The sequence below is a fragment of the Drosophila sulfurigaster genome, chromosome 2R (genome assembly GCF_023558435.1).
Source record: "Drosophila sulfurigaster albostrigata strain 15112-1811.04 chromosome 2R, ASM2355843v2, whole genome shotgun sequence".
NCBI classification, from domain to species: Eukaryota; Metazoa; Arthropoda; class Insecta; order Diptera; family Drosophilidae; genus Drosophila; species Drosophila sulfurigaster.
Window position 1 is genome coordinate 4326147 of NC_084882.1, and position 69387 is coordinate 4395533.

The window sequence follows — 69387 nt, forward strand, 5'->3', positions numbered from 1 at the left end:
TCTGATATACTGAGCTGCCTATGATATATTTTGAATGTGGTACTATATCGTTATACCAAATATACAATTTGGTATATTTTAGAATGTTGTAGAATTTTCGGAATATTTTGAAAATAAAACCCAATTTTTGCTTTTATTCAAAAGAGGGTAGAGGGTATCTCACAGTCAAGCACACTCGACTGTAGCTTTTTTACTTGTTTTATTATTATTTGTTTTAAATTAAATGAAGATAACAAAAGTATATAAACAACATTTATAAGGTTAGTTTGGAATTTAAATATTTTAATATAAATAAAACAAATTAAAAATTATTTTTATATATTTATATAAACAGGTATGGGCTACATAAGCATGGGAAATGTTGTTGTTGTATGTACTTTTCTATGAGTACTTACTAAAATGAAAAGTACTCGGATATTTTTGTAATAGGTGTTAACACAAGAAGATACGAAATTTTATTTCTTTTAATTATTTTATTTCTAATTTCAATATTTTATTCCTACATTAATATAAAATGAATATAATCTATCAAAACTAACCTTGAAAAGATTTAGCAACTTTTTGGCAATTTTTATAATTTTAGCAATTTTAGCAACTTTTTTCTCAAATCTAGCAACTTTTACTCCGAAGAATCTGGCAACACTGCTTACTAGGGGTCTAAGTTGCTTTGGCTGACAATCTGGTATGTTGTGCCGTCTATGGTATATTTTGAATGCGGTACTATATCGATATACCAAATATACCATTTAGTATATTTATAGTATTTTCGGTATATTTTGAAAATGATACCGCAATATTTTGCCTTTATTAAAAGTGGGTTGCGGGTATCTCAAAGTCGAGCACATTCGACTGTAACTTTCTTACTTGTATCTTTCTTATCAATTTTGTATATTTTAAGGAAATGGTTATCTTTCTTGTTAATGCTGGTATTGTGACTGTTTGCCGAGTCAAAAAGCTCTCTATATGCATTTTGGGCAAAGCATGTAGAATGATCTTGGCAATTTTTGCCCTGCACTGGACTGTTTCTTTTGTGTGGCTCTTCTGTAATACTACGGATCAAAAAGCACTGAAGATTGTTATCTTTCTTGGGTTTATCCCAAGTTTACGGTTTATTGGAATGTAGAGATCCTAGCTAATATTTATGACCAAAGCTTATTTTCGGGGATCGCGCTGCTTAGAGTTGTTATTTTGATCGGGCAATCGGTTGATATTGTTGCAGTTACTATTGCTAATGTCGTCGCTGTACTAGTGTCACTCTTTCGTGGTGAGCGAGCAAGAGCTTGTTGGCACAAAGGTACTGTTAAGCTACAAAGCATTTTTAGTAGATTTTACGCACAATATTATAGTTTGTTAAATAAAACGCGAAAGTTCGCATTTAATGTAATCACTTATAATTTTGGCTGTGACTTGAACAATTAATCAGGCTTCGCCATAGACAGTGCCAGAGAAAATGCAGTGCTGCCGAAAGAAACAGCGTTACTGGCATACGCTAACATTAACATTTTTTAGCTGTCTGGCATTTGCAAAACTCTTCTTCAAAAATTTTGATTTCTTAATATCTTACAGTTACGTAATTAGTATTCACGTATTTTGCAAAAATGTAGATTTCGATTTTCATTTCTTTTTTGTGCGCTCCGTTTATTTATGGTAAATAAGGTAGCTTGTAGCATTGTAACTTGTTTTCATGCATTTATCAAAATGTACATATATCAATATATCTATTTATAACGAATACGCTTCTTATTAAATTAAACCGGAATTTCTCCTTTTAACAGAACAATATTGCTAATTAATGTATTTTTTTTAATGTGAAGCTATTAGGGCGGGCTGGTAAGTAACTGATCTCACTAAGAAAAGGAAAAATTTTAATATCAAATTGCTTTAGTTCTCAATATAATATTATTTTTCAGAAGATATATATTATTATTAAAATTTACACAGCCGTATTGAAATCATCCTTTTCATAATTATATAATTCCTCTTTGAACCTTAGAATAATTCATGTGAAGTTCCTAAAACAGTCAAAACGGTCATTCTTATTCGGGAATTGCTCAATAGTGATATTGGTACAAAATTTTAAAACATATTTTATAAATTGTTCAACTATGTGTTCATTTCATTTTTAAGATTTTAAAATATATATAATAATATATAGGTGCATATGAAAAACAAAGCACGATTGACGTAATTTTTAGTTTCCAGTCAAGGATCTCATAATCTACTTTAATTTATACCTTGAGCAAATGCGGCAGCCATCAACGCTTTTTTAGATTCTAGAAATATTTGAAATATATTCACAGACATCGTCATATAATCTAAATTAAATTTAATCCGTTACCGTTTAGAATTTCTTAGTACTTATGTTCTCGAACTTGCCAAAGTTTTTGGACTAAAAGAAAATTTAAAACGGATGAGTTGCAGAATAACATACGTACACGGTAGCCACTTTTGGTACAAATGTACCAAAACTGGTACATTTTGTATGCGTTGGTACATTGGATCACTTTTTTTTCATTTTGGTACATTTTCAATATGCCTGCCTTTTATGTTCACACATATTATTTTAACAAATGGCTCTTTTCCGCCAGACATAAATTTTGTATCAGTTAAAAATTGAACCATGACTAAAACTGGAAAATATCGCATATAGTTTGGGACGTATTGTGTCAATTGAGAAAATATGTATGCGCCAATCTAAAGTCTATCACTACGTATATATTGTGAATCATATATTGTGAATCACAATTTGTGAAATACAAAAGATCTTTCGTGAAAAAATGTGTGGTACATTTTTGCTAAAATTGGTACATTTTTTAAAAATTTTGGTAAAAATTTTTTTGGAATCGCAACCGTGCATGCATGTATCAGTAAAAGTTTACTTATATGAAAACCTATTTTTTGCCTTAATCTATAACTTGCCAAGCCGCCCTCGTTGTATGTTGATATCAAACACACTCAACTAGTTTTCAACTAGTTTTGCAAAATATTTCAAAATATAAATATAACTGCCATCCTTGTTTAGCAAACAGTCGTATTTATATTTTGTGCGCTCCGTTTATTCTCGGTAAATTAGTTAATCGTTCTATTTAATCTTATAATAATTATTTGATTGTTTATGTCTATTTATCCTGTGAATATAAACGCACCTTATTAAACTGTTCTAAAAAGTGAGTTTAAACTTATGAATTTCAGCTTTCTATGTATTTGTACATGTATTTTTATCTTCTTTTCAGTTTGTGACAGTTTCTCTCAAACCAATTTTACAATTCTTGTGTAATTTGCGCAATAGGTGGCTTTCGTAAGTTGATCGAACACATAATGGCAAAACTATCTAGGGGAATATTAAAAATATTATTGTAATTTTAATTCCACGGCGCTGCGTCGACTGACCTAAATACTTCTTTTTTTTTCCCCGCAAGTAACAGAAGCGAAAAAGATGTGGAAAATGCTCCAACAATAAAACCATCTATCAGAACTCCTTTCAAAAGTCCCTGTAAGAATAAAAGCAAACCCAATCATACGAAACCATAAATCATTTTAATTAAGTTTTAAGCTGTTACCCCATCGCACGTTTTCAGAAATCCTGCGGTAAGGCTCCAGGACACCCATTACCCATTTTCAATACAAACAAAACAGTGCACTGAAAAAATACAAAGATATACCGTATGCTAAATTTGGTATACCAATATACTATTACATTCACGATATACCAAATCATTAAACAAAGCAGCCAAATAAAACTATTTCTTTAATAATATTTCATTTAATAACATCTGTCAGACAGATGGACTCAAAGTCTATATGAACACCTGGATCTCAGAGACTGTAAGAGATAGAGATCTAATTTTTTTCGACATTTGTTATGTTTGCACGCAGATCAAGTCCACTAGAGCTGTGAATTTTTGTCGGTATATTTAATACCGCAATATATTGCTTTTATTCAAAATGGGTAGCGGGTATCTCACTCTTAGTTGTTTCAAGTTGTGAGCGTGAAAAAATCGAAAATAAACTTGCTCTGCCTACAATAATTGGCAAATGCTGTAAAAAAATGATGGGCCTATTTTTTTTTATAGTCTCAGATCTAGCTATTCATACAAAATGACGGATATGGCTAAATCGCCTCATCTGTTGACGCTAATGAGGATTACATGTATGTTTTATAGGGTTGTAGATTTCTTCTCATTTAATGTAGGTACAAAAATATAATACCCTTCTAACCTATATGTAGCGGGTATAAAAATTACCTGCAGGCGACTTAATGTTTTATCCGTTAATTTGTGAAAATACTTTTTAAAATTCGCATAAAACCAAATTATATTGAAAGAAATCTGATGGAAACAATTTATAAATACCATTCACAAAAAAAAATATTTAAATTCTATGTTATAAATGCATCGTACTAATACAGGACTAAGTGCAATCAAAATAAAGGAAAAGCTAATGTCGAGTGCGTTCCTGCTCATCATTTGTATTTTTACATGACACTTCTATGACAAAGTTCATTTAGAAAACTCTCGTATCGATTTGAAATTTAATATGTATTTTATTTTATATTGTGACCAATTATTGGCATTGACCTGATGGGTTGGGTTGCGTAGGTCTTCAAGTCCTTTGAGTAATACTGTGTGTCACCTAAGTCACTGACGAGGCTATGCCTCCATGGTTTCGTTAGATGGTTACCACTCATTCTAATTGCCAGCATATTTGTATAGCGCGATTTAAGAAAAAACTAACATTCGTGAACAATGGTGATGTCATGGATTGCGTGCAGCGGAGCCGTCATCAATTCAAACAGTCGAATACTTAGCCACTACAAGAGGTTGGGGCAATAATGAGGGAGTTTGGCCTATGAACAGCTTGGGACCCCATGGTACTCATACTCGTATTACAAGTCTGGCTGCTTGAATAACGAACTTGCAAACGAATTTGTAGCTTTGCAATCAACTGTGTTTAGACGTGTGCTTTACTCTCTGGATTTTGTATACGGAACACTCATAGTTGCAAAAGTTTTCAATGTAGTTTGCCATTGATTTTTCTCCAGTTTCTTGCCTTCTCGAGTTTCGTTGCCCCTTTGTTATTTAGATTTACTTTTTTTCTTCATGCGTAAGTTACCATACTTCTGAATGTAAGTTTGGTTGACCGCATAAACATTTAGAAAGTTCGGGTTAACGGTCAACAAAATAATATACGTATATAATATTCTATAGTAAATATCAGTTAGTCAAGCTCTAAGAAATGGCTTATACACATATCATAAGTCATATATTAATGTCATATATTATGTATGTTTACGTCTAACGCCCCTTCAGCTACTGACAATCTGATTGCATAGATTAAGGCCTCAATCTAGGGTCTGCTTTAGACGGAAATATTAACCGACATAAGAAAGACGCATTTGGACCCAGTACTTCAGATTCCCATTTCGATTTGTGCATATTTACATATCTGTTACATTTATAGGAAGGTTCTGTGAACCTAGTGTGTCAGTGCTCGTTAGTAGTGAGATATTTCAATATGTACGTACATATATTTGTATACTTGCGTAAATTTGAATTTAGGTATGCATGCGGTTTGTGTGATATTAGTCGTGGCGGTAATACGAAATTAAAGTAGCCAAATTGGCATTCAGTCAAGAGTTATTGTGGCTGGGCTGGGTTCCGGTTGCGCAGCGTAAACGTGATGACTTCTAGGCATGCTCATCGCCAGTTCCACAACGATGCCACTTTGCATTTGCCAGCCGCACTAATTAATCATCAGTTAAGAATAACATGGCGGCAAGATTGTGGACAAACGAAAAGAAATGGTTATTTAATTATTGGGCACAGCCACACGACTTTGTTTGCTGGAAGAAGTCAGTTTTTAGATTGCTTGTATTATAAGCACTAGAGTAGCTTTTCATTCGTGATTTTGCTGTATAATTTTTCTACAATTTCGGTCACAACATTTATCAATAATGCCAAAAAATATGTGTATATACAAATACATTCATATAAATATTTCGCTTTGATTTAATTAGGTATGCCATGCAAGAGTAAACTCATAATACTCGTTGCTTGAGCCCGTTGAAAACGGGAGGGGTGTACAATTTTGTGATTTTCTTCATCAGTAATCAAAACAACTCGTTAACCTCAATAATTCTTTATAGCCAGTATCTTGAGATAGAGAGTTCACATTCACTATCTGTTTAATTAATTATTATTGTAAATTAAAATTTTTTGTTTGCATTTACAATTTATTTTCTATGCGTTGCATCATAGATACCAAATGTTTGTCACACGAATCAAAACAATCGTTTATTAGAAGATTATTGACCTGATAAGATTCCAGATTGTCATATTCTATGGCAATGTGCCCAAAAATAAACTTCGCATCACCACTACCATCATCAAAAGTTAAGCATGTCGAAGTTCGGTATTACATGAATTCCAGGTTTCCAAGTTACGAACTGGCTGATCATTGCACTATGTTGAATTTGACCCGTTTTCGTGGCCAAAACTCATTTTTCACAATTATTCAAATTTCCGTTTTTTTCAAAGTTAGCATGTTGAGAAATGATCAAATCGCGATATTGTATACCTAAAATGTTAACTTAACAGTTTACTGTTAAAATAACAGCTGTTAAAGTCCGCTGTTGCAAGCGGACACCACGTGCTGTGTTAAATGTTAAGTTTGCGGTGCAATTTCAAATTGGCATATGTATCTCCCACAAAAAATCATTAAATTACAAAATACTATGTGTTGATACTAATATGTTTCGTGTTTTGTTCGTATTTTTCAAACAATTTGTATATTTACCAAGTGTTGTCCCCTTGTCACTTTTGGAAAGAAAGTTGAACTTTCCAAAAGGTTTTAAGCGTAAGCAAGGAGCTTTTGTGAGTAACGAAATGCCATATACACTTTCATAACTTATTGATCTTGTTGTCCTATTAAGATTACTTGCGTTAAACCCTGGCCGTCACTATTCGTAAAATGATAAATAAGCCTGTGGTAAAGCATTTGCGATTTTTTTTCTGGAACAACTTCCATATTTATTATCCGATCTGGACCAATTTGCAGGACGCTTTTGAAATAGGACATTCATCCTGTGCTCTAACTTGAAAATTGCTTTAGATATTCGTTTTTTTTCGATTTTTGTGGGCGGAGGGGAGCGTGGACACGCCCACTTTTCTAAAATACCTTCCTATAGTAATAACTTTCATTATTCAAGAAACCTGCATTCAAAAATCTTGTTAATTTAAAAATTTTTAATTTTGGTCACAAAAGCGGGTCAAATTCAACATAGTACATTGTATGCCAAGCATACACTTTACTACCCCTTTGTAGGCCTTAAAATCTCTATTATAAGTTTGTGGGTTACCTACTCGTGTGCAAAGCTATCTTCGTACCTCGTGTATTAAATTGCATGAACTTTGTTTTAAATAATAGCTGGATAATGTATCAAGGTTTTTGTAAAAAACATATGTACTTTTCCATTATAATTTTTCCCAACCGTTAAATAAAATATTAAATAATTATGATATTAATATCAAGCAGGCTACAAAAACCAATAGCACATTTAGAATTTGTAGTAACTCTTCAGTTTCATGCATTGGGCCGATGTCCATTTTCTACACTGTCGGCGTGGCTTGCGACCTTTGAACACTATTTTACGGAAGCAACAAGCAGAAATCAGCAAATGAGTAGTACACTTAGTTGTATTCGTAGTTTCAGACCTGTAACTATAGCTGAGTCCTAAAAAGAAAACAGTCAACTGAGTAATGGACAAAGTAGGGACTTGCTGTTGATTTTCAAAAATACTCTATACTCCAACCTCTAGCATTTATTTTTTTTGGTCTTGAGATTGTTGTGCTTTTTTATTTGCATTGGTTGATGTCGCTTTTGTTGCTAGTTGTTGTGCGTGCTAATGCTACACTTTATTGTTGTTTGACTTCTGAGTGTATTAGTTAGGGGCTCCGAAAACTAAGCTATGCAATGGCTCTAATGACTTCGCCATTATTATAATACTTCCATTGAGTTACACCAAGACAAGGCTACGTCCTGAGCACAACAACAATAAAAATTGCACGAAGGTGAAACAACAAAGCAACAACAAAAATCCATCTTCGTTAGCGAAGCACACGAAGTCACTACAAGTGCGTTACAGCATGACATGCACACAGACACATGCACATATACATGGTGCGTTCCAAAGTAAACAGGACTTTTTGAATCTAGCGCCCTCTGGTGGCGCCATATTTATGTCAACTGTTGCGTTAGAATCTGCTATCCTTTATCGACTTCCAGTAAAAATTTCATGACATTTCATCTATTGGAAGTGAAGTTATTGCCTTTTAAGTGTCAGTATGTTTTTGTCATCGGTGCGAGAATGAGCTTCGAACAAAAAACCCAACACTAAATTTTGTTTTAAAACTTTTACCGAAACGTTTCAATTGATGAAACAAGTTTATGGCGATGGTTGCCTATCCCGTAGCAGAGTGCACGAGTGGTTTCAACGTTTTAAAAGTGATCGTGTGGACATAAATGACGATGAACATGTGGGCCAACCAAAATCCGTGATCACAGAAAATTCCATCGAAACTGTGCGTGAATTCATAAAAAATCAGACGAAATCATCATTGAAATTAATGGAAATAGAATTGAACATCTCCAAAACATCGGTTTATCGCATTTTGGCCGAACATTTGGGTGTGTGCACGGTTTGTTCCGCAGAAATTGACTGACGTCCAAAATTGCTCAGAATTAAACATTCGAAGGACCGACTATTTGACCAAAAATCACATTTTAACCATCAACCACTCCCCGTATTCACCTGATATTGCACCGTGCGACTTCTACCTTTTCGGACAAATGCATTTGCCGATGAAAGGAAAGCGTTATGCAGACGTCGAGGCCATTCAAAAGGCTTGCACCGGCATACTGGAGGCCATACCGGGCAACGAGCTAAAACACTCGTTCGACTTGCTTTTGGACCGTGCAAAAAGCTGTATTAAAGCAGAAGGAGACTATTTTGAATAATATAAATTGATTTTGCCGAAAAAGCTATTTGTTCTGTCTTTTTGTTAAAAGTCCTGTTTACTTTGGAACGCACCTTGTACATGCATAAATGAATAAATTCTGGCATAGTTATAGAGTAGTTGAAAGAAGATTTTATTACACTTTCATTCTAGAATATCACAATCTAGAGTTAACACACGAAACAGATGATAAAATGAAAATCAAATGGAAAACCATGGAAAATTGGTTTATTTTACCTAATTTTTTTTTCGTTTACTATATAATGATTGAGATGCCCAACCTGTATGCTGTGTAGAATATCTGCAGTATCCTTAACACACTTCTTACCTCAATTGAAATCCTGTAATCCGAAAGAGTATATGCACTTCGTTACCAAGTTCGTTTAATTTTAATTCCTTGAGCCTTAAGGGTAGGCCGTACCTGGCGTGAGCGAGTGGTAAGTAGCCGTTGAGCTGTCCACGGCGCAGTTGGTATACAAAATTTAAGCAACGTTTCGGCAAGGAAATTCATCATTTGGATTTAGAACGCGCAAGCGAATGGTTCGTTGTAAAATCGGCTCAGACTCAAGTCTTTTTCCTGACTTAATTAGTATTAAAACTAAAATTGAAAGTGTGTACTTGTCTAACAAGTTCAATATAAACGAAATACGAGAATAATCTTAAGTGACGTTGATGTGAAGCAATACTTTTTGTTTCGTTCATAAAATATTTAATGGACTTAGTGGAGAGACTTCTAGCATTTTAGTTAAGAAAGCTTCCAATTATTTGAACATTAAGCAAATAATTGAACTTATAACTGTATACTATATAAAACGAAGGAAGAAGTGTTTTATATAACACTTTTCGCGCCCTAACATAACTTTACGCTTTTAAGTGTTTGTACAGCAACATAAAATGCAACCATTGAAGCGTTTTACACAATGTGGCAGCCTAACCATGCTCTTTGGTGTTTTTATCATCCTCTTTGGTGTCAGCTCAACGGCATTAACAACATTCGGCAAGACCAATAATCAGCCGCCCCCCTACACAAACTCCCACAGGTAAGCTGCAGTATAAGTTCACCCAGACGTAACTTAAATTAAGGATAAGGAATAATTGAAAAACAAATTTTATGTTTTCTATCCTTCGTCTCAAATGAGGATTACTATGTTTAATACTAGAGAAATTTTCATTATAGAATGAAATTTAATCCTAAAATGAAAAAGTTTAATTAACATTATTCAAATTTTTTAAAATTTTAGGATCTCGGCATAAAATTGTCCATCTTAAGAGACATTTTTTTTTTTTCTTCGAAGATTCTGAAAGTCAGAAATTTGTATTATAATTTATTATTATATTATAAAATGTATTCATATTCAAAACTTCCTATTCTTTATATTTATTAAAGTTAGCAAAATGCAAGTCACAGACTTATGAAATGTAATGGGTTGTGGGTCATCTATTGAGATATCATTTAAAAGATAATTAACTTTTAACTTTTGATGTGACCAACTATTTATATCCGCTACCCATAGGATAAGAAGGGTATTATAACTTTGTGGTACATTTTATGTGTGTCATTCTTAATCAGCGGCAAAATCTGGGTCGTCATAGCTATGTCCGTTTGTCTTTCCTTATGAACTTACAGAGCTCCAAGACTATAAAGCATTCACATCACATTTTCCAGCGTCTCTGTATAATCTTTGCTTTTCAAATACCAATACAAAATTAAGTCCGTCGATATAACCAGTCGGTCGAACACCTTGGAGAGCAGCGTCATTGAATCGCGACTAGTGTGTGTCACTTCACATCCGTCCTGTTGGATTCAGAATTGGGTTATAACATTTTCTGTCATTTCTGAAAATACAAGTCACACACGAAACATTGTTTGTCTTGCGGCAACAACAAAGCAAGTCGTATTTCAAATTCGCCGTAATGTTCACTTTGCACCAAATTGCAAATTGTGGTGTGTGAAAGACATATTTCATATGGATATTTCACACGTTTCGACAGTAGATGACCTATTACATATGTATAACTATAGCACTATATGAACATATATGTATCTCAATACGTTAAAAATAACAGAACTGTTCAAGTCTTAAATGCTATCGTAACACCCATCTCTTGTAGATCTTGGCCTTTATTGACATGTTAATCCCTTAAATATTTGATGAGAAATATTAATAGGAATGCTACACACTTAAACAATTGTTCAATGATACGCTGTGTTTCTAGCAACCTTATAAGCAAATACACATAAATTGTATTTGAAACTAACTTAGTACGTTTGCAGTAAGCAGTAATCAGAAATTGATCAAACAAGTCAGTCAAATGATATGACAACAATGCTAATGGCAAAGCAAATTGGTAAATGCATATCGATAAAGGAACTGCCGGAACTGACTTTTTGGAAAGGGAAGCAGAATTTTGTTAGTACAAGGTTGAATGAGTTTAAGGTAGTATTTGTTGAATTAGACTGAAGGAAACCTATCTGTCATTGACTGCCTATTCTACACTTGAGGTAAAACGGGAATAGCTTTTTTTTTTGCTGCGTTAAAATATTCCCCAATTTAACAGCTCTGTTTTGTAGACATTGCAGGTTGCATTATTATAGTTTTTAATACGCTTACAAATGCTCGGTAAATGTTATCTAAAATCCAAATTTATATTTGTATTATATTTAGTCAAAATGAATACGCTTTGTTGAGTCAAAGTAGCATACATCCAATTTTGCTGACAATATTTATAATTGATAAAAAATAAAAGCAAGAAATCTATAGTCGAGAGTTCTCGACAGTGATATAACCACAACTCATCTTTAACAAATCCATATTCTAAGACTATACAAAAATACTAAAATAAACCGACTGCTATTTTTGGTATATCGATATATGTAGTACTAGGTTTAAAATATAATATAGAGTCAGCCAAAGCAACTTAGACTTGATTGCGATATTTAATAAAAGTATTCCTTGTCTGATCGTAATCATACTTAAATGTAATCATGCATGGCCATATCGTCTCTGCTATTGACGATGATCAAGAATATACTTTATCGGATCGGAGATGATTCATTCTGCCTGTTACATACATTTCCTGCAGGCACAAAGTTATAATACCCTTTTACGTAATGGATAGCGGGTATAAAAACTAAACTTATACATAATACATAACATAATAGTATTAACCTACGTGTAATTAATGGTCATTCGGTTTACAGTCAAAGGGCGCGAATGCAGTACACACGAGGATTGCTCGGCCATAGAACGTACTAGTTGTGTGAGGGATCCCAACGACTACAAACTTCGTTGTCTGTGCGGAGACGATTCTCCTCCAGCGAATGGACTTTGTCCTGATGTACTCAAGGGTAAGTAAAAATGTATAGTAGAAACATAAACGTTGTTCTTATGCTAGTGTTACCTGTGTCCTACATATCTAACTACTATGTACTGTTCATAAACACGTACATACATATATACATACGAGTAAATTACTTGAATAATTCAAAGGCACAGCTTGTTATTTTGCTTGTTAACGGAATAAGTGTCAAGCGGCTATAAATGAGAATTAAACAATGTCTCATCAACAAACTAGCATGTACACGTAAATACACCTGATGTACTTCCTCATGAGATCTCTTTATTTATTTAAATTTCCCTTTTTGACCCATTTATTATTCCATTAGACCTTTATGCTTAATACCTAAGAACGGGCAATTAATTCTAAAGCGGTTTGTTGCAGCGGTATACGATTTTTAGAATACATTTTCCAGTATTTTTTTTTATTTTGAAAGTTATCATAAGCACAAAGAATTTGTATGGAAACAAGCATATTTTCGTAGTCAAAAACTGTGCTTGAAAATAATAGTGTTGTTTTGTTAACATTACGATATTGTAAAGAAGTATTACACGAGCCAACATGAATCAAGTTTTTCACTAAGTGCAGCGCAAAGTAAAATTTATGCGACTATGCCGTGTATAAAATAGGTTACCTTACCTTTTGAATCGTCGCAATGCCAATTTGTGACATGCACAGTAAAACAAATTACAAAGAACACGTACAGACGAGAAAATGCCAAAAATGTTTATAGTTCTCATAGTAATAATGAATGTCCACAGAAATAGTCAAGTTTATATAAAATGTAATTTATATAAAAAATGCTCTCGGCACAAGCAACAAAAGCTAAGGTGTTAACACTCTTAAATCACTCATTTAATGTTGTATGGAAAATTTAAAGGGAAGGATATGGAAATGGTTAAATTTCGTTTTTTGATATTGTTACTCAATGACAAAAGACTTTATATGATTGAAGGTCACTGTATCAACATGTTTCTGGTGTTAAAAATCCAATTGAAAACAATCTTGGGCTGGGTAATACCTTTATAGTAAATCTAAATTGTATATATTTGCATTTATTATATATATTCAAAACGCAGTGGTCAGCTCTGCACTATCATTGACCTTTGAGTAAGAGTAATACATATCTTTTTTTTATTTACTTTAAAGCTTTGAATAAATCCAAGAATGAGAGTAAAGTCAAGAGAGAGACCACTTTGAATCACAAAAGTCTTTTAGGAATCTTCTGCTGGAAAGATATATGATTAATTTTAATAATTTTCATTGAATCTAATCGTTTGCTATTTGACATTTTTTGTTTGGTATTATTTTGGTTTAAAAATTTAAAATGATTTAATGTTTTAATTTCCTTTTCAACTGTTATAAGTTGCTTGCTGGGTATGAATTATGATAATAACTTCTTAGAGAATTAACGTTAATTTTGTAATATGGAATGAACTCCTTCCTTAGAATGTGCATTGATGGTTAATCGGTCCGCGACATATTTCTGAACAAGAATAATATACCTATACATATGTATGTAGGCATGTATATGCTCAGGTAAAGATGTATATGCACTGGTAAAGATGCAGAACAGTGCAAAAATCTATTATTAACGCTGTTGCAAATGTATGAATCTAGATATGTATCATGTATGAAACGAGAAGAGCAGTCACAGAGTAAAATAATAGTTTTACGCAGTAAAAAGATTTTATTAAAATACAAATATTTACACAATTTAAAAAAGCAAATCTGGCTAGTCGTTACAGGAATTTCAGTTTAAATTTGTAATTAGCTCATCAGCTAGGTCAAACCACTTTTTATTATTTTCCTAATATTCTTTACACTCGATACCACTTTTATAAACCCTGCAGGGCTGCGCCATAAGTGCAACAACAACAACGATTGTGAAGATGGAATGGTTTGTCAATTCGAAAACAACAACAACCGAACAATTGGGGTCTCTAAGTTTATGTCAAGTAAAATCAAGCAATGTCTTTGTGATAATGATAATGGATATGTGGAGGATATTCTGCACGATATTTGCAATGGAGGTATGGCGAATTTTCATTTTAAAAATCAAAGTTGAAAATAATTTTCTGATATTTTTAGCTAATGATTCATATCTGGTAAATATTTTGGTATATGTCTGTTCTTTGATGACGCCGTTTGCTTTCTCCGCCTTCATGGCCATCAAAAAGAATTTCTAGAAAGCGATTTAAGCCCTGGCATGAGATATACAATCCAACCATTTATTTTTATGTCCTTTAGTGATCCATCGAATGTGCCTCAAAACAAACAAATCAAATGGAATCGCCTTGTTCAAACACTTAAGAAACATATGTATGCTCCTGATAATACTCTTTCAAATCCAGAAACCTAGCATAGCAAATTGGCTTTACACAATGTAATTGCAGTCGTAATTTGTCCAAATGTTAAATTGATAAGTTTCATAAGTACCACCGTAAATTTTATTCGCTTCTCACACAAAGTCGCGTTATACATAGATTATATACGATATATTGTTAATAAAGTTTTTATATAGGTATCGCTACAAAAATTTAGTCTGTACTTGATATATGCATATAAATAAATACACATAAATATAAACATATATAGTGGCGGTTATATTAAGCAACGTGTTTCGATTCAATAAGTAGACAGTTCTAACACAGTTTAACAAAATAATTGTAGTCTTGTACGAATATGCGATAAACCTGTTACGATTACATAATGTATCAAAGATATGTTACGCTGACTACGTTTTATCATTGTGAATCACATGAAACACAACCACGTCAAACAGTTTTACAAGTTCGCACTTCCAGGGCAAATCGTAGCTTATATGCAATAAAAAAAGCTAAATAAATTTTGTACATTTGCTGATGAAAGCTATACACATTGAACAATTTTTGTCCGTAGTAGTAAAATTTTATTAAATAAACGTTTAAAATTAAAATTGCGTATAATAAATGCTTTACAAAGGAGGTAAGTAAACTATATTATACTGTCCGCTGAGCTCGTAGCTTCGCCTGCTTTATGTAAAAACAAGTCAGAAAACCACAGTCGAGTGTGAGGTACCTACCACCCATTTTGAATAAAAGTAAAATATTGCGGTATTATTCTCAAAATATACCAAAATAATATTCTATAAAATTATAAAATACGAGATGGTATATTTGTCATATCGATATAGTATCACATTCAAAATATTCCGGAATATTCGCCAAAGTGCCTAAGACACCTAGTAAGTAGTCATTTTTGCTCATACAAAAGTATTTCTTTAATAACTTCGACAATTTTTAGTTATTGTTGAATATACATACAAAAATTCGCGACTTACCTTTAAAATTACGCTTGTTATTCGATTTTTGTCGATTATATAATTTTTTGACAGCATTTGTTATGTTTGCACACAGATCAAGTTTGTTTCAAATAGTATAGTAATTTCAACTATAGTAATTTCCGAAAATTTGCTTGCGATCAGATAAAAAAAAAAATAAATTATATACGAATTAATTTAGAATTCCTTCGGTATAATAATTCGATACCTCATTGTTTTGATTTTTTATCTATCTATAGGGTAGACAGGTATTACAACTTTGTGCCTGCAGGCAATGTATGTATGTAACAGGCAGAAGAAAGCATCTCACACCATGAAAAGTATACATCTGAATAGTTTCAACCTAAAAAAAATCAAATTTTATAAGAAACTTGAGACATTTCATATTTTTTGTTGTTGGCTTATACTTAACTACATTTCTAATCTAATTTTTAATAAGTTTAATAATGAATGAATCCGCCGTTTTTTTATATAACTTCATATAAACGATCGGGAATTGTTTGCACTATTTGCAGCGAAATTGTTGTGCAGGCCGTTTAAATTGCCGCAACTTAAAGTTGTTTTGCAATCAAATTGCCTGCCTCCTTCATATACCTTGCGCGATAGCAACCCCCATACGTTTTCCAATTTATTAAGGTCAGGTGAATATGGGGGCCATCCGAGCAGGTCCACATTTTGACCCTTAATCCATTCTTTTACAACCCTAGCTGTATGAATAGGAGCGTTATCTTGCTGGTAAGTCCATTTAATAACGTGAAAAATGTTAGAATAATGAGGAAACGCAGTCTGTATTATAGATTTGTAGGTTTCATTTTGGAAGTAACAAATTGCAGGTTACAAGTGCCAAAGTCTGATACCGACCGCCAAACCATTACGCCTCCCTCACAGCCATGACGGCTCAGGAAATGATCTTCCTTTCGAAGATCGCGATAATAATAATTGTATCCATCAGGGCTGTTCAAATTAAATTTGTTTTCCTCGGAAAAAAACATGTTCTGCGATTCGCTCGTCCAGCTTATATGCTTGCGCGCAGAGAGCAGTCGTGAAACTTTGCGTGCATCATTTAACGGCGTTTTTTTTAAGTTTCATTCGTTTTAGATGATCAGCCGACGAAATCACTCTTTTAACTGTTAACACCGCAAATTTCTTTAATTTTGGGTGCTGAGAGATGCGAATTGGACGCAGCTCGCACAATATGCATTCTGTCTGCCGCAGAGGTGGCAGTTGATTCCGCCTTTCATGTTTTCCCCGTACTCTGATTTGTTTCTCAAAAAATTACTCACAACAACATTTTGGCTTCGTCCAATTTTTTGAGCGATTTTGCGATGGCTAAGATCACTTTCACGATAGGCTTCAATTTGGCCTCATTCATACTCGGATAATTGTTCTCCGCGTCCTTTCTTTAATTCATTTAAAAAAATATATAAAATATAAAATTTGCATCAAAAATGTGACACCACACCGCCAAGTTTAATTGCAAACTAAAAATCTTTCAGGTGAACCTATTCAGTTGAACAAAAAAAAATGCATAGAAATTAGCGAAAGAAATAGCAAAACAGAATATGCAAAGTAGCGGTACTTCGCAAACGGTACTTTACTACCACACACTGACACAAATATAATGTTGAAATGTATTTAAAAAAAAACATGCGTACGATCAATATGTGATGAACAAATCATTGCAATGCAAGCGGATTTATGTGAACCTATTCAGTTAATCGGCAGTCTGTATATTCTCGATCAGCGTCAACAGCCGAAACAATATAACCATGTCCGTCTGTTCGTCCGTATGAACACCTACATCTCACAGACTATGATAGAAAAATAATTTGTTTTTCGACAGCACTTGTTATGTTTGCACGCAGATCAAGTTTGTTTCAAATTTTGCCACGCCCACCTTCGTTCCGCAAATCAACAAAAATCTAATAACAAGCGTAATTTTGAAGCTAGAGTTACGAATTTTGGTACATACAAAATTAACTTTAGTTTTTGTGATATGGGTAATTTTCTGAGGGATGGACGAATTTATATATGTTATCATAAAACAGAACAAGTTCCTAAAATCAATCTTAGCTCTAAAAATAGTGCTAATTCAAAGCTTTAAGAATAACCTTTACTTATTTTTAAAATTGTTTTAGTTTATGTTTTTTTTTGTCACTGTAAAGATGCTCGCACGTGACATTTATCAGAGAATTACCCATATCTGAAAATCACAAAAACAAATATAAAAATTATTTAAGAAATTCCTTTTTAGGAGCTTTGATTGACAATCTGGTATATTTAGTATTCTATGTGGTACCATTAATGAGGCAATGATTCTGAAAAGAGGCCAGAATTTAAATGGGCGTGGCTAAAATTTTTTTTGAGTAGACATATATATAAGCTAGAGTTGACCCCAATATCAATTGACAAAAATTTCAATGGTGTCCTGGTTCAAGAGTTACAGGATGTTGCGTATATGAAACATTGGGCAATTGTGTTATATATTTAAAATCAAGTTGATTTTTTCAAATACTGTTTATTTATATTTATGCATTATAGGACAGGAAACAATTTTTTTTTTGGGGCTTGGAGCAGAAGTGCCATTACACTTACTGCATTTACAGCTTGGAAATCCAGTGCTGCATAATCTACATCTTCCTCTTGATCCCCATTTCGGCAAATGATTATAACCATCAAGACGTAGTGATTTTGCTGGGCCTGCAACATAAGCTCTTTTATAGGGGTTTTATTCAGAGCCCTAAGAAGGAGCTGGTGATGATGGAGCTGGTGGTGATGGAGCTGGTGGTGATGGAGCTTTTATAATCTCGTCCATATTTCGATCTTCTTCTTCTTCATTTTCCTCATCAGCCGAATCACCCCATCAAAGTTGGCAAATTTTTTATACCCGCTACCCATAGGGTAGAAGGGTATTATAACTTTGTGCCGGCAGGAAATGTATGTAACAGGTATAAGGAGGCATATCGGACCCTATAAAGTATATATATTCTTGATCAGCGTCAACAGCCGAGACGATCTAGCCATGTCCGTCTGTCCGTATGAACACCTAGATCTCAGAGACTATAAGATATAGAGCTATAATTTTTTTTTCGATAGCATTTGTTATGTTTGCACGCAGATCAAGTTTGTTTCAGATTTTTGCCACGCCCCCTTCCGCCCCCGCAAATCAATAAAATCGAATAGCAAGCGTTATTTTAAAGCTAGAGCTGCGAATTTTGGTATATACAATAACAACTATAGTAGTTGTGATTCCTGAAAATTTGATTGCGAGCAGATAAAAATTGTGAAATTTATTAAATAAATACTTTTGTATGGGCAAAAACGCCTACTTCCTAGGGTTCTTAGTTGCTTTGGGTGACAATCTGGTATATTGTGCCGTCTATGATATATTTTGAATGTGGTACCATATCGATATACCTAATATACCGCTCGGTATATTTTTAGTATTTTTTTTGTAGTATTTTCGGTATATTTCGAAAATAAAACAGCAATATTTTGCTTTTATTAAAAATGGGTAGCGGGTATCTCACAGTCGAGCACACTCGACTGTAACTTTCTTACTTGTTTAATCTCAGCTTGAGTCAGACCTTTTGGGCGCATCTTAGAATCTGTATACAACAAAAATTTATTTTTCGAAAATTACCACAATAGACCAATGTTGCATATACGCAACACACATTTACAAAATTACTACAAACAAACTAAATAATATTTTCATGCGGGGTTTTGTTTTAAATACTCACTTACCTTTCTTCAGATAGTTGTTGAACTTGGTTTTAGGATGAAGTAATTATTTTAATGTTTTTTTTTAACACTTTTTAAAAACCAAGTATTCTTGCACAATGAACTACACTCTCGGGAAAATAGCTACAAACTGAACGCGTCTGCAGCTGACTACCGAACAAATATGTATAATTTCACTCAATACATGCACCTATTTTTCTGCGAAAGAATTAAAACAAAAAAATTGAAGTAACGGTAGATAGAGGCTCATAAACACAATGTTGCGTATACGCAACAGCGGGCATGAGAGGGATAATATTTTGGTAAACTCATCTAAGAAAGTGCGATATCGAAGGAAATTATTCCACTTGCAAATGTTTGTTTTGCAATTCTTAAAATAACAAGTGAGAAAGCTACAGCGAGTGACTGTGAGATATACGCTACCCATTTTGAATAAAAGCAAAATATTGCGGTATTATTCTCAAAATATACTAAAAGTACTACAAAATGCTAAAAATATTCCCAACGTTATATTTGGTATATCGATATATTTGATATATATACAGTAGATTCCGGTTATAACGACTTTCAAGGGACCGACCATTTTACGTCGTTATAACCGGAGGACGCACTAACCGGAAGGAGCAAAAATAAATTTTTTTTTTTGTTTATTTTATGGTTGCCAGTTCGTAATAGGCTTTTAAAATAAAACAAATTAATTTTTAAATAAAAAAAAATTTTTTTGTAGACATTTTGCGGGTGTAATGCACACCCGCTTAAACTGAATGACCTCTTCATTGCACATTTTGTGCATTTTGCGCAATAACTCACATTTGGCGAAATTACGCATTAAAAAAAAAAAAGCAGATAAAACTAGAAATATAACAGAATAGGCTATGTGGTCTGCACACGCACGCTGTAAAGTTTACAGTGTAAACATTTGTGAGCCGTCAGCATTGCACTTCGACTGTCTCTCTCTAACAGCAGCGTTGCTAAGGCCATGATACAATTATACATATATGTCAAGGAGACATTAATATTAGCTTCAAAATATGTAAATATTAATATCATCGTCTAAGGGTTAATGCGCATTTCATTGTCGTCTCGTTCACACTACCACGCTGTGCCTCTTTCACTCGCACTCATTGCTAACATAGACAGGGTACCAGCTTTTTTCCGACGAGACTACCTTGTATAATTGTATCATGGCTAAGGCGACGGCTAAGACTGACAGAGAGTAGTAAGAGTCTAAGAGCTTCGTGTCGCTGCTACGCACACAAGCAAGGGTGCCGATCACTGATATTACGTCGTTTGATACTTAAATTTGTTGGCATTTTTTCGCTGAATTTTTTTTCGTCGCTATATCCGGTTGAATTCTGAAAAATTTCGTCGGTATAAGCGGTTAGTCGCTAAAAGCGGAGACGTTCTAAGCGGAGGCGCTTTCATATAAGTTTGTATGGGGACCAACCAAGCCATCGAGTTTTCGTCGTAATAACCGGTCGGACGCTATAAGCGGAGTCGTTATAACCGGATTCTACTGTATATACTTGATCTGCGTGCAAACATAACAAATTCTGTTGAAAAAAATTATTGCTCTATTTATAGTCTCTGATATCTAGGTGTTCATACGGACAGACGGACATGGGTAGATCGGCTCGGCTGTTGACGCTGTTCAAGATATATATGTTTATAGGGTCAGAGATGCCTCCTTCTACCTGTTACATAGATTTCCTGTCGGCACAAAGTTATAATTAAGGAAACAGACAGAGACGACAAAACAACAGTTTAAAGAAAATCGCCAAGCTAATCAATTTGACCACTTTGCATAGAAATATGATAGTTGCAGAGCAAGTTGATTATTGTATTATTGATAAATAAAAAATAAAATTTATATAACCTTACTATTTGAATTCGGTCATTGCTAATTTTCGATTTGTTTCTATAGTATTTGCTATTCATCTTCCTGCATGAGTTTGTTTACTAAATAAAGTACACGCAATGCGTATTAAACCTAACATCATAGAATCGCATCGTTCAAACAGATATGCTTGGTCTAAAATTTAGACTCTAAATATGCTATAAGCGTTATAGCATCGTGTTCCGGCTTCGGAGTGGTACCGAACTGGTTCACACTGAAGAAGTTGTGGGGATTAATAACATTTATGTTTTGACTTGTATGGCAATGCTTCAGTATAACCTTTTTTTTATAAGAAGGCAATATTGGATGTAAATATCAGCACCAAAAAACTCGGTTCTTTTCGGTTTCTTGCCGTTCAGATCGAATGTTATGTTCGCGAGCTATAGCCTGCTGCACCCAAAACCTCGGTTATTTTCGGTTTTTTTTTTTCCGTTCAGGCCAAATGTTACGTTCGCCCCATGTAAAAACCCATAAGAAAAAGTCGGTTTTTCTAGGTTCGCGAGCTACGTAGAAATAGCGAACATACTCTTTGGGTAATTACGCGATATTTTATCGTTGTGACAACGAAAAAGAGCTCACCACTAAACAAACAGCTGACATTTAAGTGCGCCAAGGTATGAAAATAGAAAAATAAAAATTTTATTTTGCTTTTTAAAGCAAATTTGTTATATTTTAGATGAAATAAAAATTCGCAAGCCGTCAATATAGTGGAGTGGCATCCACGAGGTTTTGTTGTTCGAGTTATGGGAAGAGAAATGTAATGTCTTTTTTGGCCAATCCACGAAGGCGCTCCACAAGGATGCCAAACTCCTCCCTATTAATTTAAAAATTATCTTAAAAAAAAATTTGGTGTTTCCAGGAATATCGCGCTCCCGAAAACACCCATGCCGTTGCTAAAAAGTAAATGTATTTATGTAAATATAACATTGCTGCCAGCAGATCTACTTACATAGGCCCAAACTGATGGGCCTTTACTATTGGCAATGACCTATACTTCCTCCACTTCGTTAAAATCCTCATATAAACCTTGCAATTTAAGAAATTTTTCCATTTTAGAAATGCGCGTGCTTTTTTTTTGAATTGTTCGCCAATTCGTGTTTGCATTTGAACAGCTGACATTTCAGAGCGGCCATATTGAGAAATTTACCGTTGCCCATATTTTTCGGTTCGTGCCAATGGAAACCCCGAAACGGGACTTTAAAAAACGTAAAAAAAACTGAGTGAAGTGGAAATAGGCTATAATACATTAAAAAAAAAGCTCTCAGATCCGATATAATTGTATCGATAGTTGGCGGTAGTTGCAAAGTTATCTTCACATATCATCGATGCTTGCTATATAAAATCGATGTAATAATCAAAATTATATTCTTCGATAGTTCTATCGATGTATTCCCACCTCTAGTAGAAACACATGCTGTCCATGCTAAGCCGTATTTTGACTGACTAAACGAAATGAAGCGTTTGACGGAAGAACGTACAAAAGTTCTCTTCGAGAAACTAGCAAAATAGTATGTATTACAACCAATTAACCTTTTTAAAATGAAAAATAACACTTTCTGTTGCAGCATCGGCACTAATGTTCAGCAATTAATTGATCGACCTGACGGCACTTACTGTTTTCGTGAGCATAAGGATCGAGTTTATTATGTTTCAGAGCGCATACTAAAATTAAGTGAGTGCTTCAGCTACAAACAAATAGTATGTGTTGGGACTTGCTTTGGAAAGTTCTCTAAAACCAACAAACTGAAATTTCACATCACTGCGCTTTACTATTTGGCACCTTACGCCCAGTATAAGGTGTGGGTGAAACCTTCCTTTGAGCAGCAGTATCTGTATGGCAATCATATACCTAAATCTGGATTGGGTAGGATTACAGAAAACGCTGGACAATACCAAGGCGTTGTTGTCTTTTCGATGAATGATTTAGCTCTCGGCTTCGGCGTTTTAGCGCGCTCCACAACAGAATGCAAAACGGCGGATCCATTGACAACTGTTTGTTTCCATCAATCTGATATTGGAGAGTACATTCGGGCCGAGGATTCTCTGTTTTAATGTTGGTTACTAAGGAAGTTTAAAAACTTAATTTAACAGTTTAATGGCTTTATGAACTGACAATGCTGAAAAATGGAGAACAAATTCGGTTTATTTTAAGTACATATTTAATGAAAGTTATACAACTGAAATAAGTGCAAATTTGTATTTTTAATTGGGCTTACATTTTTTATTTTTCTGCTCCTCTTGGCTTACTGACTTAATAATAAAAAGAAAAATCAACCGAAAATTAACAAATTAAGAAATTTTGCAACACTGATAACATTCGATAAGTGTATTAGTTGACTACATTTTCCGTTTTTTTGCTTTCTTTTTTTAGAGGATCGCAAAGGCATTTGAAATAATTATACAGCGCCAAAATTTATAAATGCAATCAGCTGATTTATACCTATGCTGCACGTTTTCTCGATAAATGTACCTAAATGTTAGCCAAAATACGGTCACCTTTTTAAGAATCATCATCGTTCATAACTCGGCTTTTATTAGTCGTTCCTTCATACACCCAGCCGATTATGAAATGATGCTGCGTATGAAAATTCAGTAATTTCCAATAATAGAAGTTCTGTTTAGTCTAAATAATATATATAAACACACTATAATAAAGCTAGACTCGGACTACAGTGCTGCAAGTTGCTAAGTAAATTGTTGTGAAAAGTGACACAGCACTTACATTGCCAACATAACTTAAAAATACTTATTTTAAGTAGCAATTACAGTGTATTCTCAAAAGTAGAATGCTTACAGCTAAATTTGTTTTCGTTTTGCCCTAGTGCATAGAATTTAAATAAATAAAAGGCTTTTCAATGGCGAACTTGAAAACAACTCCATTATGGCTGCTTTTATTGCTTCAAGTGATTATTGGTAAGTATTTGACTGAGTAATATTTTCAACACATTTTATATAAAGAAATCGATTGCTGACTCATATTTGCATTTGGATTTATTTTAACTGAAGTTCGTGGCGAACGTTCGCGGGATACAATGTATCAATCAATTTTGGGCGCCAGTTGCTTTCGCCGATTAAACGGCACACATCAGACTGGATGCTCATGTGAGTAGATTGAGATGTACTATTGACTTAGTCAGTAAACAGTGGCTTATTTACTTCTTACGATGCAGCGACTCATTCCGGATCTGTCGGCGTTTTGCACTTGATAAATTACGATGCTGACCTAGACTTTTTGCTTGGGAATCCCCCTTCACCGCCATACGCGCCGATGATCCCGCCACATCTCTTCACCAGGAGCAACTTGTTGCGTCTAAAAGAGGCCGGACCAAAAATTATTTCAGCTGTACTGCTGATAAACAAATCGGAGAAGATGCAGCAGTTCTCACATGAGCTTTCTTGCCCAAATAAGTACAGTGGAATAGGAAGGGGCGGCAATAGCAGCGAGACCTGTGATGAAAGCAACACTGCTCTCACTTGGAATCCTTGGGGTACGGGACTACTGCACGAGGACTTTCCGTTCCCCATATATTATATAGCCGACTTCGATGAAATACTCAAGTTAGAGAACTGCTTTACCAAGTTCAATAGTGTTAACTTCGACTCGCAAGCATTGCGTAGCTTATGCGCTGTCGAAGTGAAGGCATTCATGTCGGCAGCTGTTAACTCGGAAGTTTGCATGCGACGTACCAATTTCATCAACAATCTAGGGGGTAGTAAATACTGTGATCCTTTGGAAGGTCGCAATGTTTATGCTACATTGTATCCCCGAAATTCGTCTGAACTTATTGACGAAACTAAATTGCGTAAGTCGAATCCCGCCGAGAAGTTCATAATTATTTCATGTCGCTTAGACACCACAAGCATGTTTGATGGAGTGGGTAAGTCTCTGATCCTGCGTCTACAGAACACTTTAATGATGATAATCACACTGATTTTTTTAGGTGTGGGAGCCATGGATTCTCTCACAGGCCTGGCGACGTTGACTATCGTGGCGCATATGTTGCGACAGCTGCTGCCGGATCAGAACACTTTACCAGATCCCCATCGAAATGTTCTTTTTGTGGCATTCAATGGTGAATCCTATGATTTCATTGGATCTCAAAGATTTGTCTACGATATGGAGAATCTGAATTTCCCCCGCCGTTCGGCACAAAGCACCCCTATTTCATTTGAGAATATCGAGTTTATGCTAGACATTGGCACTTTAGACGACATTCGCAACATTAGGCTGCACACACTTCATAAATCTTCGACGGTGGCTCAAAAATTACTACAGCAGCTTAATCGTTACGCAAAGTCTTCTCACTATGATTTTCAATTGAACATCGGATCTAGTGCTGGCTATAACATGCCACCAACGTCAGCACAGTCATTTCTTCGTCGAGATGACAATTTCCCGGCTTTTATATTAAATGCATTACCTAGCAATAAGTACTATCACTCGATATATGATGATCGAGATAATGTTGGGTTTATGTATGCGAATACCAGCCAAGATTACACATCTTTGACTGATGTCAGCGACTTCAAGAACTTCAATGCTAATTCTCTTCAAATGAAAATTCGAAATGTTTCTTCAATAGTGGCTATGGTTCTTTATGAGACTTTAACGGGTCGACAGTATGAATACAAAGATGTAGCCAATCCTGTGTTATCCGATGAGTTTTTCTACTGTTTCCTTCAGTCTTCTGACTGCCCGTTGTTTAAAGCTTCTTCGTATCCGGATAGTCCCCCTGGTCTACCACTGCCCCCCATGCGGTAAGTGTTAATCTAATTTCTTACTGTAAGAGTATAAAATACGATTTGAGTCGACCCAGGTACATAAGCGTTTTAGGAGGCTCGCAAGAATCATCAGGCTGGACATATCGCATGCTGGGCTATTTGTTATCGCAGCCGCAACCACATGTGCTAAAAGAGAGTTGCACCCAGTTGCCTCTATGTTATTATTCTGGCTTCAATGGTACTGGGGAATGTCGTCTCACCACACAGAACTACACTCATGCTTTAAGTCCGGCATTTCTTATAAATAGTAAGTGTAATAATAACACAGTAGGAAGGGAGCTTCTCTATATAAACTCAAATTAATAATGATTTTTGCATTTCAGATTATAATTGGAGTTCAGGCCAATACTCTACGTGGACTGAATCAACGTGGTCACAATTTAGCGCTCGTATTTTTTTACGACCTTCCAAAATGCATGAAATCACCATTTTAAGTATTGGTATTGTGGTATTCATCATATCATTCTGTTTGATATATATCATCAGCTCACGGTGGGAAGAACTTTTTGATGATGTACCTGCTAGCAATGCAGCGTAAGTTTCTTGCGTTTAGATTGGAATATGGAATGAATGGTTCTTGTAAAAAATCACACTTCTTGTAGATATTGTGCATACATTCTTATTTCGCCGTCTTTTAAATTAAATTAATTTTATATTATTTTTAGATTATTTAATTGACGTTTTTTAATTAACTCTGCTGGACCAGCAGCACAATCTACTAAAGCGTCTTCATCTCTCAGCTGTGCATGCTAAATATACTTCGAAGTACATAGTTATCTGCTTTGTAAAACATTAATTGTGTGTATTAATATTGTGTGAATTTTGTTTTTTAGATTTCCGCCTCCAACGAATTGTTAGTGCAAAATTATTGCTTGCATGGACGTAAATAAAAATTAAAAGAAAACCAGGATGAATTAACAGAGAAGACACTTAAAAGATCTTTAAACTTGCTAAAGTTAAAGCGTAGGATATAAATAATTATTTTGATGTATGTATTTTTGTATTTTAAACACATAAGAATAGCATATTACTTGTATTATAACATCGTCAGTTTTTAATTGTGCTAATTTGCCAAATCAAATTAAACAATAAATTGATCTAACAATCTGATTTCAGATTCATTATATATACATATGTTTAAAGGTTTCCGTTGCGCTGTAAATTTTATACCATCTTCTCGTATAAATACTAACTCTTAAATTTCATTCATTGTTTCTAGCATCACTTTTGGAAGGTTTATGTCTGCTACTTGGAATACTAACTTAGTTTGCCCTCAGCCATCCTTGCCGTCGAAGGTTTACAATTGAATCGACTATTACACGCTTCGAAGACTTCATATAACCACCGCTTAGTAACATGACCACAGGTATTTCAAGAGCCCGGAAAGTACTGAATACCATGAGGTCTCTTTCAATAACACCATCTGCGGTAATAGCTAAATTTCCCAGTGGATCGCCCTTCAAAATATCGGTGCCAGCATTAAATATTACAACATCCGGCTTAAATTCAGATACAGCTTGTATAAGGCAACGATTTAGTTGCCCCAAATAATAAGCATCTTCCGTCATATGCCGCAATTCAACTCCGCAACGTATGGATGTCTTAGCTTCGTTGTCTTTTGGATATATGGACGCATTGTACATATCTAGTATGTATACAGAATCGACGTTCTTAAAATCTCGCTCGTGACCATTTCCTTGATGGGCGTCCAGATCGATAATCATAGCTTGTTTCACGCGAACTGATTCCAGTTCAAATAAACGTAATATTAGTAATGTAATATCTGCATATGGGCAAAAGCCACCTCCCTTGTAGGAGCAACAGTGATGAAATCCGCCACCCAAATTAATAGCCCAACCATATTCCAAAGCCAATTTACCAGCTAATATTGAGCCAGCTGTTTGGTATCGCATCGGCCGTAGGTATCCACTCTGCACAGTGAAATTGGGCATAAGGATCAGGGCCGGAACCTCTGCAATGCCAGCGACATTGGCACTCCATTTCAGGGATTTCAAATACTTGGGAGTGTGTACGCGCAGTAGCTGTTCCTTGGTAATCTCTGTGGGGCTGTAGAAATCCCCACTGTTCAGAGTTAATTGTGTGCACAACAACTGAAAGAATATCGAAGCAGTAACGACATAAAATCATGATATGTCATGTGAATTACCTGGTGGACATGCTTTCCTTTGGCTGCATCGAAAGGATGAAGCTTTTCGAGACCAGCAAAGTGAACTGAATAATTCTTTGAGTAGACAATTGGCAACTTATTCCGTACCCGTATGTCATCCGAACTCATTTTATAATTGGTTCGCTATTTTTTTTATATCGAATTGAGGATATTAACTCACTGATTAATTACAAAAGCTACTCGAGGTTAATAAAATACAATCGACCAGCTTTTGCAATAATAAAGAGTGCATAAACTCATTACTGTTATTTATTTTTTTTTGTAATGTAACATAAAAATTTTGATTTTGGATTTTACCATATTTACGCTTCTTATTATGATTTACCAGCGTGACCGTAATATACATTTCGCCAGATACTATTTTGCCTATAGCAGAATATACCAGTTCTCCTGTAACTATGTACATAGTTTTGGTTACATTGAGTTCTTGTTTTTAATTTAAAAACACCACTCACTGAAAAATTACATGTGAACATCATTTGGCACCTGATGTTATTTTATCTTGGCATCTGTTATAAAATTATTTAAACAAATAATTAAATTTCAAACTTAAATTTATTATTTATTTTTTAAATTTTTCATGTAATCATTGAGAGATTTTGTTTCGATAATACACGCACCGATGATTAAGTTTTTGTATACTGCGGTAATTGTTAACTAGAGGACTCCCACGATAATCTCTTAGTGACCAAAAGCTCTTAATCTGAGTAAATTTTAACTTCAGTATGAGTATATGTACAACAATAATAAGGAATGTTGCAGTCCAGTGTGCTTGACTGTAAGATACCCGCTATCCATTTTCAAAACAGTGTAATGCTATTATTGAGCTTACATACATATGTATGTATGTGTGTACCAAGGTGGGACTTTTACTTTCAAATTACGCTAGCTGATTTTTTTTTTCGATTTGCAGGGACAATGCAAATATCTGAAACAAACTTTTTTTGTTTGCTCTCTCAAAAAAAAAAGATAGCGGGTATAAAAGTTACAAACCACTTGTGGCTTACATAATTTTCGGATACATTTACAGGCTTAGTAAACACAATCCAATTTACAGCCTCATGGCAAGGTGGTGTAGTAAGCGAACCTACAAAAAAGTTTTGTTCGATAGTTAACGATTAAACGAATACAAAATATACGAACCGTTATATACAAAGAATTCGTCCCTTTCAACGTCTTTTACAAAATCTCTTAAACAGAAATTACCTTGGAGGAATCTCGTTTGTTTAGCATATCTCACATGAATCAATTCATTAAGAAGTCTGTTTATAATGCTAGGTTCTCGTTTGCGGTGCTATTTAAAGGGTACATTATAGATATACTATATATCTCTTCCCATCTATAATAAATAAATTACCGGTACAGATCTTAACATTAGTGACAGAACTACGAATCCATCATTTGCCATTATGGCATCATTTTGCAAGGAGTATGCGCAATTTTGATGCAGAATATGCATTTCGGCGTCGTATCGGCAGCAGTTTATAATGTGCTCAGAACCTTTGTTTTCTGGGGATCCCCAATGGAAATGTAACTGCACGGCCTTATAGAGGCACTTGAGTTTACAACCGCAAACTGCAGGTTGGTTGCCATCAACTACCACAGGTATTGACATAATCACAGTATGTCCATTATTGGTGATTTTTAAGGGTCCAACCAACATTTTGTTATAGTTTATAAATTTTAATTTTTGCGCCAATGAGGGGATTGCCTAATATAAGATGATGTAGCTTCAGTGTAAGATACGATAAGTTAGATACACTTACTGTTTCCGTTGACAGTGCAACAGGGGATTGCTTTTCGCCTTTTTTCACATTCCAATCTTTTCCGTGTTTGTCATAATTAAAAAAATTTACTATTGAAAATCTTCTCACTGCAGGATGCATTTAAAATCGCTTTCAAAATGAGTTCCGCTTGCCAAAAGGGGGAAAAAATACATAAATTAAAAAGTTTCTTACGACGACAAAATCATTATTAATTCATTCGATTAAGTTGCAAATGTCAAGTTTATTTTTGTTTCGTTTTTTTTTACATTTTATATTGTTTGTTTTGTGTTGATTTAGAGTTGGCGGAAAGATATGGTTCGATTGTTGATATCCTGAAGCTCCCGGTAGGTATTGATTAGTGGACGACTCCTTGAGTCTTGCAAGTTCCAAAGTTTAGCGATCTGAGCATTTGGATAATCTAAGACATCTTTGAACACGGTCCATGTAACTGATTCAGCGCAGTCCGGTGTAGTCAATGAGCCTTTATAAAATTGTGATTGCATGACAATAAAACCATATTAACGTTTATAGTTTTTCGGCAAGAGAGTACATACCTTGATATGTGTAAAACTCTCCAGTCACAATGTTTCCTAACAATTGTCCCACATTAAACATTCCTGTGATAGTGGTATTGGATTGGTATGTGATAATTCGTGGCAATGCATTAAATACTTTGTTGAGACCATAATGTTGTGAAATTGGTCTTGGGCGAGCTCTGAACATGACTCCCAGGACAGCAAGACCATCTGAAAACGCACTGGCTTCTCCTACACTTAAGTCAGCATACCTAGTGTTCTTATGAACAATGTGCATTTCAACATCGTAACGCTCAAAATTGATTGCATGCTCAGAACCCTTGCTGTTGGCAGAACCCCAATGAAAGTGTACACTCTGTGCCTCGAAGACGCCTGGTAGTAAACCGCCACTGATGGATGGGCGTTCTCCTCGTCGTGTTGGTGGCAATACCATGTTCGCTGCAATGTATTTGTAATTAATGTTTTATTTTTAGGAGCATAACCATGAAAGGTGATCGTATGTATGTTCAAATCAGATCTGTATTTTGTAAGCTTATAATAAATGAGAAATCACACCTGTATGTCCGTTGTTCACTAGCACCAATGGAGTTTGCAGTTGTTGATTGTAGTTTTGGAATCGAATGCGGGGAATAGAGACCACATCGGCCTATTGAGACGGCAAAAAAACATAAAAAATATGCAGGTTATTTTAATGAATGAACTTTAAAAATCGCAGATTTGAGCACTTCTCTCCACAATCACTTATGGCACTCACATCATCGTAAATTAAATCAATAGGAGATTGTTTTTGCCCACTTGCACAAGTTCCTGTCCAGTCGTTGCCTTGGTTGTCGTAGTTGTACTCTCCTGCAGCAATTTCCAATGCCTCATCAGCCTTCAAATCACTGAGATATTCAGCAGTCAATTCTGCATAGTTTAAAGTTTACGAATGAATTAAATAAGTAATTAGTCATAAGTTTAAGAACATACCAAAGTCGGCTAGTACACAAGCAAAGCTTAATGCTAGCAAATGCAAATGCATCAGCCTAAAATCTTTACAATGCTTTAAAAGATTCATTTTTAGAGTAAAAATTTGTTATTAAAAATTTGCTCAAAGCACACAATGCACTGAATAACGCTTGCAAGAAGACTGTAGCTTTTATAGAAGCGGGCACTACATTTTATAGGTGCTCTGGCTTTTCAAACTCATCTTCTTTATGCGAGTATATATGCAGATAAGACCACTTCGGTTCGCTTGTTAGGCCTAGTGAATTTGCATAGTAATTGCAACGCGGTTTTACAGTTTGCATTGGGAACCAGCTCAATAATTGACACTAGCGCATCTGCTGTCTTTACATTCTAATTTGCTTCACTATCCTGAATGTAATCGTATTAAGGCCATTTAATTCTTTACTAGCACTGTTATAAGTGTAAAATAATAAATATAAATGGAACGTCCTGTATAAGCAAACAGGAAACACAATGAACTACAGCTTTCGTGAGTTAATATCTTATTGAATTTGAGCGTTAAATTGTCAAATGTCTAGTTGAATGCAATATAGCATATACATTTGCTTGAAATAAAAGAAAGTAAATTTGAGACCCCTACAAGCTCTAACTTCTATGGATTTTGATAGTAAATTAAAAATATATGATTTAAATAGATAAATATATCTAGCAATTTCAAAGTAGAAATTGTCAAAGTGTAGTGATACTCACATTACTTGTACGCACAAAGCATGAGTGCCCTGAGCAAGTAATATATTTTTATACCCGCTACCCATAAGGTAGAAGGGTATTATAACTTGAATGTACATATGTAACAGGTAGAAGGAGGCATCTCCGATCCCATAAAGTATACATGTATATATATTCTTGATCAGCCTCAACAGCCGCGACGATCTAGCCATGTCCGTCTGTAAGTCTGTCTATTTGTTTCAATTTTCTGCCACACCCACTTCCGCTCCTGCAAATTAACAAAAATCGAATAACAAGCGTAATTTTAAAGCTAGAGTTGCGAATTTTGGTTTATACAATAATTACGATAGTAGTTATAATTCCTGATTTGGTAGCGATCAGATAAAAATTGTCGAAGTTAATAAATAAATACTTTTGTGTGGGCAAAAACGCCTACTTACTAAGGGTCTTAGTTGCTTTGGCCGACAATCTGATATATTGTGCAGTCTATGGTATATTTTCAATGTGGTACTATACCGATATACTAAATATACCATTTCGTATATTTTTAGTATCTTTGCAGCATATTTGGTATATTTTGAGAATAATACCGCAAAATATATTGTTTTTATTTAAAATGGGTAGCGGGTATCTCACAGTCGAGCACACTCGACTTTAGCTTGCTTACTTGTTTTATATATATAATTTGGATAAATATGCTGGATATTATTAGATATATCGTTAGCTAAAGATTTTAAATTTAGTAAATTGTAATAAACTAATTACTAGTTTTATTATAATGTAAAAATGTTGATAACCAGTGTAATTTTTCATTACCCTAATCTTCAAAACTTGACACATTATGAGGAAGCTGAGTTTTAAACGACGTTTAAAATCCCATTAGGTATATGTAGACGATACCTAATCCACTAACACGTGTTAACCTATTACGAGAACCAGCTGATATATAATGGGTCTTCCTTAGAACAATTTTTTGGACATGAAAATTCTTTAGTTTGCGAAATAATATTTTGTTCTGCAGTATGTAAAGTTCAATTTACCCCCAAACAGCCCATAACATCGGTAATATTAGGTCCTTGACAATTTTAGTTTTACAATAATTTGGACACAAGTAAAATTGATCAAATATGGTGGATTCGGATCCAACCCGATAGACAATTTTCCTAATTTTTATCTTCATTATTATTATATTACTGGTCACATTACCCATTTTAAAAAACTTGCCAATACAAAACAAGTAAGAAAGCTACAGTCGAGTGTACTCGACTGTGAGATACCCGCTACCCATTTTGAATAAAAGAAACATATTTTGCGGTATTTTCTCAAAATATACCGAATATACTGCAAAAATACTAAAAAATATACCAAATGGTATATTTGGTATATCGACATAGTACCGCATTCAAAAAATACCATAGACGGCATAATATACCAGATTGTCAGCCAAAGCAACTCAGACCCTAGTAAGTAAGCGTTTTTGCCCATACAAAAGTATTTCTTTAATAACTTCGACAATTTTTATCTGATCGCAACCAAATTTTCAGGAATCATAACTACTATAGTAAATATTGTATATACCAAAATTCGCAATTCTAGCTTTAAAATTACGCTTGTTATTCGATTTTTTTGATTTGCGGGGGCGGAAGTGGGCGTGGCAAAAATTTGAAACAAACTTGATCTGCGTGCAAACATAACAAATGCTGTCGAAAAAAATTATAGCTCTATCTCTTATAGTCTCTGAGATCTAGGTGTTCATACGGACAGACGGACAGACGGACAGACACACAGACGGACAGACGGACATGGCTATATCGTCTCGGCTGTTGACGCTGATCAAGAATATATATACTTTATAGGGTCGGAGATGCCTCCTTCTACCTGTTACATACATTTCCTGCCGGCACAAAGTTATAATACCCTTCTACCCTATGGGTAGCGGGTATAAAAAGAAAAAACAAGTAAGAAAGCTACAGACGAGTGTGCTCGACTGTGAGATACCCGCTACCCATTTTAAATGAAAGCAAAATATTGCGGTATTATTTTCAAAATATAGCAAAATACTAAAAATATACTAAGCGGTATATTTGGTGTATCGATATAGTACCGCATTTAAAATATACCATAGACGCCACAATATACTAGATTGTCAGCCAAAGCAACTAAGACCCCTTGTAAGTAGGCGTTTTTGCCCATACAAAAGTATTTCTTTAATAACTTCGACAATTTTTATCTGATCGCAACCAAATTTTCATGAATCATATCTACTATAGTTATTATTGTATATATTAAAATTCGTAACTCTAGCTTTAAAATAACGCTTGTTAATAATAAAACCATTATTGTTTGCTTAAATAATGGTTTTATTAGGTTTACTGTAACGAGAGAAAGACTTACCTATAGTAGAGCTCAGAACGCGAGTAATACCCCAAATACCCTCATTTCCCATCTTAAGCTGACGTTGTTTTCTTTATAATTAGGTGTGGGATTGAGACCCTAATGTTTGTTCGCTCTGAAAATTATTCCGAGGAATCGACAATTTTTCTTTTATTAGGCAAAAGTTTATCCAAACTGTGAACTGTATCTTTGAGGAATGGTCGTTATTCTACTTTACACGACAGGCGTCGATTTATCAAGATAGGATTGAGTCGGTGCAGAAACGGGTTTTGATATTTACTCATCGTAGTTTAAATTGAAACCTTAATATAAGATTACCACCTTACCGTAGTAGACTTTTATTACTAAACCTTCCTTCTCTTCTGGTCGTAAAACCATGCAAGGTGCTATTTTCATGCAGACTAATTAATGGTGAAATGGACTCTTTGGAGCCAAATTAGTTTTGCTGTTCATTATCTGTCCAACGTCTTTTAATATTTGTACGCGGTTTTCAATTAATGCATGCTGTTAAAAAAATCTATTTTGTTTTGTCCGCGTGTCAACAAGCTTAGTATCGCTGGGCCACTTGATGGTACTGCCGTTAGTACGTCAACGTCCAAATAAACAAATAAACAAATGTAAAACTAAAATATGTTATGTTGAACTGGTAAAAGAAGAATTAGCCTTGACTTTTGAGGGCCCGTTTCTATTTCAAGCTGAGAGAATACTCTGAACCGAGAGAGCATAGCTCACTGGCCATGAAGATGCTCTAATGTTTCACTGACATTTTTTGACCTGTTGAATTGTCTGTTGTTTAGTTTATATCATAAGTGTGGTGCGTGATAGAAGCTGTGAGTTTTGCATTAATTCATGCTGCGCCATTTCACTTCAATAAATTTGTGGAGGTTTCTGATACGTAAACCATTGATAGTACAACTCTCTATTGATCTTATACTCTCCAGGACATAGCGTTTATGGCTGCTTTGGTGTCAAGAAATATGTTCTCCGCACTAAAGGATTAAATGAGCCAGTTCAGTTTTGTTTTCTATTGCAAAAACCTGCGCATTAGAGTTTGCGATTTTCAGGGTACTACACTAAGTTTGACGCATTTTTCACGCTTTCTTCTGTATTAGATAGCCTTGTCCTTGCTTGCAATCCAGAATTACTCCGACTTTCTTTACATGAATGCTCGATGTTAAAAAAATATTGCCGATTTTATGAGGGTCCATCGCGCCACCATGTACATACGTCTTTACGAAAGAGATGATGTACTACGCCCGACTTCTTCATTCTTTTAACTCCCTGGAAAGTGTTTGTATAGACAACCTATTTTTTCGCAGTGATATCGGAAAGTGATCACTTGCAAAAATATAAATTACTTTAATACATTGAAAAGAACACGCTTGGAGCCATTTTCTCATGAAGAAATAATAGACGTAAGTTCCAGGTCTGCATGTGGAATAAATTCCGAAAGAATTAGCAAAACAAGTAAGAAAGCTACAGTCGCGTTTGCTCGACTAAAATATACGAAGGGCTACATTGGTATGTTGATATATTACTACATTCGAAATATACTATATAGTACAAAACACCAGATTGTCAGTCAAAGCAACTACTACCTGTAGTAAGTACGCGTTTTCACCATATAAAAAATATCTCCGCTCGATTGAATAAATAAAACAAAATTTTATGATATTTCCAACGATCTCATGTCTCGTCGTGATCGGTATTCTGATAGTCATATAGGGCATCCACAAATTATGACTTAAGCGGAAGAAAGGATCTCCGACCCCATAAAGTATATATATTCTTGATCAGCATCAACAGGCGAGGCGATACAACCATGACAGTCTGTCCATTTGTCTGTATGCACATAGATCTCAGAGGCTATAAGAAATAGAGCTATAATTTTATTCGACAGTCCTTTTTTTATGAAGATTAAGTTTTATTTAGTTGCCACACCGACATTTTGAAGCTAGATTCACGATTTTTGCTATATGCAATCTAACAGTCTATATGATTCCTGAAAATGTTGATGCAATCGAATAAAAAAATTTAGAAGTTGTTTAAATAATAATTTTAGATGACAATAACCGGCTGCTGAAGACGGGTCTTCGTGGCATTGACTGATAATCTAATATATTATATTATGTAATATAGGATATTGTAAATGTAATATTATATCGATAGCCTCCGGTATATTTTAGAATTTTTGTGGTATATGAATTGGTATATCTTAAGAATAATATCGCATTATTTTTCTTTTACTCAAATTGGGTAGCGGGTATCTCAGCTTTCTTACTTTTTTTAAGAAAAGGGTCTAAGATCGGACATGATTCCACTTCTATACACATTCGCGCATACCATATTGGACATGCATATTAATTAAAATTCTAAGATATTCTTCTCTTATTGAACAGAATCCAACAACTTACAAATGCTTAAACTATTTTTATTTTCTTCTACACATTGGATCGAATGGAATTATGATTAATTACCTTCAATCAATTGCTAAATTTTTTTGTGAACTTCATGAATATTAATATTACTAAGGTTTTATACTAATTGGGTGTGTATGGGAATCAATCCATGAAGTTGTGAATTAATACCAAAATATATTAAACTTGTGATTGAGACCCGACCCATACAATATTGATGATTTATATATTTACACACGCATTAATGTAACACTGCTTAGGAGGCATACAGCTTATATGTATATATGTATATGTCTATATATGTACAAGAATATTATTGAATAAAAAAGAAAACTCAAAGAAGAAATATATGTATTTAATTCTGCATACAAATTTGGGTTTAAATCTTATTTATATATGCATACTTTTTTGTATATGGTCTAAGTTGATATTAACATTCTGTTAACTTTCGTAACATACACTATGTGCTATTCTGAAAGCCCTTTCTTAAATTTGAGTAATTGACGCATTTAATTAATTTACATATGTATGTACATATATATAAATGTATTCACATAGCTGAATTCGCACGTGCTCAGGCATCGATCATACTAATGCTTTCAGATTGAATTCCGTACAACATTCGGCAGTAATGGTAGCAAATGATAATATACCACAAAAAAAATTTAATTCCCAAATTCCCTAGACAAATTCCAACCCGCCGACAACATATTTAATGGAACATTTTTGAGTCTTAACACAATGGCTCCCAAACACAGACAATTAATAATTTTTGTTTTTAAAAGTTTCAAAAATAATTAAAAAAAATGAAATTAAGATAATCTGTCCAATAAAAAATCTTTGCTATATTAACTTAATACTGCATCTTAAATACTTAAAAAAAATACCGATATGTGATGTAGACTCAATTGACGATGTAATAAGAAACATAACCATATTGTCAGTTGACCTTGATCGAGTCCGCATTATTTCCGAAGATAATAATTACTGAGATTTATGGTGCGATAGAAAACAGGTCTGTTGTTGCGACGCTGCTGAGCTCGGTAGTTGTTTTCAAGTGGATTTCCATTGACATCCAGGACTTGCCAAAGCTTCGCTGCCTCTGAGTATGGAATTGGTATAGGTTGAGGAAATACAGTCCAGGTGACAGCCTCATTACAATCGGGGGTGGTCAAGGATCCCCTGTAGGTATAGAAGTTTCGAGTATTTAAATCGCCCAGCAACTGACCAAGCGTAATAGTTCCAGGCAGTTCACCTTCAGCATGGTATTCAATAACGTTGCGCAGTTCTGCGAACACCTTTCTTAGTCCAGGATATATACGATCCGGAGTCTTGAATATTGTTTAGAAAATTATTGATTTTTGCAATAGACATGTTAAAACTCACCCTGACTATCTTAAGCATAATGCCCAGAACGGCGATTCCATCTGGATAGTTTAAGGCTTCAGAAATATTATGATAGTCAGCGTTACGATGCACAATATGCATTTCGATATCAAAACGCCTTTTGTTAATTATATGCTCAGCTCCTCGTGTTGTAGGCGTTCCCCAATGGAAGTGAACGCCTTCGGCTACATATTTTCCCTTGAGTAAGCCTCCTGTTATAAAAGGCTTTTGTCCAATACGAGTCTCCGGTATGGCCATATCAACTATATAGTTACAAGTAATTTTTTATATATAATAGTAAATAGTAGGCCAATAAAAGTTTGGTGTTCAAAGCAAATATTTTTAAATTAGGAAATAAATTTAAATTAATAATTATAATTAATCTCCAAAACTCAAAATAAACCCATTCATATACATAAGCAACAAGGATATTGGAAATTTTTTTCGACTACTTGCCTGTGTATCCTTTATTTACCAATGTCAAGGGTCGATTGAGCCTCTCATCATAGTTTCCAAAGAAAATTCGTGGCAATGGCATAATAAGCGACTTGAAAAATTATAGCATAAAATAAAATTTTTTGTAGTAATCTTTAATTTTGTACTCTACGCTGAATACAACTGTAACTTGTGGTTAAGACTAGCGAAAAATTGATACAAATTGGATCATTCGGAACATTAACTAGTTCCACTTAATACATTAAATTAGCTTCCATCGTGTGCAACACCAGTAACGGATATAATGAAATATTTTTGCGCTCTGTGCTTTATGTCAAATTGACTAGTCATTATCGTAATGCAATTTTAATTCACGCTTTATTACAAGCATTACAATTGTACGATTGTATTGTGATTTAATCACTGCTTTAATAAAATAGTTATTATTGACATAATCGTAAGAGTTAATTTAAATGGAATATTATAAATCGAATATCGATGGTTATTTGAAATATATTGTGTTCTTACACTATCAATGGACAGCCTAATAGGGGACTGTCGTCGACCAGTCATACAAGTTCCTTCCCAATTAAGACCATGTTCATCAAAGTTCCAGCCGGAATTTGCACTACCGCTGCTAGTATCAATACCTTCAACAAAAATAAATTTATTTCAAATTTAGCTTAGTCTAATTTCACCCATGGGTTGAACTCCAGCTAAAATTTCACTTGGGCATCCGTTGCTATCTTGAACAAGTCGTCTATTACCATGTTTGGTCGGATGATACACGAGTGGCAGTAAAAAAAACAATTTATGAAACAGATTTGCATACATTATTGAAGCGTATTTTTCAACATTTGAATTTGAAATATAAATTGAAAGGCATTCACATCCGTTTTCGAATTCAAATATTTCATTTGGCACTGTATTGAGTTGCTTGGACTACAGCTCAAGCGCAACTGAATTGAATCGACAACCACAACAAAACTTTTATACCAAAATTAAACGACCCGTGAGACGTCACAACATTCGTAGACATCTGAAGACAGCACATCACAAAAATGCCGGTACAATGATTTGAGGTGATATCTGACCACCTCATGTTACCTATTCTAAAATAACAAACATCGTGAGATGTTTTATATTACAATTACATATGGTATGATCTATCATTTTATGTTAAATATAATTTGAGTTTGCCAAGAATCGAGTTGTTTTTAATAAAATAAAGATTATGCAGAATTGAATGTGAGACTGGTTAACTATGTTTACTTTACATATGTAGATGAAAAACTCCTCTGCAAAACTTTTTTAAAATGTAGTTAGGCGAGCATTACTGACTGTCATTGGTTTAGAAATATCTATTGAGACAAGTCTTCTTTTTAAGCTTTCTTTCGTATGTATGCGAATCATGGATTTAAGAAATCTGACTTGATATGTTGAACATACGATAACATTTTTGTTTCGCAATTATCAATATGAGCAATAAAATTAATTAAAAACAAGAGTTTTACTGTTAGGGCTGTGACACATTCATACATTGTCAGCCAAACCTACGAAGTCTTATACAAAAGTTTTCCTTTAAATAACTTCCACAATTTTTATCTGATCACCACCAAAAATCTTAAATACTATAGTTTTTATTGTATGTACTTTTTATTATATTTTTGTCGATTTGCGGGGGCGGAAGTGGGCGTGACAAAAACTGAACCAAACTTGATTTTCACGCAAACTTAAAAAATTATATTTCTATATTTTATAGTCTCTCAGACATACGGACATGGCTGTATCGTTTCGGCTGTTGACTCTAATCAAGAATATATATATACAGAAGATTCCGGTTATAGCGACTTTCAATGGACCGACGATTTTACGTCGTTATACCCGGAAGACGCACTAACCGAAAGGAGCAAAACAAATTTTTGTTTTGTTTTTTTTTTTTCTATGGTTGCCATGTTCGTAATAGGTTTTTAAGATAAAACAAATTAATTTTTAAACAAAACAAAAAAATTGATCAATTTAATTTAATAGCATGGTTTTTCCATAATAAATCGTATACCTGCATTTTCCTTAGCATAAGCTAAGGCGACAGCAAAAGTAACAGAGAGTAGTGAGAATGTAAGAACCTTCGTGTCGCTGCTAGGAACACAAGCAAGAGTGCCGTCCACTGATAAACGCATACATTTCTAACAGCGTCGTTTGATACTTAAATTTGTTGGCATAATTTCGTTATATTTTTTTTGTTCGTCGCAATATCCGGTTGAATTTCGTCGCTATAAGCGGTTTGTCGCTAAAAGCGGAGACGTACTAAGCGGAGGCCCTTTCATATAAGTTTGTATGGGGACCAACCAATCCATCGAGTTTTCGTCGCAATAACCGGACGGACACTATAAGCGGAGTCGATATAACCGGATTCTACTGTACACACTTTATGTGGTCGGAGATGCATCCTTGTGCCCGTTACATACATTTCATGGAGGCAGAAAGTTATAATATATTTCTACCTATGAGTAGCGTCTATAAAAAAATGTCTTATTTATTTATCATATTACTTTCGTTAGATAGATTGCTTATCAGAATCAAAAGATGCTGAATGTACTTTAAAAATGTGTATACGCAATATTTATAAGATAGGCTAGATAAAATAAACTTTTGTTTTCTTGAAATGTATTGTGATTAAATGACGAATTTTATTTTCCTTTATCTTTTTTAATATAACCTTATTTATATCACACCAAAAGAATTAAATTTTTGGTTTAATATATATTTACTTTTGAAATCTAGAACATTGTATTACCTGTGACATTGTTTTTGAACCTTAAAATTTATGGATCAGTTTGCTCTTAGCTATTGTCATTAAATTTATGTGGTAAAATAGAACAGGTTATTGGATCAAAAATCGCCAACAGCATGAGAAATAAACTCGAACTGCCGATCCACGCTGGCATCTGCGTCTGGTGTATCATCAATAAAGTGCATTTCGACGTGTTCCTGAAATGCCTTGAAAGGCACTTGGCTAGAGTACAACTTGCCGCACATTGGGCAAGTTTTATCTATGACATCTGCCTTCAATTTTTCTTGCAATATATTAGAGCGGGGCAAGGATCCTTGTGATATGGTTGGGTGACCAGTGAAGGTGTAATGCAATTGGCTGCTTGTGGAATTTTCACTGTGATATGCCTTTAGATCGGTGGTCAGTCTCTCTTCCGTTTCTAAGCTCTTATCGGCCATTTCCGGTTTGATTGCAGAGTTTTTCGCACAGTCAGGGCAAGGACGAAGAGCTTGAAGAGGATGGAGTAAAAGTGAACTGCATTAATTTGATAGTTAAGCACAAATCATTGGCTTACCAAAACGACTTTCCAGCTGAGTATATACTACGTTAAGCGTTTGTTGCTGCTTCATGGCTTCACGACGCAAGTCCTGTAATCCCTCCATGCATTTTCTCGCATCGATATTGGCATCTGGATCACTGATGGCATCATTCACTTGCAGCCCATACGCATAGGCTAGCTCTTCGCCAGTATCAAAACCAGCTAACGTAATATCCTCAAAGCTCCTTTCTGATATCACCTTCTTCCGCAAGTGTGGATTTGGTGAGTGCTGAGTAAACGTTTTGGAGCGAATTAAATTTAGATTGTGATTGGAGCCCATAGAAGCATTAACTGTTCCAATATCATTCTCTTTTGGCAATTGTGCTTGGTAATTATCTTTCGATATTTTCGATAGACGCGACCACAATTTGCGATTTTCATCAGACACCATATTTATTTGATGCTCAAGTTTCTCCTTCTGTCGTAGCAGTTCATTCACTTGACAACGCAATGATACAGCGTCATCACGGTTGTCTTCAACTTTACCCTGGGTTATCTTATTTGTCAACGCCTTTTCATGCGTGTTCCCGTCCCGCAGGCGCTGATTCTCATCCTCTATAACTGACACCTGACGCTGCAACTGTATGCACCGTTCTTTCATTGTTTGGAGCGCTACTTGTAATGCGTAATTCATTTTGTCGTTATTTGTCGAACTGGAGCTTGTTGTGCGTCCTGATGTGCCTTTGTCAGTATTTGAGTCCATTCTCCACATTAAAATTTTTCAAATTTATCGTAATGATAATTGACTTTTTTATTATTTTATATTTTTATCTATTCCGTGTTTTCATTTTTTTTAATGTGCAGTGACAAATGCCTGCTATCGATATTGATCGATATGTTAGTTGAGATACCAATTTAACAGCGCTTGTATGCCTGGTACTTAATAGCCTATTTCCACTGCATCAACAAACCTCGGTTTTGTGTTCGATATTTCTACGTTCGTTATCAATACTTGTAGCTCGTGAACGTAGAAAAACTGAGTTTTTTCTAATGGGTTTTTACATGGGCCGAACGTTATATTCGTATTGAACGGAAAAGAACCGAGAAAAAGCGAGTGTTTTGGGTTTTTCATCCCTTATAAAAACCTATAAAAAACGTTCTACCTTTGTGAGTTTTGTGAAAATATCGATAACGAACGTAGAAATATCCACCACACATTTTGAGTAATCACGCGATACTTTATCGATGTGACAACGAAAAAGAGCTCACCACCCAACCAACAGCTGATAATTGAATGCACCAAAATATGAAAATAGAAATAAAAAATTTATTTTGTTTTTTAAAACAAAACTCCGGCAATTTCGTGGAGCGGCTTGTATGAAGGAATATTTTTGATTTGTGGGAGGAAAATTTGAAGCCATTGAGGTCTGTACAAAAAACACATGCACATATCAACGAATGTGTGAAAAGTAAAAGGTAAATGTATTTATGTAAATATTATATTGCCGCCAGCAATTCTACTATTGGCATTGGGCTATCTTCCATTAGACATTTCTCCACTTCGTCAAAATCTTCGTCTAAATATTGAAATTTAAATGTTTTCCATATGACAAATTAACGTAGTTTTTTAAATTATGTACTAACTTTTGTTAACATTTGAACAGCTGATGTATATCAGTGCGACCACACTAAGAAATTCCCGAAGCTGTTGAAACGCTAAAACGGGACTTGATCGAATGTGAAAGAAGTGAGTGGCTGTGGCAACGGGGCATATGATTATAAGAATAACAAAAAATTCATAGTCAAGTGTGCCTGATAAAATATCGCTGAAATATTGCATACATATGTATTTTCAGAGTTGCATTTCAAGTTTGCAAACCTATCTACGGACGATTATCAGCTGTCGTAATACTTATAGTCACAAAACTCTGTGATTACCAGCTGTCGATATGAATGGAAGATGTTTACTTAATCATTATAAGACGTTTCAAAAAAAAATTTCGCAATTCAACCAAATACGTTTCAACGCAGTCTCCTGTCAATCACCAAAAGTGTTATTTTTCGGAACCGACAATTTTTCATTGCCCAGTTTGCAGAAACTGCATCAAAACAATGTCGACATTGGTGTTGTCACTTCCTTCAAAAATCCTGCGAACTGCGTGCGTAAATATTGTGAGCATGAAAATTTAGCATTATACCAATGGCCGATTACTCCGAAACTTTGTGCCTCCTACGAACTTGGCGTTGTTGTTTCCTTTGGCCATTTGATACCAGTGCATATCATAAATGCTTTCGCCTGCGGGATCATAAATGTCCATGCCAGCTTACTTCCTCGTTGGCGAGGTGCAGCTCCAATAATCTACGCCATTATGAATGGTGACAGGAAAACGGGAGTGTCCATTATGAACATACAACCACATCACTTCGACATTGGCGACGTAAGATAATGCCCGTTTTAGCAAATGACAATATATACATATATGTGTATATCAACATAAGCCTACAGAACAATTTTCCAGATTTTGGCGCAGCGTGAAATGGCCATTGGGTCTGACATTCATATGCCAGAGCTTCATTCGTCCTTGGCGCAGTTGGGAGCCGAACTGCTTCTGGATACAGTTAATAATGTGAGGGAACGAATAGCCAAAGCAACACCGCAGGACGGAGCGCTTGCAACTTATGGTAGGGTTGCGATAATAACAAAATTGTATTGCTTGTGTAATTCTCACTTTTTTGTAGCTCCAAAGATAACATCGCGCATTACAGAGATCGAGTGGGCAGAACAAAATTCAATGGAGATATACGCTAGGTATCGAGCTCTTTATGGATTTAAGTGCTTAACGACAAGTTTCCTGGATAAGCAAGTACAACTGCTTACTGTAAGAAAACCTAAGTCTCAAGCACAGCTAAATTTACCAAGGTTTTTGCTTCCAAGTCATTTCGTTTTCCACCGTGGACTGAAGTCTTTAATCATTGGCTGTGCTCAAGGCACTGCGATTGAAGTAACTCAGATGCGTATAGAAGGTAAAAAACCAATGAGTGCATTGGATTTCAACAACGGGTTCTTGAAGCAAGCAGTTTCACGGCAATTCAAACAAAATACAAATGCCGCCTATTGCTAACCAAATTTACAATTGTTTTTTATTCATTTTATATATAGCCGCAGTAGCTCATCCTAAATCTGAAGGCTTAACTTCTTTAGTGTCTGCAGATTGTTGAGTGGACTTCTGCAATAAATTTTTTGTGAACCACATGGGTCGTGGTTTTTGTATTTCCACGACTCTGTTGCCTTTGAGGGCCTCCGGAGATAGGTCGTTTTCTCCGTCGTACAATACAACTACCTCTTGATCGATGGGAGCCACACCAAGGCTCTCCTGGATTTTCTCCTGCATCTGATGCGTCTCTTTGCGCACTATGTCGTAGCAAAAGGCTATTGAATGTTATTTGTGTTATTGAGTTGCAGCATTTAATATATTCGATGTGTAGAACTTACGGCATAGAACTCCCAATTCATGCTCATGTCCGCATTTCAGACAAGAGCGCAGGTTTCTCTTTTCCTTAAGTGGCTTCCAAACATAATCGGGAAATCCAAATTTGCGATTTAAACGTTTTTCCACGCTGCGACGATGCTTGGGAACAGCCCAAAGAAAACCATCTCCAATCACATCTTTGAGACTAAATGTCTGTGTAGTTGGGTTCTTACGGTCACTCATAATCATCGCGAGTGCCGGTGGCGATCCCTTGACCATGGCAAAAAGGTTTTCCAAATTGCCAATTATAGTTTTAATTGATAACAACAAAATGCGAGGCATTCTAAAATCTGTTTTCCTACAAAGTACAAAAAGATGTATGTTGTAACAAGCCAAGGCAACGTGTTGATATATCGAATCAATATGTTATCGATATAGTTATATTGTTATAAATATGAATAAATCACAAGCATGCGGCGATACAACTGCCTCGTATATTGATATATTTGAAGTTTGTGTTCGGTTATGTATGATTATGAATGTAAAAAAGACAACTGTAGTGATGGCAAAAAAAATCATTAACCGATTATTGAATCATATAAGTAGAGATCGAGAAATAATTGAAAATTAAAAATAATCGATTACTTAAATGATTGTTTTTGTATTTACTTTATAGAGGAATTATTTTATAGTTGCAAATGCAATGCAAATTCTACTAACAATAACAAAAAAATTGCAATAATCGTTAGTCGGTTTCTTTTTTCAGTGGCAGTAGCACGGTGTTACTAGTTCCCGCCTTGGAATAAGAGCCTCTACGAAGGTGCCAATAGGGAAACAATACTGGCAAGCAATACTGTATAACTCTGGATATGTATATATATATATATGCATTTATAATAATCGCATCTCGACCCAGGCATTAGCGACGTTGCGTTTAAGCCCAACACTGGAGCGTTTAAGGAAAAGTTTAGGCAGTCTTGAATTTCATCATCATTCTTACGACGTTTGTGTGCCAGCGTCTTGTGGTGGGCACATAGAACAAATTCTACATCCAAAGCTTTCATCATTTCTGAAACTGCCGTCAACTTCTTTATATTATTATTATTATTTGCTGGCGTTCAAAATTAATAGTTGGTATGACTGCACTTAAAATATCATATTTCTCTGCACTTATCTGACTAATAGTAGCTTTCAGCAGACGGCTGCTCTTGCTTTGCCGCTGCACTTCAACCAAACTAAAATTGTACGGCATTTGATAATTAAACAGAATGCGCTTCAACTTCCAAGGCAATCGCGCTAACTAAATTCAAAGTGGGAGCGAAACTTAAGTATGACGGTATTTTCCAATGTTTGTGTGTATCACTTTCCATATTCGCATCATTGCCGTAATCTGATTTTTGACGATACAAAAGTTTTTTAACAACTCCATTAGTACATCAGAGATGCAGTGCTGCCAGATTCTCCGGAGTAAAAGTTGCTAATTTGAGAAAAAAGTTTCTAAAAATTGCTAAAAATTATAAAAAAAATTGCCAAAAGAATTGCTAAATCTTTTAAATGTTCTTTTTCAAATAGTATGTACAGTTTTAATTAAGAGAATAAAATATTGAAATTAAAAATAAAAATTAAAATAAACAGGATTTCATATCTTCTTTTGTTAACATTACAAAATACTTAAAATTTCGTCCAATTCTTCTGCTTCCTTCCTATCCGTGTACTTTTCGTTTCCTGAAATCTTATTTATGTACTCGTAGGGAAGTACATAACTATGGCAACATTTGTCATGCCTATGTAGTCCAATACATATATAAAGTTAATATTTATTTTTTTTTTTAATTATTATTTTTTTCAAATAATTTGCTTCTTTATTAAGTATCGAACTAGTACAGCAGGAAGAAAATAGTACTATAACAACACAGCACTATGGTCCGAATTCCCGATTTGGTGGCATAAAATCGAATATTGCATCTATCGAGCTGAAACTTGGCTTCATTAATAGAGATCTCTAAATATTTAAGTAAACTTTCAAGTAAGTTTGACCACGCCTAATCCAATGACCATATAGACATCATGACGTATACGTGATATTTTATTTAATTTTTATTTATTTATTTATTTTTTTATTTATTGCTCTCTTTTTTGTCGTCACTCAGTGTACATTCATCTATTTGACCAAATACAAGTTCAACCAGCGCGGAAGAGTAGCGCCCGCTGTCCATCCACACGTCCAGCAACGTGGCCTGACAGAACTCAAGCACAACTAAATAAATAATTAAAGCATCGGAAAAGCCGCTAAAAGCCGCAAACCGCACTGTTATTACAATTTAATATAAAGTGTCTACTATTGTTTAACAAACATTACACAACGCACAAATACGCAGAACACCTTTTTTTTCCTCTACAGAAGACGAACACTTTTGTCAGCTTTTTGATTTCCTTGGACAACACAAAACAGTACACATATATAACGTTAAACAAATTACCACACAAACTGTTTTTATTATTCGTAATTTACATACCTCCAACTTCAATATCCATTTAAAAAAATAGAAAAATATTATTTAGTTTGGATTTGCAAAGCGCTCAAAGTTATTAAAAGTTTCCCGCCAATTTTGTCACAAAAATCAGCTGCTTAATCTGACCTGACATTTTTGACAAAAATATTTATTGATACTTTCTATCTAGGGTATCTAGTTTGAATATATAAAAAAAAAATTCAGATTTTCTTAAATTTTGGACTTTATGCCACCAAATCGGGAATTCGGACCATAGTGCACACGTAAAAAATGTATTTATTTGGGCCAAACCTCATTTTAGTTTAAGGAGTTTATGTGAAGTTTACGATTGGGTGAACGTTTTGGCGAAACCTTGACGCTTCAATCGCCTCAACGGTCTAGCTGGTAGGAGTCTCCTAGCGAGTCTGCTTCTATGGGTTAGCAACCTGTCGCTGTTCAAAACTAACTTTATATGCAATATCGCATTTAATGTTTTAAGGCTCATACAAATGCGTAATTTATTTTTCAACTTCAGCGTTCGACCATGGCAGGGAAAAGATTTTGAGCGCAAAATCTGCTAAATCACTAAAAAGGTTTTGGTTCAAGTAGCTCATATAATCGAACCGTTGAGTTAAATACAAGTTCAGGTTTCGTTGTGAACTATTAATCGCTATTTTTGCAGTGAATGGTAAAAAGGGAATACAAAATAAAAAGGCTTTAAGTAAAGTATAAATGAAAAATTGCTAAAATAGCTAAAATTGCTGAAAAAAAAGTTGTTAAATTTGTAGCTAATAGCATTTTCAAAAAAAAAGTTGCAAATTTTTTGAAAAGTTGCTAGATCTAGCAAATAAATTGCTAAACTGTCAGCACTGCAGAGATGTAGTCAGCTGCGCTTCTTCAATTATTTTAAACACTCCAGTTGTCGCACTGATTTTTTAACAGGCCAAGTGAAGTAATGTTAATCTTGCTGATTAGATTAACGTCGGCCCATATATTGGTTATTATTATTGACATGCCTGGCGGTTTACCATTTTTTTAATTAATTTCCTCAAAGTACATTTTATCCATTTCAGCTTTAATGATGTACTTTCCTGGTTCTTTATTTTCCATTTCATAAATTTCAACTAAATTTTAGCGATACTAAAAAAAAAAAATATATTATTACCTTTCACATGTGAGAATGGAAAATTATCCATTATTTTCATCTCAAGAGTTTTTGTGAGTTGCAATGCTTGGCGCCTACTAATGCATAGCTTTACGCGTTGAACAAAGCCGTCTGAATATCTGGTTGGTTTTGTACTGGCTTGTGTGGAAGTGGTTTGCGTTAGCCACTTCAATTCATTCCTCTTCCCTTTCGGAGTCATTGCAGACGGTTGGTATCTAAAACAGTAACAATTTAATTATGAATGAAAATTGATATACTTAAGGGACGCGAACTATTTTGAGTGTTTCAGTATCAAATGCTGAATATTCAAGCCTTTTATCGAAAATGTGGCAGTGCACTTCATTTTCATTAGTTTAGTCTCCAAGATTTACTGCTTGTTGGTGAATTAATAATTTATTTCCCGTGTTATTTTAACTTAAAATTCTAGTAATTATATTGTCGAATAATCGATTGTTCGATTTAATTAATCGTAATTTTTCGATAAAATTAAATCGTTAATTGAAACAAAATAGTCGGTTATTGTGTATTGTGACATAAGCACAAATTTTAGAATAAAAATACTCTATAATACCACGAAAATATACCATACCATTACAATATTAAAAAGTATGAATTCTCAATTTTATTTTTGAAAAAAATTAGAAACAGTCACATTTTGATTTATAAAATTATGAAAAAAGATGAAATTCTGGACAAAAACAAATTCTTAATAGAGAGTAACCAGGTATGAACATTTTTTTGGTATTTTTAAATACAATTTGTGGTCACCCTCAGTGGCAGCCCACACAGCTGTTTTTGCAATGTTACGTCAAAACAAACTTTATGTGACCGTGCTTAATTAAAAATTATAAAAAAGCACGGTAAAAATCTTTATATAAAAAATAAAAAGTATCAGAAAAAACAATTTACTGCGTTTTGATTGTCATGAAACATGAAGATACATGCGATTAAACAAGCATCTCATAGATGACAGTCAAATAATATTAGAATTAGAAAACGGAGTGCAGTGCTTGCGGACTGTGAAACGGATATGCACTTGGTGATATTGTCAAAACTACTCGTTGCTTGCTAGTTTCCACAACATCAACAGCAATTTCATCTTCAAGCTAACGTCAACCTCAATGCACTCGGCACTTGTCTTCGGCAGGCTTTCGTATTCCAACACACGACGGTAAACTCACCACGCGAGTTGAAGAGGCGACGACGCATCAGCGCACACGCAGCGACCGATGATCGACGCGCACGGCACAGACGGAGGTAAAGGTAAAGCACGAAAGAGCAAAACACTTACTTGAAGCGTCTGAAGGCGAGCACAAGCAAAGCGCATAACGTGCCTCAAACTTTTTTGTCTCGTCGTTTGAATTCGAAGTCCTGCTGCAGTTGGCTCGAGTGCGCTTTTATTTGTTGTACCATATTAGTGTCGATCTTGTTGTTTTCTCGTCACTTACGTTATGTTTGTCGTTCACGAAATCTTTTAAATCATTTATAATGCTGCTGGCGGTTTAATAATTTTATATAATCGAAATTTGTAAAAAAGAGCAGATTAGAAAAAAAAAATATAAAGCGCGAACAAATTAACTCAATCGAAACAAATTAAATCCAACCCAACTAACCAAACCACATCAAATCAAATCAAACGAAATGGCCTGCTTAAGTACTTCCTATCGAGTCGCGTGCGGTTCGCGTCGCCAACAAGTGCATAAATTCATTGGGCGATTGCTTATGGATAACAACAGCATGGAGCGACAGCTAAGCAGCCTGAGAACAGTTGCTCACCTTACATCTCCGTTACAAGGATATCGCATTACAACGGTGCAAAGCAGCATAAATAAACATACTCAGTTGACACAATGGACGAATGGCTTGCATCGATTAAGCTTCAATGCTGGTCAGGAATACATGAACTCAATGGTAAGTTAATACATGCCAGAGAAAGTGATAGATATATATATATATATATATATATATATATATATATGTGTGCGTATATTATGATAGTTTTGCATACCAAATCGAGCGGTGAAACGTTTGTTTTTCGTGAAAAGTATATTTTTGTAGTCAATGAAAATATTTATATAGATCTCATTTTAGCATATTTTATTGCAGCAATATTTATCAGAAAAGATGATTGATTTTTAACTAACCATAAAATTGATCAAGCATTCAACTGTCTACGAAGTGACTGTGACTTTGCCTGTGACAGTGACTGTGACTTTGCTTGTTGCCTATGCCTGTTTCGCTTTTCATTTCGCTGCCAAGCCAAAAGAAAATGAAAGTGAAATTGGTTGCTGGTTGGGACTGTAGCGTGGCGTCGTTGTTGGCCAAAGCTTTTGTGCAAGTAGCATGAAGAGGCAAAACGTTAAAGACAACAACAGAGCAAGAGCAACAACCAGACATCCCCATGTTTGTTGTTGTTGATGTTGTCGGTGTAGCAGCAGCTGCTGTTACTAATGTTTGAGCTTTTTGTTTTTGGCGGAAGCCGTCGTAATCATTTATTTATTGTATTTTCTTTTTTCATTCATGTTTTTCGTTTCGCGGAATTCATTATCTAAATATATTTGTTTTCTAAGTTGGGATATTTTAAATATAATATAATTAGGTGTAGCTTTTATAGTAAGGGTAGTGTTTTGTAATGTTTTTATTTTTTGCACACAATGTTTGTCACCCAAAATACACCAGAATTTCTGTAACATACATACATTCTTGTGTGACTTTGAAAACGAGAAAAAAATGGTACATTAGTTTATAGTAAAGCCATCGCCTATCCTATAAAGTATATATATTTGTATAATAATTATTTGAGTTTTTTCGATAAGATTTTCTAGTTTATATTTATGTACTGCAAGGATATGTTTTTAAACAAAAATGTTATTACCCCATATGAAACATATAGAAATGATTTATAAGAAACTAATTTCTCTCAGTTTGCATAAATGATTCCTGTTTATCATTTTGGATGACATTGTGTTGGAATTACCTTGAATATATGTATGTACGAATATGCAGGCATAACAAATATTTAGCACTATGCAATTAGTGCATAATTGATGCTGCTTTCGGTTTATTGTTTTATTGCATGCAATTGTTACACGCTTGTTGAAGGCCCTGAATGAGAACTTGAGTTTTATTTTAATTGTTTTAGTAAATTGATGCACATGGACTTGGGCCTAGTCCATACATTTATACTGACTATAAAAATGCAGTGTAGTCAATTATATAATTTATAACTTGTTAACCATTTCAAGGTCTTGGCATAAAATAGTAATATTTTCGAAAATATATACATGCTTGTGAATAGAGTTAAACATCTTGAGATCTTGAATGTTTGAATTAGATCAAATGTCGGCGATAAAAGGCAAAAAGTCAAGTGGACATAAAAACACACATATTTTTGTAAACTTTTGACATGCATTAGGGCTACGGAATTCAAGTTTACATAGATAATGAATGCCAATGGAAAAGCCAGTAATATATATGTACATATATATATGAAATAAAACGAACTGAATTATTAGAAAAATGTCCAACTTTACATATGAACTTGAACAGAGAATTATTTATGCATTTTATTTGTTTTGTGAAAATTGTTGTCAAGCCAAATAATAATTCATTCAGTGCCGCAAATACCTAAGGCTGATATGTTCATCTATTTAACTCGTATCATAGGTAAACTATAAAAAAAAAAAAAAATATAAAAAAAAAAACGCAAATAGAAAGCGCACGTCGCACTGACAGCGACGCTAAAGCCGACTTCGTCGCCAACGATGGCGACGATGGCGACGGTGGCAGCGACGGCAACAACGTCGCCAGTAATACTGCCAACTATAAAAAAAACAAATGCCAACTAATAATACATCGTTCACAATAGTGGTAGCAATAACAATAACAGCATCAACAGCAGCAACCGCAACAGCAACAATCACAACAACAACAGACCCATCTGTATACGAAACTCACTTGACTTTCTTCTTCATTTCATTTGACGGGCAGCGACGTCAACATCATTGGGCAAAAATCTATTGGGTATTCAAACACCTTATGTCTTTATTTTGGTATGTGGGCATGTAGGGATGGACATACATATATGTATGTAAATATATGTATGCTAATCACGAAAGTAGAGGGAAGACTTAAATCAATCTGATTTGCTTGCATTTCGATTAAGATGGGTATCATGATCGAGTATTTTGAGGTGATAATGGTAACAAAATTCGACGAGCAACAGACGATTGCTTTTTGCATTGTTGTTACACTTGTTGAATTTATAGTTTCACTTTCATTGCGAGCGCGTGAAATTTGTGAAGAGTTTAACGGCTGCGTGCGAATTTGATGACAGATTCAAAGAGTTTTGAAGTTGTGGATAAGAGTATATTTTGCTCTTTATAAGTACTTTGTATCCATTTTCATATATCGATTGGAATAAAAGTTGTTTTATTTGACTTGAGTCGAAGCTATCTTCTTTTACGCATTGCCTAGCGTGTTTCATGCTAACCCTATTGAATTTATACTTTGCGAATGAAAACCCAATTTAAATTTCAAAGATTTTAGTGCCTGTTTGTTTGCTTTGCGTTATTTCAGTTATGTTTGCCTTCAATATTATTTTTATTTAGTTCATATTGACATTAACTTTCATTTTCATATTAGGTAATTCAGTCAGTCTGCTAATCAAATTAACAACAAGTATACAAGCAAAAAATTTGTTAGGGGACAAAGGTTCTTAAATTATCAATCTATTTTTTCACAATTAAACATTTATGAGTAATACGATAATTGTAGCATATTCTTAGATAATATCAGGTTTAGTTATGAATAAATCCTTTGGTTTAACAATATATTATAAGTAGAGTCGACCCTTAACATAAATTATTGTCTTTCCCAACAAATCCGCATTTTTGACTTGCCAGACTCGCCAGACTTTCTCTGTGATGGTGGATGAGTCCATAAAGGAAATTGTCCGAAAAATATATATAAATAAGAAATGTGGCCATGGTTGCATTCCAAATTTATTAAATGTGGAAATGGAATAAAAGATCAAAAGGGAGAAATGAGCTAGATCTTGATAAGGGAGAAGAAGACAATTCGGAGAGATTTGTCGCATCGGAAGTAGCTTAACCAAAGGTAAAGGTTTATGGTAATTAGTTTAAATATGCAGTTTCGATTGACATTATTAATTCGATTCAGGGCATGTGTCTGCGTAGTGAGTGACGCCAGCGTAACAGCAACTTTCATTCACCTGCCTTACACCTGTCTTGAGTATTTTTTGTTTTTTTTTTTTTTTCGCTTTGGGCTTGCTTTGGTTAGTGCCTGCCTGCATTGGTCTTGTAGTCGCCTTGGCTTTTTCGCTTCATTTCTTTGTTTCGTACTTGCTGACCCAATTCCAAAGACGCATGTGTTTCGTTGTCGTTGTTGTTGTTACTGTTGTTGTCCTAAACTGGTTTTGTGGTTTTCGAGCCGCATTGATTGGCGGCTCTTGAGGCTAAACTGTTAACTGTTAATGATTTCAGCGTTGTTTTCCCTCAAAAATATTTTTGAATTTCGATTTGAAAGCGAAAGAAGCATCGCCGCCGCCACCGACGTGTAACTGTTAAAAGCAAGTTTGCAGCAGTTTTTTGAACAACAGTTACAGTTGCGCAACCATCCAGTCTAGCTTCACTCCCAGTCCCAGTCTCTGCAACACTTTCAGCTTCACACAGTCAGAAGAGGAGGAGGCTGTCTTAAGAGGACAAACCCAACCACCATGACTCGAGGCCTTTATCAACAATTATCAAATTATTTACACTTGCATATATTTGTAACTATATGCATTTATCTTAATATAATTGGATCATCATCATTTCCAATGCTGATAGCCTTAGTTGCTGGCCCTATTTGGTTGGATGACCGTGGTGTGGATAGATGGAATGCTAATTTTGTTTGTTTTTGTTTGATACTTGGAATCTCGGAGTAATATCTTAAATATGTTTATCGTTTTCTCTTTCTTGCTAAAGTATTTTCATTCGCTTCGTTGTTGGTCGCATTACCAGACTGTCGCAATTGGGCCTAAAGATTTCACTTCATTTACATTTGAAGTTGGTTAATTGTTTGTCATGAATTGACTAACGGCATTTTACCAAAGTGCATTGATTTCCTGATATCAACAACCAAAAAATAATTGTGTATCTACTATAAAGATTTATATTTTGGACACTGGATAATCGCATTTTCGTATTTTCGAATTTCGAATTTTTGGTATTTCGGACTTATTTTTGTATTTCTTCTTTTGCATTTACGCAATTGCGATTGGTTACAGGATTAACTTGAATTTGACTGGTTTCTTACACTTTGACAACTAGTTTTGCATGGAATCTATAAATTTGTAAAGCAATGATTTTTCAGGATTGGGTTTTTATTACCCCTATATGCAAAATATTACTGTAATTTACTTTGAAACTAGAGGAATAAATTCATTGCGAGTAAGATGGTTCTATTGCATAAAATTGATTTACTATGTAAGTTTATTGTGAATTTCCAAAATCTGGTCGTTCAAATAAAAATATCACATTTCAATATTAAATAAATTATTTGGGTCTATTTTTGATTTAGCTGTTCGTGTTCTTAAGCTTTGCAGTAATAATAAATAGGTACTCAAGTATTATAAATTGGTTAAGTTTCATAGGTATAAAGCCGTAACATTTATTATGCAGAAACATGGATAATTAAATTGCAGATTTCTATAAAATAGTAATACAAATCAATAATAGTCGTAAGTATTCCCTAAGTGTGTGAATGTTTGAATTTCTGAGTGATATTTTAACTAATAGAGAAAGATAAATCAAGTATGGATTTTGCAGTATTTACATATGTATGATATATTCGCATGAAATTCATATCATATTGATGCGAAGGTGTCCAGACAGTGTGTGCTGTGTTTGCAATGTTAACATTCGTGTTAAAATCTCTTCTGAATAAGTCAACATATCGAATGTTTACGTCGTCTTAACAAAATCGAAGAGAGAAAATACCACAAATATGAGATTTATGTTGCCAATTGTCTTCCCTTCCACACTAACCCTGGCTCTGGCTTCCTTCCTTCTCTTCACAAATTAAGCGGCCTTTTGATTATGTCAGCAAAGTCCAAAACGTTGACGACGATGATGACGCCGTAGTCGATGATAAAAAAAAGGGAAAGTCCAAAGTGTCGCGTTCGCGCTCGCGCTCACGGCTTGCTCTTTGTTTTGTATCTTCCATCAATGTCTTTAGCGCAGCTCGCAACTAAACGATCCACACTTTCTAGGCCGCATTTTGTGTTAGACCAACGCTGCTATAAGTATTTGCCATCCATTCTTCCAAATCGGCTAGACGTAATAAAAAAACATTTGGAACAAGTTCTAAGACATTTTGTGCGATAGGACAATGAAATTACGAAATAATTGTAATCTTTAGTCAAGTTAAACTCGGTAATGCATAAACTCCTAAACTGAATTATAAAATTGCTTCTGGAACAACATACCTACCTAGGATTGAAAACCTATTGCAATGTTGATCAGATCACTTCTAAAAAAAAAATCGATATACAACTCATACATTTAAAATATACCTTAAAAATAAGCAGATTGCTAACCAAAGTATCTCAGCAGCCTTTTGTGATATATACAATTGTTTCTCAAATATCTTATAATATATCTAGCTGGTCGCATTTGTTAAACAAAATGAATCACAATAATAAGTGGTGGTAGATGCTCAAACCGACAGACAGAGATTCGGTTCGGAGATTCCTTCCAGCACAAAGTTATAATATTAACCTACTATGTTTTTTTGCATTCACATTTTAAGTTATCATTCGCCAATAGTATGCAGTTAAGATTAATGTTTACTTCCGGTTCAAAGGCAAACAATTAAGTTAAAATAACTTAGAAAATGTACATAAAAACAAAAATAAATGAAAACAGTCGAAGGTTTAGCAATTAGTTAACAAAATAACAGTCCAGTCCTGTAAAAGAGAACTTTTCCTATATTTTGTCTTTTACGATTAATGTGTATTTCTCTACTGACATAATGCCAGATACATTCATCCAAATGGAACAGAATTATTTTGTAATTCATTCATTCAAAATGAATTGTTGTTTGATAATATATTGAGTTAAAAACTGAATTGCTAAATTATTTTAGTAAAATGTAAATAATTTATTACTTTAAAATTTTAAAATTTTGTCATTAATTAGTGGACTGGACTGCGCAATTAAGAACGTTTTACATTAGCTTATGCTGACATCTACACAGATGTATCTAAAAAATATATTTGTTACAAAATTATTATTATTTAACTAAAATATAATATACATTTTGCAAGAAATAGACATTGAAAACAAAAGTGCAAAATGTTCATCATTTTGACCTTCACTCAATAGTTGCGATCAATCAAAATTACATCAATCACTCACTCTGTTTGTAGACTACTTTTTTTTTTGTTGGCTACTTGAAAAGTGTTAACACTCATTTCTTTTGTAGTTTTTATATCTACCTAATCTTTTTTTACACTTTATAATTGCTTTCCACGATACTTATGATTTTTACCTCCTTTGCTCGCGAAGCTTACAAATTCAATATAGTAGTATCTATCCCTATTTTGAGGGATTTCTTTTGTTAAATTTTGAAACACAAATCATTTTTTGTATTTCCTATATCAAAAGAGTCTAATGCACATTTCTTATGTACATACGACTTTTCATTTTTAATTAATTTTGGAATAAGCTAATAGTAATCGAGTCCACCATGATATCTGCATGTACATACATGTCTAGATTTAGTGCGTTGGTGTTTTTCTCGTCTTACGTAAATATAATAACATCACTCGACATCAGTAAAAGTCCTCAGCTCGTCGTTGGCAGCCAAGTGCAACGAATAGGTTGTTTCCTCTTTACGAGACATGCAACATCAAACAGATAAAACCTCAACCAATTACAGTTCCAATAGCAGCTCAACTGTGCCACATTTATGGCTCTTCAAATTTCCTTAGGTAAGTGCATCATGGTAGAAACGTCACATACTGAATTCAGTAATTTGATTCTTTTACTGTGCTGTCAAGATGTCTAAGCATTAGAGTAGAGGTGCAATAGGACGATTTAAAATTGTATAAATCTAGCAACGTATTATGCGAACTCTAAATTGGCCGCAATTAAATACATTTTTGCACGTTAGGCAAATCGAAAATTAAAATAATTTACATTTTGTATACTAACACTTTTGTAAGGTGCGGCTATTGAGTGAGTGAGAAGGGGGTGGAGTTTCCTTAGTACAAATTTCAATTGAACGCACATATTGAAAATGAAAGTTTTCACGAGTTGAATTTAATTGGCTTTTTTAACTTTGATGCGTTGATTTTGCAACGCTCGAGCTTCGAGCTTGGTCATCGCTTTCTACAGCAAAGCCACTAAACGTTGTTGACCAGGCATGCGTGTGTTTGTGCATATGTATATGTTATGTATATATGTATGTGTGTAAAAGCGAGTATACATAGATCCATACATACGTATCTGAATATATTTTAATATTTATATCTCTTGTTGACGTATGAATGTTCACTCTTATTCAATACTAAACTGGGTCATTACATGCCAGCTAAATCTTTTGATTGAATTCAAAGACCAGTGGTGTGGTGTGGTGATGGTCATCATTGATTTATTTATTTATACGTTTGCACATGCATACATACATATGTATGTATACATCATGACTGACGATGTTGGCGAGTCATGTTAGTCAACACGTGCGGCGAACATCTTGTTTTCAAAATGATGCTACGTCAAGGGCGTTGGCATTGCCTATCTCGATCTCAATTTCGATCTTGATTTCGGTCATTTAAGCATGCTACAGGATTTGCTTCAACTGGGTCAACCATGTGTGAGTGTTTGACGTCTATGCGTATACGTATGTACATATGTACATATGTTCATATGTATGTGTATGCGTAATAACCACGCCCAGGCTTATCGCATCACGTAACCTAACACAAATATTTGCACCTCAATTGGCTTTGGCTGCAAAAGTTGCCTCCGTTCGGATGCCGCGCGCCGCTTGCATTCTGTTGACAGTTGGCAACATAAAATTTACATGTTATCGTGTTTACATTCACAGCGCTTTTATTGACAGTCGAGCAAACTGACAAATACAAGAGACAAATACATAACTGACAAGCGTTGAAATCATATACTTCGAGTAGCAATCGTTAAATAGCGAGTCTTGCGTAATTTCGCATTTTATAAAGGAGAAGCTGCATGTAACATATGTATGTACATACATTAGAGGCAGTGGAGAATTCTCTAATAGTGATAAGTCGTAAGCTGACAGTGCACATTTGCATGACACTAATAAAATGAGATATAGTGTAATCATGCTTTGATTGTAAATAATATATGATAATATTTACTTGCAAAAATAACTAAAACGCATGTCAGTCGGAATAAATATGCAGATTCTCTCAAGTTTTATAAAAATCAGCCTAATTCGAATATGAATAAACAAGTATACATATGTCCAGGCGTGGTTGGGATGTTATTCCATATTCTTGTTAATAAAAGACATTTGCCTTTTAAAGGAACCATTAAAAACAAAGTTTGTAGATCGGGTGCTTAAGTAATTTAATTGCAGTTCAGTTGAATGGTAGTAGCGATGCTAATAATATTTTGTGTAAAACTTTTTTTTTTCCATTGTGTAGTTCTTGACAGCTAAAGGATTTGAAATCGTCAAGGTCAAGAGTCGCAACAGGGGCGTCGATTAATGCTTATGATTATCTTAACGAGTCGGCTTTGCAATTTTCCGGTTATTAAGCTTGCTGCTGCCATCGACTTTTAAGTGTCAAAAAATGTTACTCCACCACTTACCGTTGCCTAGTTTTTAGACGCCGCTTTCCGAGGGGCAACACACATCAAACTCGTTAATGCTGTTGCTATCAATTGAAAGTTGTTAAGTGACTCAGAAACGGTTTTATACACTTTGTAGTTATAACCGCCTATACGATCATTTGTGAATTCGTATAATTTTCACACTTAAGTCTAAATTGCTACATTTAAAGAAAATTTGGTAATCATATTCCCTGTTCTTATCTTTCCATTTGCAGCACAATTCACACACTTGTAGTCACAATCGTAATCATAGTTCCGTCCACACACAACAGCCCGCTGGACCCGTTAGAGAAATACAAATCGATCCATATATAATTCTCGACGATGAGCTCAAATATTTCTACGACGATGTTAGAGACGTAAGTAAAAGTGTGATTCTCTTATGATGTTATTTATTTAAACATTAAATATCACTCAGTCACCCCTGTACGTATTTTTTGTTGTTGTTTTTTTTAACATATTTATGTCCGCTACTTATAGGGTAAGAGCGAATTACAACTTTATGCCCTCTGAAAATAAGAAGGAGGCGTCTCCGGCTCTATAACGTTTATATACTCACGACTATGTCAGTCTACCTGTCCGTCCGTCCGTCCGTATGAACACTTAGATCTCAGAAACTGGGAGAGATAGAGATCTAATCTTTTCGACTGCTCTTGTTATTTTTGCACTTAAATCAAGTTTGCTCAAAAAAAAATCGGGTCTACTATGGTTCTTAGATGTTTTGGCTGACAATCTGGTATATTTTGTACTTAATGGTATATTTTAAATATTGTACTATATCGATAAATCAAATACTTTCTTCGGAAACTTTTTTGGTAGTATATTAATTTGGTATATTTTAAGAATAATGCCACACTGTTTTGCTTTTATTCAAAATGGGTAGCAGATATCCTACTGTCGAGCACACTCGATTTTAGCTTACCTAATTGCTTTAATTTACTTTAGGTATTTCAAACGCTTCAAGTTTTCAATGAGTTAATTTTTTGCAGTTGCTGCAGTCGGGAACCTCTCAACCAGAATTGGACACAATCGCTTGCTATTACTTTGATGGTCAGGGCAAAGCGCTGCGACCGATGGTGACCATGTTGATGGCGAAGGCGTTGAACTATCATTTGAACAACGAATCGCAGTGAGTAATCTTTGTCGTGTTGCAGAATGTAATTATTAGAAAGCTTTTTTGAAATCTGTGAATGTTTGCGCGCTTTCTATTGAAAGGCATACTAAAATTACATACAGTATACAAACTGAATAATTTATATTTGTTTTTAACATATTGCATGTTTCCTTTTACAGCCAATTAGTACACAAACAACGACAGATAGCTCTCTTCTCTGAAATGGTCCACTCGGCCAGTTTAGTCCACGACGATGTGATCGATCAGTCTGACTTTCGTCGTGGCAAGCCTAGTGTCAATGCTCTTTGGAATCACAAAAAGGTATGATCACTTATCATCACTTATTTAGATAGTACACGCTTATGCTTAGGATATCTCTCAATTGAGAAAAAAGTACTAGTGCCTTTTGAAATGTAAATTTGCACAATTTTTAAAAATGTTAAATGTTATTTTGCTGTATTTTATTGAAATAGGAGTATAAATTATTTATTTTAACACTTATAATTTGTATGTATATTACTTCATTTATAGGTCACGATGGCTGGTGATTACATTTTGTCGATTGCATCGATTATGATATCGCGTCTGCGTAGTGATGATGTGACGATTGTGTTAAGTAAGGTGAGCATAATTTATATGTACGACAATAACTCATAAAAAATAAGTAATATAATTCCAAGTGACAGTCTTAAATATTTTGCAACAATCCCCATATACTGCCAATACTGTAAAACTAATGTTAAAAATTTAATTTAGATTTCAAATGCCCAGAAAAGTTTTAAATAATGGTTTAAGGAGAAGTCTTCATGTATGAATTTAATTCATCAGATCTATCATGCTTAGTGAATAAAGCTAATTATCGCGTCAAAGGCATGTGATGATATATTTATAGTTAGGTACTGACCATATTTTGAGTATTGGTTTTGAAGCGTATAATGTGGCTAGCACATGTGCATGCATGTTTATGTTTACTAATTTGTACTGTGCATAAGAGGAACCAATATTCAAATAACAAGTTGTATATATAACGTATTATTTTTTATTTAAAAAAGTCAAAGTAACAGTGTAAACACAATAAATATTTACAAAAATATCTAGAAATATAAAAGGTTAATGTTTAAATGTTGAAAGTGGCGTGTGTTCTACGAATCCATTGCTAAAAGCTTGACTTTTTAATGACCATCAGTTGGGGAGCCTGGTTTGTTTTTACTTCCTGCAACCCTGAATAAACTCAATTCAGAAGGCGAAGGGCATCAAGTTGTAAGGTCAATCAACTTCCATTTACTCTTATTTTTCCTTGAAAGCGAATTCACTTGCACTATATGAATTCACTTCGGCATTGTATTAAGGGGGAATTGATTGCATTTTTGTAACATTTACACTTTTCACACATTTTATAATTTCTCAAGCGATACAATATAAATACATTCAGTCATAGCAATAAAAAAAACTTATGCACAATCTATAATGTTAATTATTATCTTTTTGGATATGTAAATGGATACAGAATGTCTCGCCTCTGATGCCAAATTTCAAGTTATTCAAAATATGTTAAGTTTTATGTTTCTGTTTATTTATTATTTGCTGAATCAATATGTGAGTGATTCTTTGCTGAACAATAAAATATGCAGCTTTGAAACTAGTTATTAATTTATGCAAGCGACAAATTTCCAAAATATAAAATTAAGATCAATATTTTGCTATAAATTAACGCTTTTTCGCTTTTTTGCATTCTACTGCTTCCCCACATACTCTTCAATTATCGTTTTTATCCCATGAGTAAATCTGAGAGTCGTGATCCTCATAAAATGGATAAACATTTTCAAGCTAAACTTGCAAATTTACATCCCTTTTTTATACCCGCTACCCATAGGGTAGAACAGGTATAACATTGTGCCGGTAGGAAATGTATGTAACAGGTAGAAGGAGGCGTCTCCGCCCCTATAAAGTATATATATTCTTGATCAGCGTCAACAGCCGAGACGATATAGCCAGGTCCGTCTGTTCGTCTGTGTGTCTGTCCGTCCGTCCGTCCGTCCGTATGAAACACTGGATCTCAGAAAGTATAAGAGATAGAGCTATAGTTTTCGACAGCATTTGTTATGTTTGCACGCAGATCAAGTTTGTTTCAAATTTTTGCCACGCCCACTTCCGCCCCCGCAAATCAAAAAAATCGAATAACAAGCCTAATTTTAAATTTTGGTATATACAATAATAACTATAGTAGTTATGAATCCTGAAAATTTGGTTGCGATCAGATAATTGTGGAAGTTATTAAAGAAATACTTTTGTATGGGCAAAAACGTCACTTACTAGGGGTCTGAGTTGCTTTGGCCTACAATCTGGTACATTGTGCCGTCTATGGTATATTTTGAATGGCGTACTATATCGATATACCAAACATATCGTTTGGTATATTTTTAGTATTTTTTTAAAATTATTTTCGGTATATTTTGAAAATGATACCGCAATATTTTGTCTTTATTAAAAATGGGTAGCGGGTATCTCACAGTCGAGCACACTCGACTGTAACTTTCTTACTTGTTTTATTTTTCGTATGTTATCCAAGTAAAACAGCTGAAACTTGTTTTTATTTTTATTTTATTCACCAATTACTTGTATCTATGCAGAAACGTGTTAGAATGTTTGTTAACTGTTTTGCATTTTTTCATCAACAACGACTTACGAAATTAGAATTTCGCATTAATATGCAAAACACGTGCCCGAATAAATTCAACTAAATTTAACGGCTATCAAGTCATTGAATTATTGTTTAAAATTAAGCCTGAATTGGGAATTTATGGCTATATGCGCATAACCAGTATCATTAGGATTGTTTTATTAAATAAAACTCATAAAATGTTTAGTATTTTATTGTAACTTATTTAAACTAATTATTTTTAAAACACACGATTCGATTCCAAATTATTTCTGGAATTCCACTCGACTATTCTTTCAACTATATTTTGTGCAACGATTTGACAAACATAAAAAAATTTCACATTTGGCTTTTACATTAAACTGTAAACGCTGTTTCAAAGGTTCACGAATTTTTGCTGTAGTTTTTCTTTTGTTGTTATTGGAGTTGCTGATGTCAACTTGTTTAAATTATGGTACGCGTTTATTTAAGGCTCATGTGCTAATTGTTTAGCATTAAAAAGCAAAATACTGCGAGTATTTGCTTCTTAAGCGAACTGCAAATAACGCACATTAAAAAAGACAATTCATTGGGACTTGCCCAAAAATATATTTATGACCGTATCGATGTCTGTGCGGTGATTGTAGCCTTGGGCTCCTTTAGCAGCAACTATATAAAACTGTGTCTACGTTTACGAAACCAGATATTCCAGCAAATCAGCGCCCACACAGGTATTGCAAATGTACTAAGAAACGCATATGTATTGAACTTAGTGTAGATAAAAAAAATAGTATTACTCCGCCAATTGTTTGCTTAAAAATTTGACAAAGACCTGCGAAATTAGTCAAGTGAACGAATGAATGAAAATACTTATGCGACTTGTGCCAACTATTAAAAAAATCCAAAAGTAAGCGAAGGGCGAGCCAAATGTTTAAAGTGCTAACAAAGATTGAAGCTAAGCATCGATGGCCAATTGTAAAGTAATATAATGGATGTTGTATAATATATATGTATGTCCGATATTTGGTCAAAATAAAGAAATGTGTATATATTAATTCAGCCGTTATAGTACATTAAAATTGACCCTCGGTGCTTAGCTATGTATGTAACTATGTATATATTTTATACATATTGCTAAATAAAATAATAAAATACTTCAGCTACGCACTACATTTCGCTAACTTTCATATATAACTTCCGGTTTTTATCAGGATCGCGATACATTGTTATTATTAAATAACAAATCCTAGAAGCTTGTCTTTTATATAAGAAAATAGTTCTTATTAAGCATTAAGTACGTAAAAAGAACATTTTTGGAAATGTTAATTTTTGACACAATTATTTTGGGTAAATTCGTGCGAACATCTACAGTTCGTTTCGTTTTCTCTTTTGGCGGCTCCTTATCAAAAAAACGTGTAGGAACGAGGTTTTCAGCGTGTTAAAAGGAGAAAGGAAGTACATTCTGATGCTTCGAACCATTAAATGTATAATAATAAATATAGAAATCACTGTGCAATTTCTTTAATGTCAAATAATATTCGGGTATTCGGGTATCAGATATCGGTGGGCTTTTTTTTATAAAAGTCATGTTTGGCTATTTCGTAATTGGCAATTAAAACATATGTTTCCTGGGTTGATCAATAAAGTTCAAGCGTTGGGATGATGTTTTCTGGTTTGTTGCAATTTTACTGAGTATTATATATTTTAATTTGGTTAGAAATAATAATTTGTATACCGCCTATCCTAAGTTTTGAATATTATTTGTTTTATGTTTATATTTTCTTTGTCATTACGATCGGATTATAAACATAATAGTTATTGGATTAATTTCATTGTGATTGATCGTTAATAAAGCTACCAGGTATCTTCAATTAGGCCCTTCTTACGAAAAGTGTACTTATAAGTTAGATATGAGAATGTAAAGTGAAATAATAAAAATATTCATAATAACAAATTTGAATTCTCTATATTTACAGATCTTAACCGATTTGGTTCAAGGTGAATTTATGCAGCTCGGCTCAAGGGAAACTGAAAATGAACGCTTTGCACATTATTTGACAAAAACATACAGGAAGACCGCTTCACTGATTGCTAATGCATTGAAAGCTGTAAGTATGACCCAGAAACCAAATGCAATTGAAATTGCAAATAGAAATTGGATGTAATAATGTTAATGCAATTGTTAATTTGCAATTAATAAGCATGAGAGCTTTTGATTTTGTCCCATTTTTCTCGATTGTTCACTACTAAAATTTGCAATTTTGATATACCTAGACTGCTGTCATCGCCCAGGCTGAAGATAATGTCGCCGAGGTGGCATTCCAGTATGGACGTAATATTGGTCTGGCCTTTCAATTGGTAGACGATATGCTTGACTTTGTCTCGTCCACTGAACAGATGGGCAAACCAACAGCCGCCGACTTAAAATTGGGCCTGGCCACGGCGCCCGTCCTCTTTGCATGTGAAAAGGTGAGTCCCCGGCTTGACTTCCTTATTGATATTAAAGCTTTGGGGTAAAGTCTAATATCTATCAAATATGTATGCATTGGTACACTTAATTCAGTATGTGTTTGCTCAGATCTCTGTGTTTGCATTGCCGACAGTGCATTTTTATGCTGATCTCGATGAAGATGACATCATATGTACATGCGGTCGTTGGCGGCACTGTACACCGCGGAAGATTTCTAAGGCAATTTCGATTTCACGTCAAGATTCTAAATCACATCAACGAGCAATTTACTATGCAGCACGCGATTACTGGGGGCGTGCAAAGCGTCTTAAGTAGCAGTTAGTGTTAGAACAGTGGGGACTAGCAATATTTGTTTAAAAAAATGGGCACATTATGATGCCACCCACTAAAAGATATTCCTTATGAACTTGCTAAATTTCCCAACCTTTTTTTGTGTGCATTAGAATACATTATTAATATTTGTCATTTTTATATCAGTATCCGGAGCTGAATCCAATGGTTATGCGTCGCTTCAGTGAGCCGGGTGATGTTGAACGTGCCTTTGAGCTGGTACACAAGTCTCATGGACTCGAACAAACTCGTTTTCTGGCAAAAAAACACTGCAACGAGGCGATACGGCTCGCACAGGAGTTAACGGAGTCTCCCTATCAAAAGGGTCTGCAGGTTGTAGCCGATTTAGTAATCAATCGCATTAAATAGTGAATGACGAGCAAATTACATATATTAATGTGTAAACTCTATTATTAAGTTTAAGTCACGCAAAATACTTGATGCTAGTTAAGTCAACAAATGGAGAAATACCAAGCATAAATTTGTAAAAAATAAAACTAGCAAAAGGTAATCAGAAATTTATTATTTAGTTTTTAAGCATTGTTGTTGACACTGTAAATATTTGCATAAAATGTACATGTGCATTAAAGGGAAATTCAATATTGTACATTACATTTAACTGTAATATTTGATAATACGCAATGTTTTTTATATTTGTAAACACATGTAAATTAATTATCTTAATAAGAAAATGTTGAAATCCCTAAAAATGGAATTCATCTGTTAGGTGAAATACCCACAAGAAAAGTTTAACTTACGTGAAAACGATTAATATTACAGATTTTAAGTTCAAAATGGATATACAAGTACATGTTCACATGGTAGTTAAAGCGGTAAAAGTTGTTGATTACACATTTTTTTCGAAATAACTTAAGGCATTAAAGAAGAAAATAACATTACGTGATTATTAGTCAATGCAACAAACGATATTTCTACAAAGAAAAGAGAAGAGCTCTATGAATTAAGACGAAAAAACAAAGTAAATTGGACTATTTATGTATATTTTTATTGATTCATTCAATGTTTAAAGCCAAAATGATTGTGTTTGGACAATTTTATCAACATATTAAAAACGTTATTAATGATGTATGATGTCATATTCTTGAGAAAACAGAAGCTGAACAATGTAAAAAAACAGAACTTATCGTATTTTTGCCCGATATTTGAAATTAGATATTAAATCCAGAAATAAAAAAAAGTTAGAATACATATTAAATACTTTTTCAATATGTATGATTTTTGTTAGTAAGGAAATTAACGACGCTCTTACCGTCCGTCGTAATTTTGTCTTCAATTCGGGTGCTTGGGAGATTGGTCCGTGGATTAATTATGCTTATACGAAATATGTTTTTGATAATGCTAATTAAATTAAATGATTACTGTGTACTATAATTTAAAGATGAATAAAGCGCAATTTTGTTAACTAAAGCGAAAACATGAATTTTTAAAATTATTGAATTTAATATACGTGTATAAGTACACAAATACTATTTTTGATATAAGAATACAAAAATGAGTGAGCTGTTGGTAAATAAAAACTACATCAGATTTCCAATCAAATTGTTTCCAAACTCAAAAATATCTGTATTCATCATTCTTAATCAGGGTCAACAGCCGAGACAACAAACGATTTTGAAAGCAATCAAAATTTGAGTCGATTTTTTTTTGTGTACACAATAATACAGACATTGTATTTTTAAAATTTCATTGTAATCTAATAAAAACATTGAAAGCTATTCAAGAAATAATTATATATTAAAAAAATTCGCTCCTGGTGTAGTAGCTTAATTATAATAATAAATAATAAAGTATATATATTCTCGATCAGCATCAACAGCCGAGACAATCTAGCCATGTCCGTCTGTGTGTCTGTCCGTAGATCTCAGAGACTATAAGAGATAGAGCTATAATTTTTCGACAGCATTTGTTATATTTGCACGCAAATCAAGTTTGTTTCATATTTTTGCCACGCCCACTTCCGCCCACGCAAATCAATAAAATCGAATAACAAGCGTAATTTTCAAGCTACAGCTGCGAATTTTGGTGTATACAACAACTATAGTATTTATGCTTTCTGAAAATTACGATCAGATAAAAATTGTGCAAGTTATTAAAGAAATACTTTTGTATGGGCAAAACCGCCTACTTACAAGTGGTCTTAGTTGCTTTGGCCGACAATCTGGTATACTGTGCAGTCTATGGTATATTTTGAATGTGGTACTATATCGATATAACAAATATACCGTTTGGCATATTTTTAGAATATTTGTATTGTTGGTATATTTTGAAAAAAAACCGCAATATTTTGTTTTTATTCAAAATGGGCAGCGGATATCTCACAGTCGAGCACACTCGACTGTAACATTCTTACTTGTTTTTTAATTTGTTATGGTTTACTTTAACAATAGTACCACTTTCATACTGACTTGCATTTATTGTTTTAACGGGTATTTCGCAGTCGATCAGCTTTTTATTATGAAATTACTTTAGCTTTCCGGATGTAACATACAATTTTTAAACATATAAAGTCTTATGGTTTTTTTATGTTTAGTGGATTCGAAACTCTGTATATATAATTATAGATGAATGTTTGTTAGCATGAGTACAAACGAATTTATTG

The 69387-nt window shown here is 34.3% G+C and overlaps 11 protein-coding genes across 15 annotated transcripts; 5 read left to right on the forward strand and 6 right to left on the reverse strand.

Moving 5' to 3' along the window:
- Window positions 1–3046: 3046 nt before the first annotated feature.
- On the forward strand, window positions 3047–14640 carry LOC133836228 (uncharacterized). The gene is given in 6 exon segments (XM_062266593.1): window positions 3047–3064; window positions 9889–10031; window positions 10033–10054; window positions 12217–12363; window positions 14207–14386; window positions 14445–14640. Coding segments are annotated over 5 exon segments (570 nt in total). The 5' UTR covers window positions 3047–3064; window positions 9889–9908; the 3' UTR covers window positions 14543–14640.
- Window positions 14641–22674: 8034 nt separating this feature from the next.
- LOC133839620 (60S ribosome subunit biogenesis protein NIP7 homolog) lies at window positions 22675–23584 on the forward strand. Its single transcript, XM_062271243.1, has 2 exons — window positions 22675–22824; window positions 22882–23584. Exons 1-2 carry the CDS (start codon window positions 22769–22771, stop codon window positions 23366–23368), a joined length of 543 nt encoding a protein of 180 aa, XP_062127227.1. The 5' UTR covers window positions 22675–22768; the 3' UTR covers window positions 23369–23584.
- Window positions 23585–23790: 206 nt separating this feature from the next.
- Window positions 23791–27208, forward strand: LOC133839614 (nicastrin). 2 transcript variants are annotated; one of them, XR_009894110.1, is made up of 8 exons: window positions 23798–24229; window positions 24323–24418; window positions 24487–25194; window positions 25258–26074; window positions 26134–26345; window positions 26422–26632; window positions 26764–26863; window positions 26932–27208. XR_009894110.1 is itself a non-coding variant. In XM_062271234.1 (7 exons), the coding sequence occupies exons 1-7, from the start codon at window positions 24172–24174 to the stop codon at window positions 26954–26956; spliced, it is 2127 nt and encodes a 708-aa protein (XP_062127218.1). In that variant the 5' UTR covers window positions 23791–24171; the 3' UTR covers window positions 26957–27208. The 2 variants fall into 2 exon arrangements, 1 of the variants encoding a protein (XP_062127218.1); XM_062271234.1 differs by lacking the exon at window positions 26764–26863 and having other exon boundaries at window positions 23791–24229.
- Window positions 27063–28682, reverse strand: LOC133839617 (histone deacetylase 11). 2 transcript variants are annotated; one of them, XM_062271238.1, is made up of 2 exons: window positions 28266–28682; window positions 27063–28209 (listed from the first exon to the last, which is right to left on the reverse strand). In XM_062271238.1, the coding sequence occupies exons 1-2, from the start codon at window positions 28392–28394 to the stop codon at window positions 27361–27363; spliced, it is 978 nt and encodes a 325-aa protein (XP_062127222.1). In that variant the 5' UTR covers window positions 28395–28682; the 3' UTR covers window positions 27063–27360. The 2 variants fall into 2 exon arrangements, with proteins under 2 accessions (XP_062127222.1, XP_062127224.1); XM_062271240.1 differs by having other exon boundaries at window positions 27063–28180; window positions 28266–28397.
- On the reverse strand, window positions 28601–30235 carry LOC133836639 (putative carbonic anhydrase 3). The gene is made up of 7 exons (XM_062267230.1): window positions 30053–30235; window positions 29644–29997; window positions 29430–29580; window positions 29294–29373; window positions 28907–28989; window positions 28773–28795; window positions 28601–28740 (listed from the first exon to the last, which is right to left on the reverse strand). The coding sequence occupies exons 1-7, from the start codon at window positions 30170–30172 to the stop codon at window positions 28601–28603; spliced, it is 951 nt and encodes a 316-aa protein (XP_062123214.1). The 5' UTR covers window positions 30173–30235.
- A 1-nt stretch (window position 30236) lies between these two features.
- On the reverse strand, window positions 30237–31713 carry LOC133839618 (carbonic anhydrase 2-like). Its single transcript, XM_062271241.1, has 5 exons — window positions 31558–31713; window positions 31343–31494; window positions 31144–31234; window positions 30607–31026; window positions 30237–30533 (listed from the first exon to the last, which is right to left on the reverse strand). The coding sequence occupies exons 1-5, from the start codon at window positions 31643–31645 to the stop codon at window positions 30346–30348; spliced, it is 939 nt and encodes a 312-aa protein (XP_062127225.1). The 5' UTR covers window positions 31646–31713; the 3' UTR covers window positions 30237–30345.
- A 6096-nt stretch (window positions 31714–37809) lies between these two features.
- Window positions 37810–40134, reverse strand: LOC133838518 (carbonic anhydrase 2). Its single transcript, XM_062269644.1, has 5 exons — window positions 39665–40134; window positions 39426–39547; window positions 38919–39009; window positions 38463–38725; window positions 37810–38407 (listed from the first exon to the last, which is right to left on the reverse strand). Exons 1-5 carry the CDS (start codon window positions 39729–39731, stop codon window positions 38042–38044), a joined length of 909 nt encoding a protein of 302 aa, XP_062125628.1. The 5' UTR covers window positions 39732–40134; the 3' UTR covers window positions 37810–38041.
- Window positions 40135–41630: 1496 nt separating this feature from the next.
- On the reverse strand, window positions 41631–43096 carry LOC133839615 (protein spindle-F). Its single transcript, XM_062271235.1, has 2 exons — window positions 42245–43096; window positions 41631–42178 (listed from the first exon to the last, which is right to left on the reverse strand). The coding sequence occupies exons 1-2, from the start codon at window positions 42978–42980 to the stop codon at window positions 41790–41792; spliced, it is 1125 nt and encodes a 374-aa protein (XP_062127219.1). The 5' UTR covers window positions 42981–43096; the 3' UTR covers window positions 41631–41789.
- Window positions 43097–44065: 969 nt separating this feature from the next.
- On the forward strand, window positions 44066–45335 carry LOC133839616 (methionyl-tRNA formyltransferase, mitochondrial). Of its 2 annotated transcripts, none has more exons than XM_062271236.1 (3): window positions 44066–44646; window positions 44728–44890; window positions 44948–45335. In XM_062271236.1, the coding sequence occupies exons 1-3, from the start codon at window positions 44158–44160 to the stop codon at window positions 45328–45330; spliced, it is 1035 nt and encodes a 344-aa protein (XP_062127220.1). In that variant the 5' UTR covers window positions 44066–44157; the 3' UTR covers window positions 45331–45335. The 2 variants fall into 2 exon arrangements, with proteins under 2 accessions (XP_062127220.1, XP_062127221.1); XM_062271237.1 differs by having other exon boundaries at window positions 44512–44646; window positions 44715–44890.
- Window positions 45324–46180, reverse strand: LOC133839619 (large ribosomal subunit protein bL32m). The gene is made up of 2 exons (XM_062271242.1): window positions 45702–46180; window positions 45324–45638 (listed from the first exon to the last, which is right to left on the reverse strand). Exons 1-2 carry the CDS (start codon window positions 46018–46020, stop codon window positions 45379–45381), a joined length of 579 nt encoding a protein of 192 aa, XP_062127226.1. The 5' UTR covers window positions 46021–46180; the 3' UTR covers window positions 45324–45378.
- A 3958-nt stretch (window positions 46181–50138) lies between these two features.
- On the forward strand, window positions 50139–68194 carry LOC133836989 (all trans-polyprenyl-diphosphate synthase PDSS1). Of its 2 annotated transcripts, none has more exons than XM_062267630.1 (8): window positions 50139–51246; window positions 60431–60574; window positions 61205–61344; window positions 61509–61650; window positions 61861–61950; window positions 65944–66075; window positions 66242–66436; window positions 66546–66767. In XM_062267630.1, the coding sequence occupies exons 1-8, from the start codon at window positions 50977–50979 to the stop codon at window positions 66750–66752; spliced, it is 1320 nt and encodes a 439-aa protein (XP_062123614.1). In that variant the 5' UTR covers window positions 50139–50976; the 3' UTR covers window positions 66753–66767. The 2 variants fall into 2 exon arrangements, with proteins under 2 accessions (XP_062123614.1, XP_062123613.1); XM_062267629.1 differs by lacking the exon at window positions 66546–66767 and adding an exon at window positions 66915–68194 and having other exon boundaries at window positions 50146–51246.
- Window positions 68195–69387: the final 1193 nt, after the last annotated feature.

Excerpts from the sequence above, each read along its gene's own strand:
- LOC133839620 (XM_062271243.1), top strand. The coding sequence starts at position 22,769 with ATGAAGCGTTTGACGGAAGAACGTACAAAAGTTCTCTTCGAGAAACTA. Across the intron at positions 22,825-22,881 it reads TTCGAGAAACTAGCAAAATA|CATCGGCACTAATGTTCAGC; the intron begins GTATGTATTACA and ends TTTCTGTTGCAG.
- LOC133839614 (XM_062271234.1), top strand. The coding sequence starts at position 24,172 with ATGGCGAACTTGAAAACAACTCCATTATGGCTGCTTTTATTGCTTCAA. Across the intron at positions 26,346-26,421 it reads TCCGGCATTTCTTATAAATA|ATTATAATTGGAGTTCAGGC; the intron begins GTAAGTGTAATA and ends TTTGCATTTCAG. Across the intron at positions 26,633-26,931 it reads GTACCTGCTAGCAATGCAGC|ATTTCCGCCTCCAACGAATT; the intron begins GTAAGTTTCTTG and ends TTTGTTTTTTAG.
- LOC133839617 (XM_062271238.1), bottom strand. The coding sequence starts at position 28,394 with ATGAGTTCGGATGACATACGGGTACGGAATAAGTTGCCAATTGTCTAC. Across the intron at positions 28,210-28,265 it reads AAGGAAAGCATGTCCACCAG|TTGTTGTGCACACAATTAAC; the intron begins GTAATTCACATG and ends ATATTCTTTCAG.
- LOC133836639 (XM_062267230.1), bottom strand. The coding sequence starts at position 30,172 with ATGCATCCTGCAGTGAGAAGATTTTCAATAGTAAATTTTTTTAATTAT. Across the intron at positions 29,998-30,052 it reads TTGCACTGTCAACGGAAACA|GCAATCCCCTCATTGGCGCA; the intron begins GTAAGTGTATCT and ends ATCTTATATTAG. Across the intron at positions 29,374-29,429 it reads CGAATTCTTTGTATATAACG|GTTCGCTTACTACACCACCT; the intron begins GTTCGTATATTT and ends ACTTTTTTGTAG.
- LOC133839618 (XM_062271241.1), bottom strand. The coding sequence starts at position 31,645 with ATGAATCTTTTAAAGCATTGTAAAGATTTTAGGCTGATGCATTTGCAT. Across the intron at positions 31,027-31,143 it reads AGTGAACAACGGACATACAG|CGAACATGGTATTGCCACCA; the intron begins GTGTGATTTCTC and ends AATACATTGCAG. Across the intron at positions 30,534-30,606 it reads AGAGTTTTACACATATCAAG|GCTCATTGACTACACCGGAC; the intron begins GTATGTACTCTC and ends AATTTTATAAAG.
- LOC133838518 (XM_062269644.1), bottom strand. The coding sequence starts at position 39,731 with ATGTATGCAAATCTGTTTCATAAATTGTTTTTTTTACTGCCACTCGTG. Across the intron at positions 39,548-39,664 it reads GTATCATCCGACCAAACATG|GTATTGATACTAGCAGCGGT; the intron begins GTAATAGACGAC and ends TTTTTGTTGAAG. Across the intron at positions 38,726-38,918 it reads GGTAAATAAAGGATACACAG|TTGATATGGCCATACCGGAG; the intron begins GCAAGTAGTCGA and ends GTAACTATATAG.
- LOC133839615 (XM_062271235.1), bottom strand. The coding sequence starts at position 42,980 with ATGTGGAGAATGGACTCAAATACTGACAAAGGCACATCAGGACGCACA. Across the intron at positions 42,179-42,244 it reads TCAGCTGGAAAGTCGTTTTG|CTCTTCGTCCTTGCCCTGAC; the intron begins GTAAGCCAATGA and ends ATCCTCTTCAAG.
- LOC133839616 (XM_062271236.1), top strand. The coding sequence starts at position 44,158 with ATGAATGGAAGATGTTTACTTAATCATTATAAGACGTTTCAAAAAAAA. Across the intron at positions 44,647-44,727 it reads ATCACTTCGACATTGGCGAC|ATTTTGGCGCAGCGTGAAAT; the intron begins GTAAGATAATGC and ends ACAATTTTCCAG. Across the intron at positions 44,891-44,947 it reads CGGAGCGCTTGCAACTTATG|CTCCAAAGATAACATCGCGC; the intron begins GTAGGGTTGCGA and ends ACTTTTTTGTAG.
- LOC133839619 (XM_062271242.1), bottom strand. The coding sequence starts at position 46,020 with ATGCCTCGCATTTTGTTGTTATCAATTAAAACTATAATTGGCAATTTG. Across the intron at positions 45,639-45,701 it reads TGAATTGGGAGTTCTATGCC|CCTTTTGCTACGACATAGTG; the intron begins GTAAGTTCTACA and ends AACATTCAATAG.
- LOC133836989 (XM_062267629.1), top strand. The coding sequence starts at position 50,977 with ATGGCCTGCTTAAGTACTTCCTATCGAGTCGCGTGCGGTTCGCGTCGC. Across the intron at positions 61,951-65,943 it reads TGACGATTGTGTTAAGTAAG|ATCTTAACCGATTTGGTTCA; the intron begins GTGAGCATAATT and ends CTATATTTACAG. Across the intron at positions 66,076-66,241 it reads TTGCTAATGCATTGAAAGCT|ACTGCTGTCATCGCCCAGGC; the intron begins GTAAGTATGACC and ends TGATATACCTAG.